Source organism: Trachurus japonicus, chromosome 11, assembly GCF_045865225.1.
Source record: "Trachurus japonicus isolate A0001 chromosome 11, Traja_1.0".
In the NCBI taxonomy this organism is placed as follows: Eukaryota; Metazoa; Chordata; class Actinopteri; order Carangiformes; family Carangidae; genus Trachurus; species Trachurus japonicus.
Window position 1 is genome coordinate 23,278,626 of NC_140917.1, and position 61,629 is coordinate 23,340,254.

Here is a 61,629-nt window from a genome sequence, read left to right on the forward strand (position 1 = left end):
ATCTGTCTCCTGTCAGCATAGACCCACTATACAATCATTCCTTGAAGGATGCTCCTGAGCTTTCAAGGGCGACACCTCTATAAATCTAAGATAAACCCGCTTTTAAGATTTAATGAGAATCACAGTAAGAGTACTTTTTTTTTTTTTTTTAAAGGAAAGAAGGGAGATAGCAAAGTGTTATTCCTATAGCAGCCGGATCGCACCGTACAGCGGAATCCTTCAGGATAATGAATTAGATTAACTTTTCCTTTAATCTCTGCCCTTATCTAAAATTGTAGGAAGAAATTTATGTAGATAAGAGCAGGTTTAATCTCTAAGACAGCAATTATGTTTCTGCCTATTATTAGCCTAGATATTAGTGTGAGGGAAGCCAAAGTCATCTCCCTGCGTTTGTCACTGCACAAGACTCAATTCGATTTACACTGTTTTTCAGGAGCAAACAACCCTCTCCAGGCAGCACAGTGAGGATTTCTGTTTACTTATTGACCATGATGCAAATATAAAATGATATCCTCTCATTTTAAATTTTAAGTGTTTTTCAATGTATCTTCTTTCTTTTGCATGTGGTTTTTGTTTGTTTGTTAGCTATCAACAATTAGAAACTACTAGAAATTACATTTAGCCTAAAAAGAAAAAAAAGAAAAAAAACTTTTAAAAAGGCATTTACTCCAGTAATTGTTTCAGCTAGACCTATAATGTCAAAGATATATTTTGAAAACATGACTACACCCTAACCCCAGGGCTCCAGACTAACGTTTTACTAGGAGCACAGGGGCCCCGGCTAACTTAATATTTTAGGAGCTAGCAGAAAATTGAGGGGCACACACTGTAAAGATCGCCTTGCAAGGTAAATATTCAGATTTCCATTTCATTCATGATCCTCACACCCATTGGCATTACACCTTACACCTGCAATGACAGATACTCTTTGAGTCGTCCCTTCCACACTTCACCCCAAAAAATAGCAAATTTACTGGTTGCATCTGCGCAAGTAGATGAAAAATTTACTTGCACTTAGGGGCACGTAAATACTGTTGTCAGCTGACTTGACTTTATGATTAGTTTATTTTTTCCTCTCAATGTCATCTAATTTAAAGTATTAAATATGGAAAATGGAAGAAACTGTTAGGCCTAATCAGAACTTCTGAAATAAGCATAGAGGAAATAAGATGCTAGTAGCAGACAGTTAGCTGGCCAGTGATTAGCCTCTGAGTGACATAATGTTAGGCTACTGCTGTACAGGGTATAACTGGCTAGTTTAACAAAACTCCTAACGTTACCAGTATTTGTTACATATTTAATTATGAAATTAATTACCATTAAATTTAAATTTAATGACTTGTGGGGTGGTTTGTGTCACAGTCTGTGTATGTGGGCCTACTAAGTTACTACATTACCTGTGTTTGACGCAGCCACTGGGGGTCAGCCGTGTGACCGTGGCAGCGCCTGAATGTCTTCTCACTGCTGCACCATCCCGCCCCAGCTCCGCGTCTTTATTGCTCAGGTAAAGTGAGCATGAAGCGGTTATGGGACTAATTTCGTCCACCAACTAGCACAAAAACCAACTTTAAGGGCTCGACAGTCGACACGGCGAACTCAGCTCACCTGAGCCGTTAAGTTTGGGCTCGGGTTCAAACCGTGCTGCTGCCTTCAGGTGCAGTTGGATATAAAAGTGTCGCGCATTCAACACTACAAAGCGTCGAGTCCTGAACTCTCAGACTCCAGCTTTTTAATAACCCTCCTATTTCCAGCTTTACATTTCAGACAATCGTTCTGCGTATGCACATGCTTTGTGACCGTGTTTGTTCATTAGTTGTAACTTTAAACTTAAAAATGTATGCTAATTATTTTTTACGGAAAGTACGTGAATGCATCATAACAAATACCGACGACTTTTTTTTCCACACACACACGGTCATAATCACAGTTTACCATGAGAAGGATGGCGGCAGAGATTCAGCCTGTCAAGGAGCAGAGGTGAGGCATCCTCTTCATAACAAACTGTAGTTGAGTTGAGCTGTTGAACTGTTATTTCTTCCTGAATGTGAAAGCTGCCTGTTTTCAGATAACATTACCCAACCACATTGTTTTGTTCTTAAACTAGCGCTGACCTGATATTTCTGACACACAGGACAGGAGCCTGCCTCCATTTTAATTTGTGTCATTTTAATTTAAACCTTCGTATTTAGCGTATACGGCTATTATCCAAATCTACTTGTATCTTTAGGTTAATTCAGACATAGCCTACACATTAAATTTAACAACTTTATTTTTAGTGTCTCCATGCATGTTGCCTCTGTCGAATTCAACAGAGACATCCATTCCTCTAAAGTCTTAAATGATGTTTTTGGCTGGTGAACTTGATGTTCAACAAGTCATCATCATCATTGAAATATTTTAAATATGACATGTAAAGCTCTCAGAGTACACAGGACTAAGTGTCTGGACGCTTTTTAATGTTTTCATGCTGCCAAGTTTTTCTAGAAGGATGTGTCAGGTACTGTATAGATTGTAGCTACCTGCAGCACTGATAACAGACATGTTGTATGGACAAAGGTCAGTAGTTTGTCAGTGATTGCATGTTCTATGTTTCCTGCTTGTGTGCATGCTTGCTGTCTGAGTCCAGCTCCTGGATATCAAGTTGGCTTCCCTCCTGGTGCCCCACGTCTCCCTCTCAGCTCAAAGATGCAGAGGAAAAAATGCTCAAAGGTGAGTGTGTGTGTGTGTGTGTGTGTGTGTGTGTGTGTGTGTGTGTGTGTGTGTGTGTGTGTGTGTGTGTGTGTGTGTGTGTGTGTGTGTGTGTGTGTGTGTGTGTGTGTGTGTGTGTGTGTGTGTGTGTGTCAAAAACATCAGACCTGCTTATTGAAAAAAACACAGTCTAATCAGTGTGAAGCTTTTAAGACGTGTGTCATGTCCTCTTCTTCACCTCCTCTGTCCATCCTCTGCAGTTGTGAAGCGGCCTTTCTCCAGACAGCACGTGCGAATATCTAACGGCGACTATCTGTGGACCTTAGCGTTCTCCACTCAGTCTCAGCTATGCTCCCCTCCATCTTGCCAGCAGCCCCCCGCCCGTCACAGGCCTCCCCTGGTTCTCCTGCACGGCTTCGGCGGCGGTGTCGCCCTTTGGGCCCAAAACCTGGACTCTTTCTCCAGCAACGGGCCGGTCTACGCTCTAGACCTGCTTGGCTTCGGCAGGAGCAGCCGTCCCGAGTTCAGCACCAGCCCTGAAGGGGCCGAGGGGCAGTTTTTGACGGCTCTGGAGGAGTGGAGGGAGAAGGTGGGACTGGAGGACATGGTGCTGCTGGGACACAACCTGGGAGGATACCTGGCCGCCGCCTACACTCTCAAACACCCACACAGGTGCTTTGGTTCATGTTTGATTGTGTGTGTGTGTCCTTGGATGGGTGAGAAAGAATAGCCCCCCTGTTGTTTATAGATGTACAACAAATTAATTTTATAGACAACAGTGTCCAGTTTCTTTTTGAAATACAGAAATAAAACTCATGCAAATGAAACAAATGAGACTATGAAATAACTGATCGACAGAAAATAAGTGAGGAACAATTAATTGACCAGCCAGTTTTCAAACAGAAAGGCACAGCTTTACCTAAATGCCAAGTATCCCTATGCTGCTTATTCAGTTTAAAGGTCCAGTGTGTAAAATGAGGGGAAAACAGTGAGCAGCATTCATTCAGATTATATTATTTATAATTCTATTGTTTATTTATGAACTTGAAACTCTTGAAACGCGCTCTCTGGTTGGCTGGATTTTCTATTCTGTACAAACATGGCGGCGCAAGATGGCGACACTCTCTAAGCAAGATCCTTGCTATATGTATATATATATATAAAAGAAGAATTATAAGGCTATGAAAACAAAACGGATGTTATTTTTTAACGATTATACACAATTATAAAACGGAAAGGTGAAATCCGGCGATCTGATTGGTTGTTAACCGTGGTATATTGAGCATATACCACGGCTACTATTCTAAAGCCTTATCACAGCGTAAGCTATCACTCCGCGTCAGGCACGTATGACTGGTATGAATGGAAGTTGTTGTCATGTATCCATGACAACGGACTGTTGCAGTCCGTAGCCCAAGACAGCTGATGTTTTTACGATGTTAAAAAACGGACTCAAGTAGTTGAATCCACATGTTTAAGGTGAACTTTCACCTCCGGGGAGGGTTAACAACGATAGAGGGGATTGAGCAGTGACTTTCATCTGAAAAAAAGCGGAGGAAAAGACGAGATGCAGAGCTAACTAGGAGCTAACGTCTGGAGAGGTGGGACTATTTTTTTCACAGTGAGGCTATTTTATTGGATAATATGTATTTCTGGTTAAATAAAACTACATGAAATTGATTGCGTATCCCTCTTTCATATTGCCTTTATTGGTAACCGTTTTATAAAAGCAATATATCACTCCAGTCCGTGGTATATGCTCATTATACCACTCTAAGGGGGTTGTCGTCCCTCCGCTTCGCGTCGGGCCGAACAACGCCCCTTAGCCGTGGTATAATGAGCATATACCACGGCCTGTCGTGATATATTGCTTAAATATATTCATTGGTATATTGGTTTATTCAGATTTTGCCAATAAACCTTGACAAATATTACTACACTGGACCTTTAAATGCAGAGACTCAAAAGTTTTTAGACCTCTAAATAATACAAACCGTCTATATTGTTCAACTATTTGAAAGAGTTGCATTCACTGGCTTTTTAGGCAAATTGTTCTGTAAATGTGTGTATTTGTTAGGTTTTTGAAGTAACTCATATGTGTGTTTGTGTGAGCAGGGTAAAACATCTGCTGCTGGTGGAGCCCTGGGGGTTTCCCGCACGTCCTGAGAATCCCAATCACAACTCCATCCCAGTGTGGATCAGAGCCATGGGGGCTGTCATGAGCCCCTTCAACCCTCTGGCTGGACTCAGACTGGCTGGACCTCTAGGTCAGCACACTCTGGCACATGAAGCCACTCAGATGTATTCTTCCCTCCGTGTCACATTTTGATGGCCGGCGAAGGGTGTCTTAGCATTTTTCAACTTCAGAATAATGTATAATTAACAGCTGCAATGTGATTGAATTAGCAGGAAAACGAGGCCATGATTGAGATGACTAATCCACCTCATGACAGTGGTGTTGTCAGCTTTGATTGTTCTCCACTTAAAAATATATTGCTTTGTGCCTCCTAGTACAAAAGAGATTTTGCTACCCATCTCCATACCCTGTCGCTGTCATCATCCAGTGTTTGTTCAGTCTCCAGTTGAATGAAAAAGATGCTTCTTTTTATCAGCTCAGTGTTTGTTTTAATGGAAATGCTCTTATATTATTATCTCTGATAGTGGTGTCCTTTTGCTTGTACTGTAAAGCACACTAACACATCCTTAATCTTTGCAGCATAAAAACAATGTAGAGGTCACAGTGCTCCGATTTATTTCCAAATTTAAATGTTTTCTGATTTCTTCTCTCCTCTCTCAGGTCCTATGCTGGTCCAGACCATCAGGTCTGATTTTAAGCAGAAATACTCCTCTGTGTTCAATGACAACACTGTATCTGACTACATCTACCATCTGAACGCCCAGACTCCAAGGTGCGGAGCTGTTTTTTAAAACCGATATGCTCAGATATGTTGTTAGTGAGCACATCACCGACACGTCACCGTTCATCTGTTTCAGCGGAGAAACGGCCTTTAAGAACATGACCATTCCTTACGGCTGGGCTAAGAGGCCTATGCTGGAGAGGATCGGGCAGATCCAAGCAGACATTCCCATTTCCTTCATCTACGGCTCACGCTCCAGCATCGACAGCGACTCTGGATATGCTTTCAGGAAAACAAGACCAGACGTGGAAATCACAGTAGGTTATTTACTGTATCTTCTTTTGCAACTTCATATCATTACACTGTCTGATATTTCTTTATTTGAGTAGCTCCAGAATTTACAAGTAGAAATTAAAGATTGGGATATAAGTAAGTTTTTACTTAAAGTTTTTACTTAAGTTTTTAATTTTAGACTATGTGTTCTTTTTGTTTTTGTTTCCTGTTTGGTTTTTGTTAAATCTTTTTCTTGTGTGTTTTTTTTATATATGGACCTGGAGTCTAGTATAAAGTTTATCTATCTATCTATCTATCTATCTATCTATCTATCTATCTATCTATCTATCTATCTATCTATCTATCTATCTATCTATCTATCTATCTATCTATCTATCTGACAAGTTTCAAAATGTATTGATAAATGCTTCTCAGAAGGTGGAGCATGGACTTGATGTTGAAGGTTTCTTTCTTCAAAACAGGAGCCACAACACCTTTTTTATCTCTTACAGTAACAGCTGACTTCCCCTGTTGACCTGTGTGTCTGTGTTTGTCAGGTGATCAGGGGAGCAGGCCATTACGTTTTCGCCGACCAGCCAGATGACTTCAACCAGGCCGTCTTTCAGATCCTCGCCAGGACGGAGCTGAAAAGTGAGGATGAGGAAACGAAGCAGTGAGCATATCTTCGTTCAGATGACACCCAGAGATGAACTGGCACAAACCCAGTACTCAAACGCATACATTTAAACTGTAAGGCTTTTTATCATGCACTTTATTCTTAAGAGAGACCCATCACTGACTGAAGGCACTCTAATCATCATTCCACAATCTCCAAGGCTTGAGGTCAAAGGTCAGGTGATGCCACAAGGTTCATGTAAATATATTTTGTAAATAAATGTGAGATGCAGCACAAGTTGCTCCGTTTGTGTTTTCTCCTGTCTTCATGTGGTAAGAGTCAGTTCAAACTGGTTTACATTTCCAAATATGAATTCTAAGAAACTATTGGGCAACGCTTGTCTCCAGAGAATATCTTGTTTTGGGTAGAGGTATAGGCAAAGTACACAGGGTGTTCCTTTCCTGACCTCTTACCCACTCTGTGACAGATACAAGGGGAGCAGTAAATAGGGCAAAGTTCTGGTGTGTGTTTTCGGTTTTCTCACTTCCCTTGAGCCCCCTCCTGCCTGAGAGCAGCCAGCAGAGGGCAGCACAGCTACAGCATCTACACATCATCATCTCCCAGAAGAGAAACTGTGAATCCCATACAAAGCACCCTCACATGCATATTGAGCTGAGTGACCTACTCAGGAGACCTGGACAGAGATGCTTTAAGAGCAGCACGACACCCCGCTCACTGCTAAGTCACAACTGCACTGACAGAATAGGGTCAGAGATGTGTGTGGGACTATAAATAGACCGTCTGTTTTGAGACGCATCGACATGAGTTCAACAACCTGGTCTATTACTGGGAGGCATTCGTTTTTTTGAATGTGTGAATGAGTGTGCAAAAATGGCTAAAACCAGGGAAATCAATCTTTTAATTTGACATTTGCTCGTTTGTTGCTCCATACACTCCATTCACAAATAATTCAACATGCTCCCCTTTAACAGTATAATACACTCATTTTAAACAGTTTAAGATCAAATATGTTCCTAAATCTGGACATAAAATGTTTTCTTTTCTAGTTTTGCTTTTACTACACAGCCAGCATTAGCATTAAGAGGTGAGTGTTTTGAGTTCAGCTTCAAACTTCACTCCTTCACCCCCCCCCCCCCCAACAAAACAACACTATCACATCTTTTCTTTGACTGAAGTTAGCATGCTAACCAGCTAGCTCTGTCCTGTCTCATTGTTTTCTGATAGCGAGTCAGTATCCTCCAAACTGCCCTGAGGACGTAGCAATGTTCAGAGAGCGTATTTGAACTTTTTGTAAACCCAACAATCCCCAAAGATCTTATTAAAAGTCTCTTTAAAATAATTTATTTACAGGTGGCCACAATTAAAGGGACAACGAGGAGTTTTGGAAAAGCAAAGCGTTTTCACACTACATTTATGAGCCTCCGCGCGCACCGTACATTTCTTTGACCGGCGCAAGACAGACTAAGGAGAAAGAGAGGTTCACATATCGTCGTAGTTCCGACCATAAACGTCGATTCTGCGGCGTTATTCTCATAATTCGCCACGAAGGAAACGCTGGTTGGCTCGACCAGCATTTCCACCACCACTAATAATAACAAAATAACGATAGAGACAGAATGATATATTTATCGAAAATGGGCCCATTAACAAGTGTGGGTAGCGGAGATTCATCCACATTAACGTGAGACTTTTTTATAACCGAATAGAAACTCCTCGTTGTCCCTTTAAGGAAAACAGGAGACACCTTATGGACTTATTAAAATGACAACAAGGTTTGTGAAGGATCTTCACTGCTATTTAACAGCTAGTTGCCCGCATATATCGTCACTTTTGCTTCAACTTAAAGGTACCCTGTGGGGTTTTTGACCACTGGTCATGCTACATATGCTTGTTTCCCAGGACCCCACCGTTGTGTACCACGCAGTGTATCAGTGTAAAAAGGGCAGGGACAAGGAGTACAACTTGGCAAAGTTGGATTAAACACTGTAAGATTTTTTAATATTAGCAAATGCAACTTTTATTGTAGCCTACTATTTCAATTTTTTTTAAATTTTATTTAAAGGTCCAGTGTGTAAAGTGGGGAGGAAAACGGTAATATCTAGCGTTCAGATTCTATATTGCAGCACTCACTCACTCGCACTCACCCCTCCCGTCGGCAAAGTGACGGTGGCCTCCGAGGACAAAAAAACTTCTTTACCACGACTGGGAGTATTTCAGGAGCATGGAGCGATGAGGTGAAGATCTAAACCATATTACCATATGTCTGCTGTTTCCTCCTTCTTCTTTCCTTCCGCCTTCTTTTTTGTTGGTTTATTTATGAACGCGAAACTCACGAAACGTGCTCTCTGGCCGGCTGGATTTTCCGTTCGGGCTGCCATACAAAGATGGCGACACTCTCTAAGGCAAAATCCTTATATATATATGATTATAAGGCTACGAAAACCAAACAAATTTTATTTTATAGCGATTATACAGTACAAATATATTCATGGATAGTATATTCAGATTTTGCCAACTAATTGTAAACAGTGTCTTTAAAACAAGTCTGTAGTTTAGTAAACAAAGCAAGAATAGAGTTAACAACCTGGAGTTGTATTTTTAAGTATGGAGCACTCTGGCCTTCACCAGTACAATCCCTATCTTACCTGTGTCCATCTCTGTCTTTTCTGAGACATCATCCCAGCCCACCCGAACTGTCTCCTGGCAACAGGGTAGCCACGGAGACTGAGTCTTTTGGATCGCCGACCCGCAGGAAGTGATGCTGTGATTAGATGTGGTAATTATGGGTTGTTTGTTTTCTTGAAGACGCCGGCTGGCTGCTTGTCAAGGCAGCGAGGAACATTCAGCAGGAGATCCGTGTGCACAGCCTCTTGGGGTTGGAAATGTGCACACACAATGTGCCCAGGCCTCCGTCCATAATACTCGCTTAATAAGCCTGCAGGCTGATTCATCCTGTCTGTGTCTCCGTCACCCACTCGGTTACATGGGCACAGAATCATTTCATTAGGAAAAGTGAAACAAGCTAGAAAAGTGACAGGAGCTTTCATACTGGGTTTTGGATATAATTGAAAGCTTGGAGGCCTGAAATAACTGCACATAAAAGGTGCACGCTCACAGAAACACACGCTGTTGCTCCGCAGCCGGCGGCCTATCAGCTCTTACTTTATCTTTAATCAGCACCCCCCCCACGTACAGATTTGTGCAACCAAAGCACCAGGAGTTCAAAGTTAGGAGTGATATATCTCCTTGATTGGTAGGACCGAGCTGACATTTTTCACTCGTTACTCGGACTCATTTTAGTGCTAATAAGTAGGAGGCAACACACACACACACACACAGACCACTGTTAATCTCTTTTATGGTGGTGGGATTCGGGAATCAAGTCCCTCCAATAAAAATACTGAAGAAAAATCCAGATAATTTCATATTGTCTGAATAATAACTGACCTATTAGAGTCACAGTAGAAGTGTTGCTGTGCTCAGCGCTTTGTGTGAATGGACACTGAGTCAGTCCTGCACAGTGGTCTCCTGGATGAGCACCTCTTCCTTTTAAACACCAGGTATCACTATACCATGGAGATACGTCATCACACTGCAGACGTCTTGCACAATTACCTTAATTTCTCCTCTGACATTCAGCCACCCTAATGATACGAATGCATCACCCACAGGCAGCTCCACTCCCCTCTTGTCTGAACTGAACAATTATAGTCCGCTTATGAGTGACTGATGATATTTACCGAGTCCAAGGTTTATTTTTACCCACAAAGGTGGATACCACACTGACATTTAAAACAGAAAAAGGCAGCATCCCACTGACGTTTGTGTAGCAGCACCATCTTGTTAAGTGAAAGCGATATTTATCTTTCTATGTAGGAGGTTAATATACTATCAAACGAAAATGCTGAAAAGTACAGTCATTTTACCTGAGCTCCAACATTTCTCCATTTAAATTTTTTTTTTTTGCAGTGGGAGCACATCACAGCACCTCACAGCTCTCACATTGCACCAAAGGCGACAGCGTCTAATGATCACAGCTTTTCACTTGTGTGTGAGCGCATCAGGAAAGACTAACAGGACCAGAGCTGAGCTGGAGTTTGCCAGCTGGTTGGTTATTTTCTACTGATACAGCACAAGAGCTGTTGACGTGATGACTTCTCTTCACCTCACAGAGGGAATGAAAAGGATCCAAAGAGGCACTGAGACTTTTACATTGAGACTCACGAGGAAGCATTTCATCAGTGACATCACCGGGGCTGATACTGAGGAGTGCCACTGATTCATAAAATCCTGTAAAAGGTGGTAATTTCTCTCTCTTCACTGGAGCTTCTGCTCCTGCTGAACTACATCTGGTTCCTGAGCCACTGCCTGTCATTAAGCTAATTTCCATACTTGCCCCAACTGTTCATCTACACTGATTTTGAAAAATCAGCACCATATTTTTTATATAACAATGAATCTCTTGCCTGTTTGTATTCGGAGGAAAAAATAGCTGGTAGGGACGAAGCCACAGCTAATTATTAACTCCACAGGTCCCCTCATTTCTACGGAGGCTTTCTATCAAGTTTTCAGCACCAAGCAGCTGTTTTCAGTGAGAAGAGAGAAAAAAAACATTGTAAACAAACTGCTTTGCACAAAATATCAAAGTTAGCAAGTAGCTTAGCAGCTACAGAGCCAGATATATTGAGAGGGAGTTGGTAGAAGCAAAACAGGTAAAAGGAGAGTAAATCGACTTGTTCATCAGGTGGACACATAGCTCTGTGTCCACCTGATGAACAAGTCGATTTACGATTTACTGTGTCACAGACGACTATTGTATAAGTCAGTGTTTTTCAACCTTGGGGTCGGGACCCCACGTGGGGTCGTCTGGAATTCAAATGGGGTCCGCTGAAATGTATAGTAATTACTAACTAGTAATTAAATTACTGATAAAACTCTAAAAATATTAAGATTAAAAACACCACACACAATTTTAAACAGCTGTATTCTATACTTTCACTTTCTCGAGTTCAAATAAAATTTTGTATATACAAATGTCTGAGCTGGTGCATCTTGATTGACAGCCGCGATCACATGATTGCGGGGTCGCCAGAAATTTGTGATGTCAAAATGGGGTCACGAGCCAATAAAGGTTGGGAACCACTGGTATAAGTCCTAGATGTCTTGACAAACCACTGTTAACAAATTACACAACATAAAAGGTGATGATACGTCTTTGTTATGTTAACAGTGGTCGAAAACATCTGTAACAGCAGCTTTTCCCTGAGCTCCAGAACCACCTTTGTTGGACCACTCTTGAACTCTTCTGGACAAAAGTTAGGTTAAAAATGTGTAAAAAAAAAAAAAAAGGGAGCTGGCTGAAGCCAAAAAGGCAGTCTAAGGCACTCTGAATAATGTAATAAAAATCCTTTAGGGATAGACCAATGCGTTTCGACACTTACATTGTCTTCTTCAGGTTTAAAATGTTTGTCTGTTAGAAATGCAGCGTCTTAAAGCCGCCCGCCGAGACACCCCGGTGTCCCATCACTTCATGGAAGAGAAACTATATTTCTGGCAGGCTGAGGAGTAGCCTCCCCGTGACTAATTAATTTCACTTTGGCATTCATAATTGAGTGCTCCTCAAGTAGCAACTGTTTCTTCTCACCCCTTCAAACCATTTCACCTGACTTGGAAAAAGACTGCAGGCTACGATTGTTAATTATTTCAGAAACAAAGGGTTTTTCCAGCCATAATTTCTGCCTCCAGGTTGAGAGGGCCTTCTGTGGATTCTTTTTTTAATAAATGCGGGTAACATCCAACAGCCTATTGTCATATTTATGATCATTAAACGCAGGTGTGTCCTTCTAAACCAACAGGATGTGGCTCAGGAGGAAGTCTGCCAACAGCCCTGTGCTGTCAGCCCAGCTCTCTTCACCATTTCCCAGACGACACTTCATTTCACTTTCAAAGTCAGTGCCGTGCACTAAAATTGGATGATTTGATCCCCTGCCCTGGTTACTCTGCTATCTGAGCTATTCGCATTTTTTTTTTTTTTTTTTTTAAGATTCTGCAACTCTCAATCTAACTGGCGGTCATCTCTGCCCGGTAGGCTACTGCTTCACGATTTCCTGTTTAGAAGCAGTTTAGTTGCTTGTTATAGCCGCACAGTCCTCCAGCTGTGTCCTGCTTTCTTCACAGTGGAGAAAAAGAGGTAGAAGTTATTTTTTTCAATTTCCTGACTTTTTTGCCCTTCTGCTGTTTGCTCCTGGTCCTGTACCTTTGAGTTTCAAAGGTTTTATATAATTTTTATTCTTGTTTAAAATTGCTGTGGGTTCTTTTATATTCTGTGTAATAGATGTTCTTTTGTGATACCGTCCCTCCCCTGTTTGCCTTTTCCCAGGCTGTCACAGCTGGTGAAATTTTTCCTTTAATTGACTTGCTGTGCTGAACCCCCCCCCCTACACACCCCCCTCGTGCTATCTCTGGCAGTCCTTGGTTTCACATTGTGTGAGACAGGCAAACATACTGTTTCAGTAACACTCTGAACAAGCCACCACTGAAATTAAATGTACACATTCACACAAACAGAGAATCATCACACACACACACACACACACACACACACACACACACACACACACACACACACACACACACACACACACACACACAGATGATTACACAGACCCTGTTTGGCCATTCGATGAAGCTTTTTTTATCTGACATGTGTGTGTGAGAGGGAGAGAGAGAGAGAGGCGGCTGGGCATAGTAACAAAGTAATGAAGTTTTAAAATAACGGAGGAGTGCAGTGTCTTGGCAGACTGTATTTAGTATAAGAGGTGAGTGATCCGTCTGGCCTGCTGACAGTGTGTGTGTGTGTGTGTGTGTGTGTGTGTTGGGGACTTTGTTCCTTACAGCAGTTTTATCAGCAGCTCTGCTGACAGCCTGGTGGCAGGAGTTCAGCCTTAGCATTCAGCTCCACTGACGGTCACATTAAAAGTGCTGTGCTGACAGATACATCCCTCAGTCTCCCTCTTCCACCACATTGAGAACATAATGCCTTACCCTGCATGGCTGTAGCCTGGGCATACAGTCAATATGTTTCTCAGGAACCAACTACAATAATGGCTAATTGTTTAATTGTATTATTTCTTATTATTTATATTATATTAATGAGATGCTGTAATGCTAAACTTCAAAATAAACTTATATATGGGGCGGTGCGTGGCGCAGTGGTTAAGGTTGGGCAGACCTTTCCTGCATGTCATTCCCCCTCTCTCTGCCTAGCCCCTTTCCTGTCTATCTCACTGTGTGCTGTCAAATAAAGGCAAAAATGCCAATAAATAAATAAATAGATAAACTTATGTATAAACTTATAGTGCACATCACAGAACATGACACTTTTTATATAATGTAGATTCAACACTAGCCCCTTTTTGAATGAAGGTATTTTTGGTGCACAACTCTTGAGCACCTGTACAGTGGAATTTTTATACAATAGTTGCATAATGTCTATCTATAAATTTGAGGTCACAGAGCTCCATGAGTTGTGTACTTGTAAATTGTACATTTTTTTCTCCAACAAACACAACACAGTTACACCTTCATAGATTATTAATTACGGGTGCACAAAGAGTGACACGTGTAAAATAATTTCTCGAAAAATATTTGTTTTCTTTTATATTTTTAAACCACAAACACAAAGCGATAACTGCATCTGCTGCTGCGAGTCACAGATGCTATTCACCTACAAATGTAACTCCATACAGAGTAGCTAGCTTTTATTTGAGCTATGATTTAGAATGCTAATCAGCCAGTCCTGGGCTGATAAGACCATCTCCTCTCCTGCCAATACTGAGCCACTGGATCACAGACAGTGCTGCTCAGAGGGCAAATTATAGCCTTGCAATAAATGCTGCTAAATAAAGAGCTGCTAATGCCAGTTCATTTGCGTAGCCATAGCAAAACAAAATAGCTCCTTTGAAATGAGCATATGGTGTCAGGTGTGTTTTCATTGGTTATCTACCCCTTATTGGGAAAATTGATTAAAACATTACAAAAAGCACAATTTATACTGCATCTCTACATTACAAAAGGTATTTAGCCTATAGTAACCAGCGATATCTGATTTTCTTGGTCAGCTGGGGGAGATGTGAGGACAACACTGATACACTCAGCAAAGACTTGTTTTTTTTAATCCAGCAATTGTGGAGCATTCATGTTTCGGTCTATTGTGAGTGCACCTAGTAGTGAGCAATAGTGTCTGCCTGCTGCACAGGAATCGATTCGAACAGTTGGCTTTTAGACCTTTTTAGCTGTAAATGACTTTGTGATGAAAGAGCCAAACAATGAACATCATTTTTTTTCTTTGTCATTTGATGCATTGTTTTTTTTTAGTTTTTTTTTTAGAAAAATAGTGATTGCAGCTGTTTTAACTGAGTAAATTTTTTCTTTTTAGTATCACCACAAAGGTTTTTTTTGTTTTTTTTTTACCACTGACCTGCCAGGAGCAGATAATGTGCCTCGGTGAGCGTGGTGTGTGTGTAGTGGTGTTTTCCCTGCCAGGCTGCCAGGCTGATCCTCGGCACACTACACAGAATTGAATGGAAAACTACAGAGACTAATTTGAACTCACAGGACAGTCTACATCCTGTCAGCTTCAGCATGTTCTAGGTATTTGGTAGTCAAACCTAAAACTATTCAACCACTACAGTGAGAAATATACAGAAAGAGTCAGAGATCAGGTGCCAGCGGTGATGCTTCTCTGCCATGAGGGGATTATGGGTAGATGATAGGATTGATTCCAGCACGTGCCTCAGTGCACACATGACATCCTGTCTCTGAAACACTACCCTCAGTGGTCCATTCACTTTTTGAAACCCACATGACAACCTTGTCACCTGCTCATTTGTGCATTTTGTTATCCTATATGGCTTAGGTTTGTGTGTAGCTGTCAGTACACTTGGATTCCATGTGTGTGCGCGTGTGCATGTGAGCGTGTAAGCCCGCCATAGTGCGAAATACGGGGGGGTTTGGGGGGGTCGGACCCCCCCGATTAACCCCTTGAGACCCCCTGAAAGACTCAAAAGCAAAATCTGAGGGGGGTCTCAATCTTGTCAAAAAATAAATAATATAATATAATATAATAATTTTATTGTGGTCAATTAAATGTGTTTAAGATCACCATGTCCAGTATTCATAATTCAAAACATTTAGCCTATTCGTTTAACATTAAGCTGAACCATGTCACCTGCGCATTATGTAAATTAGCCATGTGCGCCAGCCCAGCGCAGGAGTCGAGCCCACTCGCTATCAGAACAGAGGATCCCGTTCCTCTCCACCCTCTGCCGAAGAAAGTGAAGTTGAGGCCGAGTGCTCTGAAGACGTAGCCGCAGCCCCTGCTGCTAGCACTGGTGATTGGCCGCTTTTCTCTTTCTTTTTTTTTTTTTTTACACCTAAGCAGGTGGGGTAATGGAAATACCGCAACCCTTGGCTTGACATTAAGGCAGGAAAATAACTTGAGGTAAGAGGCTAGCCTGCTTCAGCATATTATGGCCTGAACCCCCAGTGGTGTTGTTTGGCCAGGCGCCTGTTGTGAGCTATTTGTCTGTGCTTTTTCAATTTTTATGATGGCCCGTTATACGAATGTGATTTGTGGATGTGTTCAATGCTGTGTTTAAACGTATTTGCTAGATGGATGGTTAGATAAGGTTACATGATGGTCATAGTTGCAGGCTGAGGATCTCGTGCACATAATTGCACGTCAGTCTCCGATCTCCAGATTTATACAGTTGGTTGTTATTTGAGTGCACGAGTTTGGTGTCTTTCATTCATTTTAATTATTGTATTTTATTTATTGTCTATTCGTTTCTGCATCGCCCTGATCACGCGCCAGTCTCCTATACCTGGCATTTATTCATTGTTCAAGTGCGCCAGTGTGGTGCCAATTATTGTCTATTGTCTATTGTCTATTTATTTGAATTATCGTCTATTTATTGTCAATTACTTTCTGCATTGTAGTGCACAACTTTGCCTCCCCTTTTTAGGCTATAGGCTAATTTTCTTGGCTTATTGTAATGTTATAGTCCTACTTTATAAAAAGAAAAAAAAATAACGGTATTGCGCAACAATCGCGAGTTAGGGACCCCCCCGAATATTGATGGGTATTTCGCACACTGAAGCCCGCCCATGTGTCACATGGGTTCATGCGTTGACCCTAGAGCTCATCTGGTCTGATCTGATTTCCTCCCAGTTGGCTGATGTGGAACAGTAGCCCAGATGTTGCAGAGATTACAACTCCCCGCAGTGTTTGGCGGGAAGCTCTGAGACCATTCAGGAAAATATACACAATGGGAGAACATGTATTGCGCACAGGCCCACTCAATCACGTCTCCTCCACAGAAATAATCCCCGTAAAACACTAATTTTGTCTGCAGACATCACAGATGACAAATAAAAATCCTGATGCCGTCATCAGACAGACTTGTGTGAGACACAGGGCTGAAGCCAGGATTTTAGAAACACTCAGGTCAGGGGTCAAAACTCCCTCCATTAGACACATGGCCATGTTAGACATAATGCACTAGCTACCAACTAAACTCTGTGTTTCTGCTCACACACAGTAAGGCACATTTGTTGCTCCACATTATGCGTTGATGAGTATTGCAGTGAAAAAGAAACAGTGCCGTTTATAATTTTTTGGTTGGACAACACAAAAAACCAGTGTGTATCATTACTGTAAGACAAACACAACCTGAGGGTGAGGATCTACAAAAAGTGGACTGGTTAAAAAAAAAAAAAAAAAAAAAAGGATGTGCACATCAAACAAACATACTTCACTTCATTCACATGATTTTATTTTCATAGATCTCTATCATATACATACAGTACAATATGCTCAAGACAGATTTTATGGCACATCCATTTTTGTTGTACATTTTGCAGTTGCTGGTATTGCTGTGAGGCTACAGTAAAGTGACCATTTGAATCTCTTACTTAGGTAGATACAGCAGGTGGTTGGACCTCCGTGGGTTAAGGATAAGGTTGCTACAGCAAAAACACATGCACTGTCAAGTTATATATGCCACTAGGGTTGGGTCACACATCCAGTTACACAGACCGATACTTGTAGGGGGCGGTGTTGTTATGTTCTATTGAAACCCCCTTTGTTGTTTTTGTCTCGGAGTAGGCTACAACAGTGGCTACAGTGATCCTGGAGAGCTACAGGATGTACACGGTTTGGGTTCCACCCAGTAATTATTTTTCCCACCACTGAACTCGATCTTAGGGCCATTTTGAACTTAAAGAGCTGCCGTTAAACTGAGTCATAGTTTAGTTATGTGCCAGTGGATATTTTCAAATTTGTCTTCATGTTCTTTTTTTCAGCCATCAAACGCGATTCGGAGCTCTGGGTTCGACCGAAACCTTGGATATCCAGTAGGAGTGAAGAATAATGATGGATAAGGATCTAGTATTCAGGTATCTACTGCGATGCAACTTTACAGTCAATACTACAGGTACGGAGTACTGCTAGGAGGTTATTCACATATGTACAAACTCTGCCGTGTGACCGCAGAGACTTGACAAGTGAGTGTGCATTTTTTTTCTCTCTGCAGAGCACGTTTGAGATAGAAAAATAAAACAGTGATAGACTATAAAATACTGTGTGCCACCGTCATACTCAAGTGCTGCTATTCATTTTCACCCTATTATTTATCCTCATCTGAATGAAAACCTAGTCATAACTAAACTCTTTCAGTCAGAATTTAAAAAAAAAAATTGATAAAATGATTGTCTCAAAAATAATTTAAAAAATTATGATATTAAAAAAACAGCATCAAAATACAACAAAAGACGATATGTAACATGATACTAAAACTCGTCAGGTGACCAACACTCCCTTTTATCAGCTTATTAGAGTGATGTAGGTGAACTTTGTGTACAATCGGTATATACAAGTGTGTTAGAGCAGGGATGTGAGCACCTCCTGTATTTGTTTCCATATGTAATGTGTCTTATTTGAACACCAGCAGGTTCAAATGTCCCCTTAGTGCCCCGTTTAATCTGCTTAAAGTGCTTCACATACTTGGCGTGGCACCCAGTCTCCTCCAATGGAGACTTCTTGTGTCTCTAAAATGTGCAAGGTTGGCATTTGGACTTTCTCCCAGTCATCCACCGTTGAGTGTTGAACAAAAGCAAACCATAAAAATGTGTAAGTGTTGGGAACTCATGAGCCTGTGGGGACGTCACCGGGGAGAAAAAAAAAGAAAGAAAAAAGCAGAATGCAAAGGGATGTATATGGATGGAAGAGGGGGAGTGTGGAGGTGCAGCAGCTGATGGCGCTCTGTCTAGATGACCTGGCAGCAGCTGTGTGGGGTGGGGGTGCAGAGTAGACCCTCCTTGGGACTCCGGTGGATGTTGACGGACAGAGTCTTGTCGCTCAGAGGCATCTGCAGCACGCGGCTCTTCATGTTCCTTTGGTTCTCCCTGGCCAGGTCCAGCTCCCCCAGCCTCAGGGTGCCGGAGCAGGGGCCGTCCAGCAGCGGGTCGGCCAGCGCGTCCCCCAGCGGCGGCTGCTGGTACAGGTTCCCCCTGGGCGACGGACCGCCCAGGAGCGAGACCTTGTCCAGGCTGCCGGTGGAGCCGCCCATGCACATCCTCCACATGGGACGGTCCTGGTTGTCCGCCCCGACGCCTCCTCCGCTGCCACCTCCCACACCCCCGACTCCTCCTCCCACTCCTCCTCCACCTCCTCCTCCTCCTCCTCCTCCTCCTCCACCCGTCAGGTTGTGGAACTGAGAGCTCAGGCACAGGCTCATCAGCTTTAGGCTTTCCACCAGGCCGCTGGGAGCTTTGGCTGTGCCCTTGCCTTGGCCTGAACCTGATCCAGGACTGGCGCAGTTGGAGGGACTGCCCTGCCCTGCCCCCCTCTTCTCTCTATCCTCTTTCCTCCCCTCTCCCCCTCCTCCTTGTCCACCTGCCGTGTCCGGTAAGTGGTGACTTTCTGTATCATCGTCACTGGTCTCTGAGCTGGGGGTGAAAGTGGCAACCGGCGCCATTACAGTTTTAGGCGAAGACATGAGTGTCGATGGTGACGGTGTTCGAGAGTTCAAACAGAGGCTGAGGCTGGGCTTGGGCAGGCCGAGTCCGTGCAGCTCTCTCCCCTCCTCATCCTCCTCATCCTCTTTATCCTCCTCGTGGATCTGGTTCAGGACGGGAGCGCTCATACGCGACGTCAGCCGATTACCAGACGACATGGACGAGGACGAGGCTTTGCAACGGAGCACCACCTGGGCGGGCAGCGAGGAGGGGGGCAAACATTTGTCTTCCTCCCCGTCCTCCTCCTCATCCTCTTCCACGCTGAAAAGGCTGGGGCTGCGTGGTTTACAGGGGCCCACTGAGGCCAGGGAGCCCAGCCTGATGGGGTTGGAGTGGGGCTTGGCCAGAGGCCGGAGCCCCTTCTCTTGGTTCGGCCGTGCAGGCTGCTGCTGGCTGGATGACAGAGTGTGGTGGTTGTCCTGCCGCTGACCGAGGTCCAGCAGAGCCGTTTTAGGCCTGGGGCCCTTGTGGAGGCTCTCGGCACTACGGGCAGGGGACTGTGGCCCCCCGGGGTGGGACATGGCTGGACCCCCCAAGCCATCACTGACATCCTGATGAACATCCACTCTTGTAGGCCAGGACTGCCTATGAAGGGGTTAAAAACACATAAAACACAGTTCAGTTAACTCAACTGAACTATTAACTGTACTGTTTATATGTTTATATGCTGAACAGATGTTCTTTGTAACAGAGAAACTTTAAGAAAAACCTTTTGTGAAATATGTTTATTTAATTTCTCTCCAAAAGCCAAATGAGAATATTAAAATCCCTTTGAAGTACAGAGCTGGAATCAGGGTGTGTTTGGTTTAGTTTAACATGAAGAAAGAAACAGCTAGCCCTGAAAAGATAAGCATAACTCTACAGACTCTGTACACTTGTGTCCATACACAGGTTGATAGAAAAGAATGATAGAAAATAAAAGTGAAAGAAAAAGAAAGTAAAAATGTGTGCATCTGTGCTTTGTCAGCTTTAGAAGTTGGTCTCATTTTTTAAATGTTTCTAGCCTCAGTGCTAAGCTAACCAGCTGCTGACTGTAGCTTCATATTCACCGTTATGTACAAAATATTATTTAAATAGAGAAATAAACTATACATACATGTTGTTTGGTTGGAGATATTGCAGTGTGGTTGGCATGAATACAAGTATGGTTGTGTTGTATGGCTAATGCTGACTTTTACTGATGGTAATATACATTTCTAAATGTAAGCTGTTAATATTTTATTCTGTTGAATCTAAGATCCATCCCTTATTACAAGAAACTTGGGACTAATCAAATGGTCACATGAGACTTTCCTATTACACACACTCTCAAGGCAAATACCATCCATATGCTCTTTTGTTTCAAGGTATTTTTGGTGAAAACATCTCTGTAATGTTGCTGATCTGAAATGTCTCTTCTATTCTGAGTCTGTGCTTCGCTCGCTGCACAAAAAAAAAGCTCCATCTGTCCATCTGCTGTCAAACTTGTTTTCTAGGGGAGTGACAGTACACAGCACTGCAGAGGCAGCACTCTGTCTGTGTCAAGAAACGTTTGTGTGTGTGTGTGTGTGTGTGTGTGTGTCAGAGGGTTATAGGAGGGTTAGTGTGCTACTATATTTGTGGGGTCAGAAAACTGGGAGCCCACAATACTTCTGGGGACCAAATTGCTGTGAGAGTGAAGACGTTTTAGGGTCCGTGTTTGAATTAGGTTAAGGTTTGTGTTTAGTACTTAGTTATTATGGTTAAGGTTGGGGTAGGGGGGCACAAATGAATGAAACAAGGCTGTGTTTGTGTGTGTGTGTGTGTGTACCTGAACTGAGCCTTGCTGGGGCTGGGTGATCGTGTCTGGCTGTGCTGCTCCTTCTCTTGCCGGTCCCTCAGCATCCTCTCAGCCAGCAGGAAGTAGGTAGCTGTGATGTGGTTGTACTGATTTGACTCCAGAGCCCTGAGATGATTGAGAGAGAAATCATTTGAATTCCACAACACACACACACACACACACACACACACACACATATCGACAAGCAGATCTGTGCCAAATCCTGACCATGAGTCAAAAGGAAGTGACGGGGGTGGAGATTTAATTTGACATGGCGACAGCTCAGGACGGATTGGCAGCTGGTGGTTAATGGCAATTAAAGTGTTGACGACATTCGATTAAGCTTCGGTTGGGCGACGGAACTGTGACAAATTTTGGGAGATTACACAGGAAAGAATAGCTGCGAGTTAATTTATGCGTGTATGTGAGATAGAGGGACACGTACTCGGTTATGGTGTCTCGGTCGGCGATACCCCCCAGCACCATGCGCTGAATGATGGAGCTGTGCTCCTCCTCCGACAGGCTGCGATGGGACACCAGAGGGGTGGACAGCTTGGTGGCCGGGGAGGGGTCGACACCTTGGAGCCATTCGTGGGCCTCGATCTGCTCTAAGGTCGCTCGTTTCTTGGGGTCCCTCTGCAGCATATGGCCTATAAGACTGGAGGGAGGCACAGAGTGTTACAGACAAACGGAGGAAACATCTGGTCATGACTGCAGGAACATTTAGATACACCATGCATTACTTTAGTACTTGATAAGTATATGATGTGGAAAAGTAGTAAACAAAGTTTGCTTTTGTGGTATAACTGTGTTATTATCACACGTTGGCTCTTGTTACCTTCACATTAAAGCAGAAGTAAGCGATATTTTTGTGTTAATATAAGTCTTAAATAGTTATATCTTCCGACAGCAATCACTTACATAGAGTGTTTGGACCAAAACACGGGTCTGTCAGTCACTCTGCTCTGCTCTGAGCCGAGGAGAAAACTTTTCTCGTATCCTACAAGTTTTATCCAATGAGGAGAGAGAACGGCATGAAGGGCTGTGTGTGCAGCCAAGGGATGCGCGTGAATGTGGTCACGTAGGGACGAGGACCGATAGATCCATGACGAGGGCGGGGGCTGCTAACTCCATCGGCTGACAAGACGTTATGGTGCGTTCAAGGCAGCCCGTAACTCGTGTTTTTCCGACCTGTGAAGTCGTACCAGTTCAATCTGGTACGAGTTCACGGGTCGGAAGTTAGGAGTGGCCGTTATAGTGACTTTCACAGGTAAAACAGGTCAGAAAAACACGAGTGGGTTGCCTGGAACACTACAAAGTCGTAAGTCGTGACTTGAAGCTGTAATTTACGGTTTCAAAAGCCTGCCTGGAACGCAGCATTAGCCAAAACGACCGGATCGCTTACTTCTGCTTTAATGGACAAACTGTTGGTTTGTTTACAACCTGAATGACCCACCGGTGATATCTCATAATAAAAGTCATTATAGGTAATGATGGTGACATTATTGTCACTGTGTAGCTTTACTATAAATAAAGTCACGCACAAACCTAATCATAATGATAAGAATTTAAATCTGTCTCTAAAATCTGACAATGTCGTGTTAGCGTCTCATATCTTTTAAAAAGGCAGCTTATTTAATTTTTGGTTTGTGCTGACTTGACAAATGTTGAAATATAAAGCCCAAAATATAACCGCCTGGGCAGCTTCAGTACAAAATACTGTACACAACTGTCAAACCGTTCTTGTAATAATCCAGTTTTATCCCGATCAAAACACCTGTAAACACGTTATCTCATATTTGTTGCGATCTGGTTAAGATGACGTATCCCTGGCTAAATCATTCACACAGAACAGGAAAATATGCTGCTTGTTTAAAGGTGTGAACAAACACCCTGGGGACAACCGATACGTCAATATTTGCAGTCCTGAGTGCAAGTCAGCATGAACTAATGATGTCCAAACCCGGAGTGTGTTCGAAGCCACAGCCATTCAAAAATGTATTCGGCACCTAGTTTGTCCTTCTCTGCTCTGAGGCATCGTTAAACCCTCACAATGTTAAAAATAGAGGGCCGATTTTAAAGGGTGCATTAGATACACTTAACGCAGCGCTGCATCTGTGGCGGTGCAGCTGACTGCAGCACTGAGTGAAAGCAGGACATGAGGAGCAGCAGAAGAGAGAGGCCGCTCTCTCTTTTTCTTCACACATCTATAAACATGAAATATGCAGCACCTGCAGAGTACTCTGTCCATCTGTGTGGAGATGTGTGTGTGTGTGTGTGTGTGTATGTGTGTGTGTTACTCACTTTCTGCATGCATTGGAGATGTGTGGAGGCACTGTGTATTTACAGTCCATGATCATAGTGAGTGTCTCGCTGTCGTTAGCCTCCTGGAAGGGGGGCTGACCACAGACCAGCATGAACAGGATCACTCCAAGACTCCATATATCTGCAGAGACACAGAGAGAGAAAGCGCTGCCTGTTCAGACCGGTGTGTGCAGATGACATGAGAACAAAGTGTGAGTTTATTAAAGCAGGAAATGGTAAAAAAAAAACGAAAAAAAAAAAACGAAGGATGACAGGCCAACAGAGGAAAGCATGTATGCCCTTTCTGCTTAGTGACCTAGATAGAATTAACAAGAGCCATCTCCCCCCCTCAGTTCAAAATACACAAGCCAGTATAAATATGTACTGGCTTAGGACACATCTGTCTAACCAAGGATGAGGCCCGGCTCGGCTCGGCGCTGCCGCCCGCCGCCAGCGCCGTGCTCGCCTCACACATAAACACGCATGCATGCCCTCCCACACAAACGCACAATCCTGGGAAAGTGGGTTAACGTGTTCATCCCTCCTAGCATCATACGAATGCTAATTTTATGGAACAGCTCTCTTGGTCCGATTAGCCTTTTTTTTCCTCCCTCTTTTTGTTAGGAAAAAAAAAAAAAGGATAACTTTTTGCTCCGGGCTTTCACCGCCGCTTTGGTCAGCAGGATGGTCCACTGACACACATTCTGCAGCCATGTATTGACTATGAGCAAAGAGACAGTAGTAGCACACGCTTTCTCAGTCAGTATGTTGACCCCTTTTCACAACCGCTTTACAAATAGTGGAATAAAAAACAGATGAAAATAATAATAAATATAAAGTAAATAGTTTCTCCTTCTCCTTTAATTGGCAAAGTCCAGCTTTAATCTACACAGTGAAAGCTAAAATATCATTATGATAATTGTTCAGTTACTTCTTTCATACTGTATAAATACACTCATAAAATGTGTGTTTCTTTTTTTTTAAATCAAAGTTCTCCTCTTCCTGAATGTCTAAATATTTTTAATAACTCATCATAAACTCAACAGAGAATCACAAGAATCAAGTTATTTGCTGCTACTAACTTACACCCTCCATATAAAACTCCACTTGACCGCCAGGTAGTATGAAAGAATGAGTAAATTAGCAAAAACTATTCATTTGTCATATTCACCCAGGAAATACATAACAGAAAATGAAGATTCAATATAGTCATTCTGCGACAGCCAGTAGGTGCAAACCAACATTATCCAATATCTATTCCTCTGTTAGTTCTTTAGCTGTGGTGCTCACCAGCTTGTTGCTAACTGTGTCTGCAGTGGGCTGTAAAATCTAAACAAGAAGCCAAAGATGCTAAATCCCCCTGCAGAGCTCTGTGATAATTCTCTGCAGTTTGTCACTACAATCACTTTAACGTTAGCATCATTAGATAATTGTAATTAAAAAAAACCCACTAATAAGTGTTGCTGTGTGGTTATTGCTTCTTTGCCCTGCGCTTGGCAGCGGTCGCTGGTTAATCAAACAAACTGTGTCTTGTTGCTTGTAGATTTGGAAAATAATGAAGCTTGTTCTGCCGCGGAGGCTTAAGCTGCAAAAGGCCAAACATCTAGTCAGAATCCAGAAATGGAGCATCGTTCCCAGTGACAGCTGATGTTTCAATTATTACCTGAACAGACCCTGTGCTCATTTTAATTTAGTTTGGTGCACAAGACGTATTCTAGTTTGTACCCTGAGCGTAAATGGGTTTATCATCCCCAGCACCCCCTGTGATGTGTCTTCATATTTCTTCATATCACTTCGGTTTGCCAGCATACGCTGGAGATTTCAATCTGGTAAAGTAAAAGGTGCCAGTTTCCTGTGGGTGGCGAGTATTTATTGCTCTGAGGCTGTGAAGGAGCGCCTCATACTTCTGATGGAGGGAGCAAACACTGCTGCAGTTCCCCACCACCATCTTACCCCTAGCCAACGTATCCTAGCAACCGTGACCCTGCCTCCCTCATCGCTTGCGTCAGCGGCGGTCCACCAAACTTCCTTCCTCGATAACTTTATTTATAAACCAGATGGCTGACACATCACTGGATAACGCCGTCCACATCACTGCACATTAGCATCACTTGCGCTAACCGTGTCTGCTGCTTAGCGTGGACAGCTGGGAGTGTAAACATCCCTTTTTGCCGCCCTGCGTTGCATTTAAACACCGAGTGCTTCCCTGAGATAACCACCAATGACTCCCTTGTGCCTTGACACTGTTAACCCCCCTGGGCTAACTGGGTCGTGTTCAGCATCCTGTCCTGCTGCAACGTCTTGTTCAGAAAAAATAAATAAAGCCTTTACCTCTTGTGCACGTTCATTATGCACAGATATGCTCTGAATTATGCATGCGCCCAGGCTATGTTCTTTGTAATTGCTATTAGGTAAGTTAATTTTTTTTTAAGTGCAGCTTGTGCTTCTTGAAGAGGAGGCAGAAATCTATATTTAACTTTCCATTTACTGGAGACAAAAAAGGAGGGAGCCCACACTGCATAACATCAAAAGGATCAAAAAAAAGGAGGCAGGCATCGTTTCATAGCAGTTATTAGTCCATCATCTGCTCAGAAAAAGCAAAAACATGTCAACACCAGACTAAATCTGCGACTTTCTCATACTACTCTTTAATAACTCTGTCATTAAAATTCCATTTATTCACTCACTGTTTAACCATTTATTTATTTCCCCGTGAATGGCGGTCCATTACAGGGTCCAGAACATGTGACTGCAGTTTCAGTTCATTCACAAGAGTGACTCATTAGAGGCGACATTATTTGATGAATCTTCTTAAAGCAGAAGTAAGCGATATTTTTGTGTTAATGTAAGTCTTAAATAGTTATATCTTCCGACAGCAATCACTTACATGGAGTGTTTAGACCGAAACATGGGTCTGTCAGTCACTCTGCTCTGCTCTGAGCCGAGGAGAAAACTTTTCTCGTATCCTACAATTTTTATCCAATGAGGAGAGAGAACGGCATGCAGGGCTGTGTGTGCAGCCAAGGGATGCGCGTGAATGTGGTGAGGTAGGGACGAGGACTGTTATGGTGCGTTCAAGGCAACTCGTATTTTTCCGACCTGTGAAGTCGTACCAGTTCGATCTGGTACATAGACTGTAAAAAAAGACGTACTGGTACGAGTTCACGGGTGGGAAGTTACAAGTGGCCGTTATAGTGACTTTCACAGGTAAAACAGGTCGGAAAAACACGAGTGGGTTGCCTGGAACGCTACAAAGTCGTAAGTCGTGACTTGAAGCTGTAATTTACGGTTTCAAAAGCCTGCCCGGAACGCAGCATTAGCCAAAATGACCGGATCGCTTACTTCTGCTTTAAATATGTCTTTTTAAAGTAAAAATCAAAGTAGAAATGCCAAAAATATAACACTTATTACCTCTCACGCACTTTCCACAGTCATCCGTGATTAAATAATATCTTCATCTTTAGATTCTTGATCACATAAGAGAAACAATGTCAAGAACTTGGTAAATGTGATGACGTTTTTGCTGATTCACTGTCAAAAAGCTTCATCTATAATGATGAACTTCAGCCGTGAGCTGTGAGAGAGGGATGAAGAAATCACAATTCTCGCTTGTGAGACAAACACCGACACCTTGGATTAATAAATAGCTTCTTCTTCGCTTGGTGTGTGGTTTGGACTGTTCAGCTCCCGCTAATTGGCTCCTTCTGTAAGACTGACTACGGGTGCGTACGCTCTCTCCTCTCTATTTTGGATCACTTTTCATCTCAAATTATTTTCAGCAACTCCTTCAAAAGAGCAACAAACTCCAAACAAGCCTGGCTAGAGAGAGCTGAGCGAGGACTGCCTCTTTATCTCTGCAACAAACTAGGCTGGCCGCCACCTGGCATGTCACCAGCAAAACCCAGCACCCTACAGACTGTCAGCAGGTACCTTGGCAGCAATGTAATCCCAGGCCAGGTTACCTCAAAGCCCCGAACGTCAGGGCTGTTGGCCTCCATTCAGCCTGTTCCACATCAAACTGCACTGCTGATAGAATCGCACAATATTACATCCCGGCTGGGTGGATAATCCCCGCAATCAAAACATCATCATCTCAGCTGAATGAACAATAGCGCACAGGCAGTGTGAACACTTCAGAGGACAGGACACACATACACACACACACACACACTGAAAACATCTGATTTGTCATTTGGGTCAAGTGCTCAGAGAGGATTTTACAGGACAGGTGACCTCACACATCCAGCTACTCACACAATCACAGAAAACACACACACATGCAGTCAAATAACGGGCGCTGTTATTATTCCACTTTTAGTATTTGGGAGCTGCTCATCTGCTTGGCTCAAAATAGGGGGAGAGAGAGCGTGAAAGCAGACAGAGCAAAATAGCCACTGCAAATCCACTCAGTCAGAAAAATAGAAAATGCTTCTCTCTTTCTTTTTTTTTCTCCCTCCTTCGCTCTGACGCAGTGGCCTCTGGGTAGACAGAGGCACTACTGATGCTTTTTTTTTTGCTTTGTCTGTTTTCTTCTTGTCCATCTTTTCACACTCCTTTTTCCCCCCTTCCTTCACCCCCAATCTGCACGCTTCTATTTCATTTCTTTTCCATTACATTTTAATTTAATATCTACACTGTGGCTCAGTGAGGATTGGGGGAGCTGTATCGATGCCAGTGAAAATGACGGCGAGGCTGCTTGAGGTGCGTGTATGCCTCGGCCACAGAAAGAGAAGAGTGCTGAGGAAACCAATTTCAGCCTGATCTGATATCAGATTTTATTACACACAGAAAGGCCATGACTGTCAATGAAGGTAAACTGCAGGTGTAGGACTGCAATTCTGTGGATTAAGTTATAGTCTAATTTCGAAAGTGACTGATGCACTGTGTGAACTTGGACCAGTTCCTCTCCTTCTATCAGCTGGATGATAAAGCTGCTGAAATGCCAAGTTGTATGCATGGTGCATCCAAAGTACAGTAGGTTATATAGTTGGTTGCCAGCTGTATGCAGAGCTATCAATAGGTCATCAGTTAACCAGGCTGATATACAGTATAATAGAGGACAGGGTGTACGTTCTGCTGCTGAGTCAGTGTCCCATTCCAATAAATGTAAAAGCTGTAAAATAACTATCTCACTTTGATAATCACCACGGGAATATAACCACCGTGTCGGTTCATCAGACTTACCCACGGCAGGAGCGTCATACTCGTCTCCCAGCAGTATTTCAGGCGCAGAGTAGGCCAGCGAACCACAGGAAGTGTTGAGTTTTTTCCCGGGCTGAAAGCGGTTGCTGAAGCCAAAGTCGGTGAGCTTGACGACGCCCTGCTTCTCGAAGAACACCACGTTTTCTGGCTTCAGGTCCCTGTGCACGACGTGTAGCCGGTGACAGTAGGAGATGGCGTGGACGATTTGGGCAAAGTAACACTTGGCCACCTTGAGAATAACAGACAGAATGGGTAGTAAGCAATAGTAGTGCACATCACAGTCCCATAATTACAAAATGTCACTGTTTTTGGCTGCGGTAAAAAATAAAAAAATAAAAACAAAAAGGATCTAAGGGGCGCCGTATATGGCGGCCTTTTGCTACGTGTCATTCTCTCTCTGCCTCCCCATTCCCCATTACCTGTCTCCAGAGCGATAGATATAACATATCATCATCATCATAACATATCTATCGCTCTGCCTGTCTCTCTCAACTATCCCATCAATTAAAGGGACAACGAGGAGTTTTGGAAAACGACTACATTTATGAGCCTCCGCGCACACCGTAAAATTCTTTGACTGGCGCAAGACGGACTCATGTTTTCATTCATCAATAATTAAAGTCAGAGGTTCAAAGAGGTTCAGTTACCGTCGTAGTCCTGAAACGGCGATTCAGCTGCGTTACGCTACGAAACCGAAAGTAAGGAAACGCTGGTCGGCTCGACCAGCATTTCCGCCACCACTAATAATAACAAAATAACGATAGAGACAGAACGATATATTTATCGAAAATGGGCCGATTAACAAGTGTGGGTAGCGGAGATTCATCCACATTAACGTGAGACTTTTTTATAACCAAATAGAAACTACTCGTTGTCCCTTTAAAGTCAAAAAGCCCCAAAAATATACTTTAAAAAAAGATCTAAAAATAACTGAAAACAAACAACATACAGCGTCAGTTAGCAACTAGCAAGTGAAAAGCTTTAGCCAGTAAATTAGCTAGCGAGTGGCTAAAGAAATGTCTTATCAGGAGTTTGCCTGAAACCCTGTATGCTAATGATAATGATGCTCGAGAAGCAGTAGAGTGTAAATAATTAAGCAACTTATTTGTTAATTAGTTTGTCATATGAACTTGAAAAGGTGAAGATATGTCAGTGTTTTGTTTACCACTGTTTCTGCTTTCACAAAGTCGTGGTTGAAAAAATCACTAACCCTAATTTTACTGCATTTTTATGAAGGAGCAGCTAGCTTAGATTGTAGCATAAAAACTGGAAGAAGGAACATGGTAAAACTGTGACTATGGTTTTTTGTGTGGAGTAAACAAACAAGATAAATAGAAAACTTTTACTACCAGCGGAAAAGACTAGGCTAGCTGTGTCCCCCTGTTTTGTGTCTTTGTGCTAATTCTAGTTAACTCGCTACGTAGCTGACAGAAATGGGACTCGTAACGAAAATGTTGACAGGCATGTTACATAAAATCTTATATTCTTCTCAAGTCACACAAAATGAACCAATCTAATGTATTTCACTGCAGAAAAAACTTAAATCTGCTCCCCCACTTCGAGTCAGTAAGTGACACAGATGACACATGAAGACTCAGCGAAAAGCCATCTTTACCACTGCAGAGTTTGATCCTCCTTAAGCTGTCTAGCCTTTAATGAAACATTTTGCCTCCAGGTGTTGTGAATTTATTAACTTTAAAGAACTGCTGTGCTGCACTAGTAAGCCTCTAACTACATGTTCTGTTCCTTTGAGTTTTTATCTTCAGTGTTTCCTTATCCAATTCTAGGGGAATTCGTGGTGATATGAACAGAGACGGAAGCTCGAAGAGTTAAAGTCGCTTCTGTTGAGAGACTGAGTCACGGGCAATGAATCTGAATGGCCACTCTGTTGCCTGCAGTCCCACTCACCTCCTCACTGAGGCCTCCATCGTGCTTCATGATGCAGTCGTACATGTCTCCTCCGTCTCCCAGCTCCAGAATGAGGTAGAGCTTGGTGGCCGTGTCGATGACCTCGTAGAGGCGCACCACGTTGGGGTGCTGAACCATCTTCATGCATCGTACCTCCTGGAAAAGGTGACCCCGTGCCACCGGGTCCAACTTGGTCTTATCAATTACTTTTACCGCAACCTGGAAAACAGAACACAACAAAACACGATGATTGGCACCTTTCCCATCCTAGAATTACCAGCAGAAACACTGGACTGCTATGCTGATGATAATTTGAGGATAATCAGGAAAAAAGATTAGAAGTGTTTAGTGTCTCTAGTCCAGGGTTGCCAACTTTTGGTCCTGGGCTGGAGTGAGATTCTGTTGGCGGGGGGGGGGGGGCGCTGTCTATAATAATAATAATAGTTATGTTTATTGTAGTTTTTCTCTCTGCCTCTCTCTCTTACACACACACACACACACACACACACACACACACACACATTATAGGTGTATAGGTGTTAATAGGTGACAAAAAAATATCCCTCTAGGGGGGTCTGGGGGCACCCCCCCAGGAAAAAAATGTGATTTTAACATGTATTTGAAGCAATCTGGTGTACTCTGAGAAGAAAATAAAGGGAAAACACAACATTTGCTTCAGATAAGAGGGAAAAAAGCAGATCTGTGGTTCCTATCATTGTATGGCTGGAGTGTATGAAACTGGTCTAGTGGGGAGCTCTGGCTTTTGGCCTGGACCAGCCTATTGAGCCTATTAATATATGAAAGGACAGAACAGACATGTCCTGTTCAGTCTTCTACTACAGCCTGATGATACAAGTCAGGTCCTGAAATGTGTGTTTCTCTTCTGTAATAAACATTATAATAAACACCCATTCAGAGTTTGCAGGTATGGCACACGTGCATGCATGCGCAGTTGCGCACACACGTACACACAGACGTACACACACAGACACACACACACACACACACCTGTTGCTGCGCTGTCTCTCTCTCCTCTGCTCTCTGGACTGAGCTGCCTGGCTGTACTTTTGTTCTACCAAGTCTGTATCTTGATTTTATAGTTTTCAACGGACTGGCCCAACCAGCCCGACCGCAGGCGTCAGTTCGAGCCGCGTTCAGGCCGAAAACATAACTCGGTCAGGTCAGGTTGTGTCTCGGGCTTCGCTCTCTCCCTCTTTTTTTTGGCCATCGGATTCGGACCAAGTCGGGTCCAGGCTTCAACACCGTGCCGCTGTTGGGGGAGGGGGGGTCGCGAATCGACAACTCCCCGTCCTACTGTGCTGTGATCACAGGCTTGAGCAGCCGTCCAATCGACACGCGGATAAGCATCACGCACACCAATCAGAGAGCCTATGAGTGCCAAAGCTTGCTTTAATTTTTTTTTTTTTTTTTTGCCGAATCGCTTGATTTTGGCGTGAGAATTGTTTGAGTGGCGTGAGAGCGTGAGACAGGACCTAAAAGCGTGTGACACACGCCAGATGCGTGAGAGTTGGCAACCCTGCTCTAGTCTAATGTCTCTAGAAGCAGCATTAAAGGTACAGTATGTAAGAAATCTAAAGCAACTGGCCTTAAAATCCTCCTAATATGTCACAGAGATTCAGGAATAATGTTCATATAACATGATGAACTCACCAACAACAATAGTACAGCCAGAGTATTCGCATTAAAAATCTTTTTTTGCAGACTGCAAATCATGTTTATGTTTTGAATTTACGTGTTTACATGTTGCGCCACCTAGCCCTCTCTCCTAGTCGCGGCGGCGTCAGTGGCATTTCAGCCTCCGGTCTGGTCCACTGAGCTGCCGCTACGACTGGGAGAAAAAATTAGATCGCTGTGTTTTGAATTTGACTGCAGTAACCGTTTTTGGCCACATTCTTACATATTGCACCTTTAAGACAACCATGTGCTGGCAAACTTTCACAAAAGTCACATGTTGGTGGGTCGACCCGCTCAAACCATCGAGCCGTTACTGAAACTGCCAAACTGTTTCTTTGGCATGTGTCTCTTAGGGTGTGCCTGCAATTTCCAACTGTATGCTGACAACACTCAGCAGTTAAATATGAGGACATTCCATCAGTGACATTTAAGGCCTTTCGCTTGCATGTACAGACATGGACCAGCGTACCTTTTCTCCTGTGAACACATGTCGAGCCAGTTTAACCACAGCAAAGTGCCCGCGGCCGAGAGTCTTGTCCAGGTCATACAGCCCAGCAATCTTCCCGTCATGATGACGCTTGAGCCCCGCCATGGCTGCTTGCGGACGGCGGTGGGGATAGCTGCCTTCTGTCGCCTGCCGGGCCTCTGTCAGTTCTCCATCGTTGTTTTGATTCGGTTGAAGTTAGGCGAGTTAGGTTTGTGATGACGGTGTGGTCGACTCTAGACCAGCTGTGGGTCTTCTTGAGGTGGCTTCAGGGAGATCCTCTCAGTTCAGTCCTGTCTGCTCTTGGTCTGAGAGAGGAATTGACACAAAGAGAAATTAAAACTTGTCCATTCACAACACAACACTCCAGTGAATGCTTTGGTTGGGAATGCTGCTCATCTCTTGAGTCATGAACCTGTCTGATCGACGACATTCTACTAATACTGATCACTTGTGGCACTAGTTGGAGGAAAGCCAAAGGTAATAATTACATAAAGAGTTGGAACATGCAAAAATAACAGCAGGGTGCAGTTTTGCATAAATCGTTCAACAGTTAAATGAGTTTTGATTGTGGAAGCTCAACTCTTCATTAAATACTAAAAATGAAATAAACCAGTCCATGAGTCTAGCTGTGCAACTTTGTGAGGTTGTACTTGGAGGCATTTTGAATAAAATTAACATACAGATGTTTAACCTGGATCAACATCAGAGCAGTGCAAATGGATTATTGCAATCATTCAAATGTGTTTTAAAATTTCATGACAACTCATCTAATGGTATAGGTTGATACAGTATTTCAGACTGGACCAAAGTGGTTGATCACTATAAGCAATCCTAGAGTCAGGCTTTTTGATTCTCATATAGACATTTGAGAACAATTACTGACTTTGGATAAGAGTAAAGTTTGACGATTGTATTAAAACAATGAGAGTTGATTGGACATTTCCTACTTTACCCTTGGCCCTGGTCCTAGGATTGCATTAGGTCTGTTGGCTCAATAACACAGCTTTGATAGCTAAGTGGGAAATACATACGTATACGTATATATACGTATATTCACGATTAATGCTCCAACTAACCCCTTACTGTGCTCATCAGCTGATCTACAAAACACTAGTCTAAACTCACTCATCTCAAATGCCACCGGGCTCACATGTCTGACCCTCTGCTCCGTTCACCAGGAGCTGCTGTCGTCACACAAGCATTTTGCTTCACAGCCCTGATTATGAAACAGTGCCTCAGGGGGAGTCATGGCATTCCTCTTCCAAGAACCTACCTGCCTGCCCGCCAAGAGCACAGAGACAGCAGAAAAGAAAAGAAAAGAAAAACACACACACACACAATGTACCGGCAAAGAACATTCCTTGGAGGGTACCTCCACCTAGGTGTGTCTCATTCACCTGAATTCACAGAGACAACAGGAAACCAAATAACTGTTGCCGGGGAACACGCCTACCTACACGTCTAGGTAAGACTAAGATGAAGTAATAAAACATCTCTAACCCAGCAGCTGTCTGTGGTTGCTTAAATGAAACTATGAAAGCCTTGAGAGCTCTTTTAGGTTTTTATGTGATCCTCAGTTTGAGGATTGTACCTGTGAGAAAAGAGTGAGTCATTTTTCCTGTAATAGGAGTCTGACATCTCTATCTGCCTCTGCTCTCTCTCTCTCTCTCTCCCTCACACACACACACACACACACACACACACACACACACACACACACACACACACACACACACACACGTACAAAAGTCATCTCAACAGTGCTGAACTGTTCGCCTCACCAACACTGACAACATGTAGGTGTTGATGTCTCCGAACACAGAAGCTACAAGAGGAGACACATGCACACACTCTGTTTCTTTCATGCTTTCACATGCACATTTCTAGACACACACACACACACACACACACACACACACACACACAGCTGTGGCACACCGATCAGGCTGACGGGGCAGGTTAGGTGAGATCAACCAGGTCTGTGTTGAGGTGATGAGCTGTTGTGTTGGCCTCAGTCAAACCGGGGTATTAGCGGTGAATGACTGATCTCCAAGTCTAAATCTAAACCTCTTATTTACCTCTGAGTGTAATCACTTGATCGGTGCTGATCAGTTTAAAGCAGGTGAAGGATGAAAATAGAAGCTGAGAAAAGACACTTGGTGTTAAATACAGGTTGGCATTTTGATTATGAATCCAGCCCCAGCCTCAGAGTCCACATACAGTACAGTACAGTGTTGTGACTGCCAGCCATGCTTGCTTCAAAGTTGGTTGCATAACTGTTCGAGTTGCTGGTATTGTATTGATTAACAAAGCGGTAGGACGCATGTGTGCGTACAAGAGCACACAGACACACATGTGCGGTCGAGCACCTGTTATGATCGTTGCTACACTCTCATGGCCAGTGAGATTAAAAGATATGAAGTGAAATCTGGTTAACTGGAAACTCAAGTCCCTTGGTAGGCACCCAACACCTCACGTACAAAGTTTATCCTTTTATTGAATGACTCCAACTATTATGGCCTCTGAAACTTGATAAAAGTTTACCCCTTGTTTTGTTTAATGTGGGTTTTTAAAGTATTGAATCACAGCACACAACATTTTGGGTGGCAAACATGGTTTCTTATTATGAATAATTATGACCCTGTAGAATTTACTATTCAGGCCTAACATATTCAGAGATCCTGACGCCTAGAATGACAACTACTGCTACAACCAGAATGCCATACTAATAACAGTACTATGAGGGCTATGACTGTATTTGATTTGATTTATTTGTCAGTAGAAAAGAAATACAAAAAAATAACTGACGAGGATAACACAGAAAAGTCCAGGACTTATTTCCACTGTGGTCCTCTAAGACAATCCGAACTAGGTGATAAAACATTAACATTGAAATAATTACTACTAAACAGTCATTGTTTGACTGTAAACCCATTGTTTGACTGTAAACCCATAGCTGTACAATAAGCTGCTACATAGCTATGTTAAATTCTTGTTTGGGGATATTTTTGTGGCTTTACTGTAGGATTCAGTATTTTTCCTATTTTCCTACAAGAGGTAATGTCACCACCAGGTGTCTTCAATACTAGGCTACAGTATACTGTAGCTACATGTATGAAGTTACTGTAGGTCTATATGGTGAAGATACAAGCAAAAGGTCACTGTAAACTCACTGTACTGTGTTACAAGATCACTTTAAGTCCTTATGTGAATCACAGGAGTATTAGTGACACCCTGTGCATGATAAATATCATAGCCTATCACCTACTACACTGACACCATGCAGGAGTCAGTGTAGGGCATCGTTGTAAAATGACCATCCTGCACTGTATCTGTTACATTACCCCTGCATAGGTACTACAGTCCATATGGGACCCCCCTCTCTCGCGCTACTGTCAACATGCCTGCTGGCTGCAGCCACAATAACATGACAGTGCAGGCCAGCCTGCGCCAACAGCACACACACACATGAGAGCAGCGAGGACACGGACAGCATGCTAAAACGCGCCCCGAGGATGCGCATTCAAGAAAAAGTCCCCTCACTCAAATCCAGCAGAGCCCCAGTAACTTGACACATATTACAACCCGGGGCCCACACCGTCAGCCTGCATGCGCTACAACCAACAAGCACAGTCCTACTTACACTGAGGGATCAGCGCTGGCTCCTGCCGTCCGTCCGTCCGTCCTATCTGCTCCCGTTCAAACTGCGGGAGTGTGCGGGGCTCCGGGCGCTGAGCCGCGGGCTTTGACCGAGGCTGAAACCCGCCGCCGGTTAGTTGAAGTCTCGGTGCGGACTGACAGCGAAGCGGCCACAGATTATCCCAAAGAGTCCCTGTGTAAATCTGTCACACTGTCAACTCAGCCTCTCTCTTCCCTCCCCCCTCTCTCGCTCCTGCGCTTTCAGCGGCGTCAAGGCAACACGGGTATCGGCTGACACCGGAAGTTCACCTTCATAATAAAAGCATAGAGAAAACCCTAAATTCAGTCCATCTATTTAACAAAAGCAACCATTATGTTGATGGTGTGTGTTGTATTTTAGAGTTTGCTATCGTTCCTCACTAACTGTTCATAATATATTTTTTACTTTAAAATAATCCCTATGACAAAAGTGCCTGCAAGTTTTTTTGTTTTATTTTGTTAAATAGGCTAGCTCTTTTGCACTAACATTTCACATTATCTGAAAATATGTAGAGGAAGTTTGACATAATCGAGCAATCACATGCCATCAACTTGTTAAACTCCTCCCTCTAAGAATCAGTCGAATTAATGTTTTTTTTTTTTTACACTTTTTCTTCCACTATGTATGCTACAACAATCAACAATCTGTTTAAACTGACTAAGGCATGTAAATACGTTTTTTTTTTTTTTAAATAATGTAGGCTATATGTTTATTATTGACATAGTGTACGTTTCTCTTTCTCTTTAAATTGCACTGTTAAATATAGCAGATTCTGCTGAAGATATTTGAATAATTTATGTAAGAAAATGTATTTCTTTTTTTGCCTTTTTTTTTTAACAAGGTGCAGTATTTTACAGTGTCTTTTTGACTAACTCATCATTTCATGGTGCACAAAAAATGGCAGCGTTTAATACGCTAAGCTTTTATTTTGAAGGAACATTCTTCTGTGTTCCGGTACTGTTATTTCTCAATGACAGCTCTATCCTCACTGCGCTTCAGTACCATTCATCTTTGACGTCAGAGCCATGCTCAGAGAAAAGCGTGTTTATCAGGCCCCGTGATAATAACACTAGATATATTATTCCTCTGCAGCTGAGCAGTGTTCCTGCTGGGGTCATATTTTAAGGTATTTAACACCAAACAATTGGGAGGCTGGGAGATAAAAATGGTATTTTGATTACATGGCTCAGACTATAAAGGAACAATGGGTCATTATCAGCTCTTACACTTCCTATGAAAGACCCAGGCAGGCTGTCAGTCAGAGAGGCAGGCCTCCTTCACCCCTCACCCATCTTCAGCTTTCACTTGTCCGGCTGCCAGGAAGGAACCCAATGCCTGCTGAGTGGCGGTGAGAAGGGGAGGTATGTTGGCATCAAGTCCATGTCCCTGTCCTCTGCACTGAACCAGCTGGGCTATGTTCAAGTGTGTTGTTGTGTGGTGTTTACAGCCTCCTCTCTGAGATGTGGAACACAACCTGTCCCCCTGGTGACAGATCTCTCTCACCATGCTGGTTTGTCTCCACTCTGCTTAAAGATGGTCTGATAATCAGTTGATCAAAAGTTAAGGCCAGTGGTGATAAGCAGCACCTTGTGTGACTTTGAAGTGGCACCTGCTCAGACTGGTAAACACTGTTACACTGGAGAGGAGGCAGCTGTACTCAGGGACCTCAAATCTACCCACTACCCAGGGGGCAAAATCCCAGTTTTTTGAAAAACGGACACGGAGCGTTGTAAAAGGTTTGACACCAGAAATGATATCTAGGAACTTCAAGGATTAAAACCTGGGTGGACAACCCGGTCAACCAGCTGCTGGAAAGCTACAGGGGGCCAAAACCCCTTTCTGGGGTCATTTTGCTGGCGAAATGATGTAAATGCAAATATTTAGGTACTACAATGGCATAAATAGTCATACAACTATAAAACTTGGCAGAGAGTATCTTGACACATAGGGGGAGGCATGAAAAAAAGATTCTGGGGTTTGTTGCAACTCAATTTTAAGATATCACCCTCAACATCCCAAAAAAAGACCAAAAAAAGTACTGTTCGCCTGACAAATTCTCATGAAAATTATTATTTTTCAGCACTTTATGGAGAATATCTATGCTTAACATATATATATAAAATTTCCTTAATTCATAAGCTTCCATTTGAGTCCAAGATAGCCTTTCTACTAGCTACTGGAAAGCTACAGGCTGCCTCCAAACAATGCAACACCTATTGTGAAAAACTGCTAGTTAACTGGCATGATCAGAAACCATTCTATTTCTGGTCTCCCCAAAGTGAACAGATAGATAGAGAAGACCGTTGGCCACAGCAAGTGGGGCTTTTGAGATAGAAAGGCTAGCTTGGTTTCAAATGGAAGCTTATGAATTAAGGAAATTTTCTATATACATGTTAAGCATAGATATTCTCCATAAAGTGCTGAAAAATAATAATTTTCATGAGAATTTGTCAGGCGAACAGTACTTTTTTTGGTCTTTTTTGGGATGTTGAGGGAGATATCTTAAAATTGAGTTGCAACAAACCCCAGAATCTTTTTTTCATGCCTCCCCCTATGTGTCAAGATACTCTCTGCCAAATGTTATAGTTGTATGACTATTTATGCCATTGTAGTACCTAAATATTTGCATTTACATCATTTTGCCAGCAAAATGACCCCAAAACGGGGTTTTAGCCCCCTGTATCTTTCCAGCAGCTGGTTGACCGGGTTGTCCACCCAGGTTTTAATCCTTGAAGTTCCTAGATATCATTTCTGGTGTCAAACCTTTTACAACGCTCCGTGTCCGTTTTTTTGCTTTGCCCCCTGGGTACACAGCGCCTACATCTGTAAGGCTGCTACCTTGGTTTTCTCATCTGGAGTAGAAAGACAAAGGGGTCAAACTCCTCTATTGGCTGAGACTGCCCTCTAGTGCCTGAATGAGAAAAGTGTTGGTAGGAAAAAATGTATAAAACATACTATATCCAGTCATTTGCTTTATACTTCATATACGTTTTTAAATCAGACAATTGTCTCTCACTTTCAGTGCTAAAGTCCTTTATGTGGATTCTTCATAAATCCTAAATTCTGTCAGTATTAAATTATAGGCCAAGATCCAAGTCGATAATCAGCACAGAACATGTCATTATTTAAGTTAATGTTAATGTGACACTTAATAGATTTTAGAGCCAAGCAGAGTCTCTTTGGTTTTAAAATAAATACATTTTAGCTGAACATGTTTCAAGATCAGTATCAGTAAAGAAAAAAAAGCACAGGCCTTGTTTACAAGCCTGATTATTGGGTTCAACTATAGCTGTTGTAGGGAACAGTTGAAATGCCTGGGGATTGCAGTTGACACAAATAATCTTAAGTTTTAAATGCTTTAAAAATGTATATTATCTAGAAATATCTTTTAGAAAACGGTGCGTTTAAAGGGTAAAAACTGAAAGTTTGCACCACGGCAATGTTTGTAAATATGAGTGTAAAATAAATCAAATTGGATGGTTTGGCTGAGAGAAGTCCCTTTCCCCCCTGGTTTATGTTTCTCATTTCTTTTCCTACATTTGAAATGACTACTAAATATGTTTGGCTGCAGGCTGTGGTGAGCAACAGTACTTATATGTTGTTTCATCAGAAAACCAGCAGAGAGCAGCTTTAGGTTTATAATCCAGAGGCAAATATGACCAACTCAACCTGTTACCAGGTCAAACCAGGCTCAGTTACAGCAGCCAACACAAAATATCACTTCTGTCAGAGTATTTCATCAAGTACAAAGAGTAGGTTACACACTCCACTGTCCCTCAAAGATATTTAATTTCCACAAATTTTATGCTTAGGGAGTTGATCAATTTTACAGTTGATAAAGTTCATTCATAGTACATAGAAAATAGGTAGAAAACCCTAGAACTGAGACATCACAGAAAGGAGAAGACACAGTTGAACAATTGAGCAGGAAGTTTATTTTGTGAAAACTGTTCACTTCTTTGCTGCCTCCTTCTGGAGCTTCTTCACCTCATGCTTGATGATTTTGTTCCTCTGCAGAATCAAAGAGAAAAAGTTCATTGATTTAAAAAAATGTACATATAAATATATACACAGACTGCAGCACGGTCACCAATATTCACACAGAGTAATGGATGCTCAAATCAAGTGTCACTGGCTGTTAAATCAAGCCGCAGCCCGGAAAAGTAATCACTTTTCATTTGCCTGCCAAAGGGAGGAGCCTCCACAATGCCACTATTACCGATGCTCACTCACTGGCACAATTAAATCAAACCCAGCCGTTGTTAAATTTATTGGCTGCAGCTGTTTAGTCAGCAAAGTGAAAAGGCACCGACACTCATCACATCATCAGAGCTGATCCAGCATCAGTGAGAGGCCTTACACTCAGTGCACTTTCACCAATAGTCAGGGAGCATCTGGATATGATATTACATAATATCATTACAGCACCTATATTATAGGACATCAATTCATTTGTCAATAAGACTAGTTTGTAAAATGCAACATTTGAAGCTGATAAACAGTAAAAGGATGATTAAGCCTGGTTAAATCATTAATAACAAGGAAGAAGGGTATTTAAGCAGCTACTTCAACATTTGTTTCATAGTATTTTAATAAATATTTTTTCACTTGTTTGTAATAAACAACCAGGCGTCACCTTATCGATCTTGTATTTATGTCAACGGCCCAACAGCTAGTGTGCGTCTGTGTTACACTTACCATCCTCTTGGCCTTCATCACCTTGTAGCGGTCAAAGTCGGACATCTTGGCCCTCTGCAAAGGTAAACAAGAAGATAAAGTCAGTTTTATCAAAACCAAATTCAAGTTTTGGATGCTTTTTTTGTCAGAGAGGGAATCAACGGTGGGTGGGTGTGCTCCGTTTACACCATGCTGGTGTGCAGCAGAGGTCCACAGACCAAAAGGGCAGAGACTACTCGGAGGACGTGGTCATAACATTAAACCTGTCCACCGCTGGAATGGTGCTGGGGTGATGTTTCTTTTTGTAGTTAACCAATTCCACTTTCTGAAGATTAATTATCAGAGAGAGGTAGCAAACAAAACAAGATAACAGGCATCTTCAGATGTAAGTAATCAAGTTTGTAAGAGGGAGCAGCCAGTGCTACACACTTTCAATTCAAGATTTGTTCAAATTCAGTGTAGCTGTTGAGGAAGAGGTGGGTCGCCTCCTCTAAATAAATCACTGCCTGCAGAAAGAGGAGAGGCAGCTATTTCACACATTGTGGATCAGAAGTTTTTTTACTGTTGTCTAGCTCCTGGATAGATCACAAGACCAGAAGGTATCAGGACCTGTCAGGTTCAACCCAGAAATTGACAGTGACTAATCAGCCTCACAAACAATTTGGTTCAGTTTTCAGTGATGCAACTCAGGCTTTACTCCAGGGGAGAAAGTGTGATGAATAATTGATATAGAAAATGCAAATGCCATCAAACTCTGGACTTGTATACACCAGCTGATCCCACATCAAATAGTGGGTCTAAAACTTGTCTGCAGCTGTCAGGTTTTGCTGTGCTACACACCACACAGCTGCTCACATCTCTCCTCAGTTGAGGTGGGAGTTTGTCTTTTTACCTACCCATCACCAACTTTGTCACCATGACAACTTTGGCTTAGAACAACAATAAAGGAAACACTGATGCTGAGTTGGCCAATAAAACTCCAGTGCAACTAAAATTTTCATCCCTCCAAAATAATTACACATTTTCTCCGAGTCAATCTGTGGTACAATAACAGTGAGGCCCTAAAATGAAAACACCCAACACTTTATCTAATTTTAAATATCAGCTGTACAGCATCTAAAAAAAAGATACAAAGCTTGACAAAGCTTACAAAGCAGACACATGAAACTGCAAAACTACTGCTGAAGCACAGACTCTTCTCTGTAACTTCCAACAGTAAACATGTCCATAATGTCCAGCAGCTAAAACACAGTATTTACCTTCTGTCTTGCCTCGATCTTCTTGGCCCAGCTGCTTTGATCCCACTTCTCGTTGACTTGGGCCTTCTCCCAGGCTCTCTTCACAAACTTCTGGCGAGCACTGTGAACCAGAACATCCAGTAAGTACTGACAGACGCACCAAGTAATCATTTCATCACATCACACCATTTGACAAAAGTATTTCTTATACAACTTCCAGGTCCTATTCAAAGCTAGCTCTGTATTAAATGATATGAGTACTGGACATGTGGAGAACTGAGACTGCAGTTGGTGTTCTCTTGTAAGATGGGCTGTCCTTACTGACTGAAGCTATAAAATGTGCAGATCAACATACAGACTGGTAGAACTAGGTGTGTATAGCCTACAACATGTTTACTTATTAATTTAATGCTCCTAACCCATAAAGACAGTCTTTCTGCATATATTGGAGTCTGATAAACAGGTTATTGGGTAGAAAGCACAACAACGTTCACAAATAAGCTCAACATAACTAGAAATATTAAATTAATGTGACATGACAATTTAGATCAGATATATAGAGCTTGTTATTCCCACTCACCTGTGAGGTACTTTGATGACATAGTCTGTGAGCTGCATGCACTTGAAGGGCATGGATTGCCTCTTCACTCCTGTGCAGGGACCATCAACAAGAGCCTGAAAAACAGAGAACCAGTCAATATCACCGAGACACGGCAGAGCACAGCACTTTTCGATACGCCGTCTTCCAGAGCACTCACCCTATTTTGGTCGATGACATCCACGATGGCCACCAGCTTGCCAGCATGGGGTCCGAAAGAGAGGTAGGCAACACGGCCGATCTCAACGAAGCGTTTGAACACCTGAGGAAGACAGCGGACGTCAGAGATAAACGAAGTGGACGTGGACACGGACACAGAGACACAAAACGCGAGCTGTGTGTGTGAGAGTCGACAGTAGGACAGGGTGGAGGCAGGGAGCGACTCCGGCGTGTAACTTAGCGCTGCACAGCTACAGAGCAAATGCTGCGGCCGGCTAACGCTAACTAGCCGGTGCTAATGTTAACGACTTCACAGACTGGGGCGACACTTAACACTGAGCATATAGTGTGTTTAAATATCAAAACATAAGTAGTAAGTGATTTAAGTCAGTGTTGTGAGGACAAAACAAGTGAGACGCGTTAAGCCTCGCCGAGCAGCTCCGGCCCGCTCGGTCTGTTAGACCACGTTGTAGTGCGGGCAGGAGCCGACATCTTACACGCTCTAAGATACAACTTTAAACGTTTGTTACTCTAACGTAGACCCCACATATATGAGTATGGGTGTGTTACAAACACATACGACTCTTGTTGTCCCAGAATAAAGAGATATATTACGAGAATTTCGACTTGGAAATGCCTAAACCCTCATGGCGAACTCACCATGATGGCAGTCCGGAGCAGAAAGGACGTTAGCACTTCCGCCTGCCGCACATACAGCTTCCGCCAACCGCGCGCACATGCGCAATCCGTCCAGAGTTGATGGGTAATAGAGAATATCTTTGATATACTAAATGAACGTCGTAATAAAGCCAGTTTTTGTTGTATACGAGTTCATCTAATAATTTGAGGTTTATGGCAGATTTGAACAATATGTGGAAAATATGTGGAAAATATGCATCAGTCGACAGTCGGCCTGAGAAACTATCTGTCTCACACTCTTTTTATGGTCCCATACTGTTGCTTTCAGACACTGTGGAAAGCCGGTGTGGTGTTCGGTTTAGCAAAATGAAGCTCTAACAGAAATAGGCTACATGACTGACGTTCATTGTATTTTGGAGAATTACAAATCTACCGCAGTGAAGTTAGTTTTAAGTTGGATATTTGACAGGCATTCGCTCCTCCTCAATGGCTATATTAAATATTCATAGAAAATATAAGATGTGTTCAAATGCAATAAAAACAGTGTGTCTCATAGAGGAGGCTGTAACCCCTACCAGAGAAGAGAGTAGCGACACCACCATTGACTCCCGTGGTAAGGGTTTTGCGCCCCGAGTGGCAGGATATGGGTATTGCAAAAGCGCGCAGAAAACTCATTCACTCCAATGCCCACTTGCTTGTAAATGGATGAAAATGGCCGTGTTTTTGTTTTTAGGTGTCTTGGTCATATCAAACTATACTTATAATTTGTTTATTACAAAATGTAGATTGAAACATTAATGTAGAAAACTTTTTTTTTTTTTTTACTCGCCTATGTGTTATTTATCTGTAAAGGGTCCTGATGCTATTAACGTGGGTGATCTATAAATGTCCTTAAATTAATATCACACTTGCTCATTCACCAACAATGCAGATGTCATTTCTTGGGCGCTTTTGCAATACCCATATTCCGCCATCAGGAGGCGCTTCCATTGAACCAATGCGTGTCGTTACTCTCTTTTCCAGTGCTCTACCCCTACCATCCTGTGTTGATTTTGAGCCAACAGGTCACATGACCTGGGATTTATTGAGCTATAATGCTCATATTTACAGGATAAAATATATTAAACATTCATATAAAATACTACATGTGTTTAAATGCAATAAAAACAGGTGTGTGTCATAGAGGAGGCTTAGCCCTACCATCCTTTATTGATTTTGAGCCAACAGGTCACATGACCTGGGAGTTATTGAGCTATAATGCTCATATTTAGGCCTACAGTATAAAATATATAATAAATTCATGTGACCTGTTGGTTCAAAATCAACACAGGATGGTAGGGCTAAGCCTCTTCTATGACACACACCTGTTTTTATTATTGCATTTGAACACATGTAATATTTTAGGCTATATGAATTTTTAATGTAGCCTATTTTATACTGTAAATATGAGCATTATAGCTCAATAACTTCAAGGTCATGTGACCTGTTGACTCAAGATCAACACAGGATGGTAGGGCTAAGCCTCCTCTATGACACACACCTGTTTTTATTGCATTTAAACACATTTACTATTTTATATGAATTTTTATTATATTTTATACAGTAAACGTTAGAGCTCAATAACTGCAGGTCATGTGACCTGTTGACTCAAAATCAACACAGGATGGTAGAGCTAAGCCTCCTCTATGACACACACATGTTTTTATTGCATTTAAACAAATGTAATATTTTATATGAATTTTTAATTTATTTTATACAGTAAATATGAGCGTTAGAGCTCAATAACTCCCAGGTCATGTGACCTGTTGACTCAAAATCAACACAGGATGGTAGAGCTAAGCCTCCTCTATGACACACACGTGTTTTTATTGCATTTAAACACATGTAATATTATGAATTTTTAATGTAGGCTATTGAGAAGGAGCGAATGTCTGTCAAATATAACTAACTAACTTCATTGCGGTTACAAATCTTTCATTTATAGCAGTAGTAGCCTAGTTGTTTGTTCTTTTGGTGGTACAGTGGCGAGATGTTTGTTTTTTTCATTCATGCGCATTTGACCAACCATACGAATCTTGCCCTTTTATTTATTATTTATTTTATTTTATTTTTTTAGAAATGTTAACCGATGGCAAGCAGGAAAATGACCAGCAGGTGTCGCATTACTGTAATTACTGTAAAGGGATAGTTCACCCAAAATTCAAATTTCACTCATTATCTACTCACCCTCATGTCGACTAAGGGTTGGGAGAAGTTTCTTTGTCCAAAAAGACACACCAAAAAACATCCAAATACCTCCATAGTGCTCGTCTGTAATGTCCCTCTTGTATTGAAGCCCCAACATGAGAAATTGTTCCGAAAAAAATTAAATAAGTAGCCTATATGTTTTAAGCTTAGTAGCTTTAGTAGTTTGTAGCAGAAGCTCCCAGTGTTGCTCTGCCGGAATCTCGTGCGATTTGCGGAGCCGTGAACTGGGTGTCAATGCAAATCGCGTGAGATTTGGATGAACCAGGAAGAGCAGTGCTGGGAGCTTCCGCTACAAACAAGCTTAAAACATATACTTATTTAATTTTCGGAACAATTTCTCATGTCGGGGCTTCAATACAAGAGGGACATTACAGACGAGCACTATGGAGGTATTTGGATGTTTTTTGGTGTGTCTTTTTGGACGAAGAAAAGTGAGCTCCGTTCGCAACCGTCATATGGACATGCAGTGTTGCGCCGAGCCCCGCTGTAACTCAGAGAAGGCCGGAGGACTCTGAAACTTCTCCCAGCCCTTAGCCGACATGAGGGTGAGTAGATAATGAGTGAAATTTGAATTTTGGGTGAACTATCCCTTTAAACTCAACACACCCGAAGCAGCTACATGTATAGTGAATAGTGATCGCACATCGCCCATCAGTGTGCAGGTGGGCGTCATTATCTTTGATTCAGGGATAAAAGTAAGGTTGCCAATTTGAAACTTTAAAGCAGAAGTAAGCGATCCGGTCGTTTTGGCTAACTTCTTGTCAGCCGACGGTGTTAGCAGCCCCCGCCCTCGTCATGGATCTATTGGTCCTCGTCCCCACGTCACCACATTCACGCGCATCCCTTGGCTGCACACACAGCCCTTCATGCCGTTCTCTCTCCTCATTGGATAAAGGTTGTTAGGATACAAGGAAGTATACAAGAAGTTTTCTCCTTGGCTTACAGCAGAGCAGAGTGACTGACAGACCCGTGTTTCGGACCAAACACTCTGTAAGTGATTGCTGTTGGAAGATATAACTACTTAAAGCTTCAGTTGGTAACAATTATTCAGTCATATTTGCTGGAACTGTCACTATATTCTGATGGTCAGACATTAAATGAGTAATTTAGGACAAAATCCAACTCCTCTGGCTCCACCTACAGCCTGTAATCGTATTTGCCAAAATCCACCGCGCCCGACGATTCTCCACCAGTCAGGTAGAGGGAGCAGGAGGAGCAGCCAATCGCCGCTCCTACACGTCGTGCTATGGATACGGTACATCTTCTGTGGGTGCGTTTATGGCTACTTTGTGTGTGTCTGTGTGTGTGTGGGGCGCTTGGCAGAGGCAAAGACGGTTTATAAACTCTTTGGCAGAGGTTCATAAAGGGACCTGACGGAGTATTGTCTTGAAATTTCCGACCAAGTCGCGGAGTTTACTTTCACTTTCGTCAACTTACCAACTGGAGCTTTAAGACTTATATTAACACAAATATTCCGCTTACCTCTGCTTTAAATGAAGCTACGTTATGTCATATTATTGTGACACACCACAGCTCTTGAGTCTGATCATCTTCATAGTTTAACTATCTCACAAACCATTTCACTGTTTACTCTGACTCTTCTTGAAGTATGCATGAGCTCATGTGCCTAAAGACTCAGTTCCAAACAAACATCCAGTCATCTATGTGCTGCATCTGTGCTGAGCAACATCCATCCCTTTCTCTCTGTTGCTGTTCTCTCTCCAGGAGTCATTGGGTGAGAAGCTTTGCTTTTTCTTCTGTTCATAAGGACTGAAAAATAGGCACAAACGTTTGAGGCTTTGGAAAATAGTAGCATCTTGGCTACCACCTGCGAGAGGTGCCACTAGGACTGGAGTCATCCAACATGATGGTCTTTGGGCAGGAAAGAAATGAATCAGTGGGTCAGTTAAAGGTTGGAGACCTCTCACCAGGGATCTTCTGGGAAAAGTTGAGCTTGCCAAACAACAGTATCACAAGAACACATGGCATCTGATTAAAGGTGGCAAGACAGTAAAAGATAAAGCTCTTGCCTTTCTGGGGGTCCCTTTCATAGTTAGCCTAAAAGTTGGCCTCAAAGGTCAACTTTGTTGCACAAGAGAAAAATCAATCCATCCATCCATCCATCAAACTAATAAAGATATGTTTTGAGTTCATGTTTGAGTCTTTGTATTTTGTACAAATGTTAGAGTCTTGTGTTCTTGGTCTAAATACTCTTAATTCCTACCAGAATTTAGCATGTGATGGGTGCATCTGTCCTTCCCATTTGTTTCTTCTGCCACTCCTCGTACATTCACACAGTGACAGCGAAACCTGAGCAAACCAGTTCTAGCTAGTACGTCAGTAAATCTGTACATATTTTGAATTCATCCAGTGGATGAGAGGAGGTCCTTTGCTTCTCTCTTTGTTTAATTTACCCTACAGGAAAACAAAAAACAAAACAAAAACCTATAAACTTGGGATTAATTTGGACTTGATCTAAACATAGGCTACTAGTAATCAGTGCTACTTGCAGATTTGTCCTCGTGTATGGACAAAAGAAAGAAAACACAACAATAGCTACCTGTATGATGCAAGACATCACTGTTGAACTGTCCCCATCTCATTCACCATCTGTGTCTTCCAGGAGGATGACAACCCAGATTCAACCAGATACAATGAGTCTCCATGTCCACCTCTTAATGTCATCCTGGGAGTATCATGGTCGCTGCCTCGTGTGCTCCGAGGACGATCTTACAGTTGATGCTATTATTAGCTGCTATTCAGGGAGGAAAATCTTTGAAAGAATAATCAAACTTCCAAAGAGTGTCAAGTACAAAGCAGCAAGTGTGACGCAATGAAATTATGTGCCTCCTTGTAGGCTACATCATGTATTTGTTTGGACTGTAAGGATGAAATCAACAAATTTCCCCTAAATGCCAGTCTCCAAGCAGGTGGGAGACTAAAGGTAAGGTTTCAAAAAGTATAAGCATCACACCCAAACATAAAGGCAGAAACAGAAAACTCTTTGTCTACCTCATGCAGATATGAATTCATGCTGGAGTCCTGAATTTCCTGTTCGTGATGTAAACATTAAAGCCATACTCCACCCAGGACTCTTTACATGAACTGGTTCCATAACATTCCAGTCGAACAAGCAACATCATCACTTCGTCATCCATTCAGCGATTCACAGGTAATAATCACAATTTGGTTTCACATTACATTAAGAAATCAGGAGGAAGGGAGGAGCCTAACTTCTCTCTCAGTTTCATTTACCTGTAACCTACAATGGTGAGTAGCTGCTTTTATATTGTTTAATTTGTATTTGTAAAAATGTGTAGTGTATAAGTGTTGTAATGTGTCATGTATCCTTTCCATTTCAGGATAATCAACAAATAAATAACAGGTGAGTCAAACTGATTTAAACAAACACAAAGTAGTTAAAGATGTGTTTTGCTTCTCACTTTTCTAAACGGATGTCTTGTGATTTTAGAGGAGAAATTACAGAGAGTGAGGCTGCTTTTAGAGAAAATTCCACAAAAATTATCAGTGAAATGTTGGAACTGAATTACAAAACACGGGGACATTTTTCAGAGTTGGTGGATGAGGTAAGTCTGATGGAGGCAAATTTCCTGTTTTTGGACTTCATGTTTGACACTGTTGCGTATTTTGTGTGTGACCTGTGTTTTGACTTTACAGATTTTTCACAGCATCTTCTTTTTGGGAAAGATCAATTTCCCAGACTTTTCCACAAATGACATTGAGATTGAGAATAAGTACTATACGTTAGAGCAGTTGAGAGATATCTTCTCAAATGCTTTTGACAAATATTCCTCTCACCTACCCCGGCGAAGTCCCATTTCCTGTCTGCTGGAAATGGTAAGGCTAGATTATAGATTATATTGTCACTTTAACATATTCAAATAGTACAGTTAATGACTAATGGAGCTCAATATGCAGTGAACAATACTGTGTTTGTGGGGATCAAACCAACTTGATATTTGTTATTTCTTGCAGATTGTCAAGGCGACAGGACAATGGAAAGAAAGCCAAATAATAGAGAAGCTCCAACAAATCTATGATAAACTGCAGAGGGATTCCATACCACATCTCATCTCGTCAACCATCTGTGTCTCTCAGAAGGATAAGAGCCCACATTCAATCAGACACTATGGAGTCTCCATGTGCACTGCTGGTCGTGATCCTGGGCGGATCATGGTTGCTGCCTCCTGTTTAGGAGGCTGGGACAGTTGCGTAGCTGATGCTGTCATGACCTACTATCCAATTAAGAGAAAGAAATCATACTTTGATGGAACGATCACACTTCCAGAGAGTGTCAGGTGTCAGACGTTCAGTCTCAGCACAGGAAATGAAATGCCTCCTTGCAGATCATGTGGGAATTTGTTTGGTTTCGACACAGCTGAAGAACAGGTGTGGCCTTATGGCAACTGTGCTGAAGTTGAGAGCCTGAGCAATTTGCTTGAAAAAGAGGAACAAGTTAAAAGGGTAACAATGCTGAATTCTACAATGCGGACAGAGGAAAACAGGCAGAGGGCTAAAGAGGAGGTGAGTGCAGCTCTAAGGGGATTACTGCATAGAAGGAAATTTAGATTACTGAATAAAAGTAAATTTGAGTTCTACACCCCGCAGAAAGCGCAAGCGGTACAGCACAGAAAGAGGAAATTTGATGAAGAGTAAAAAATCTAACTGGGGGGCGGTGCGTGGCGCAGTTGTTAAAGTGGCCGCCCCATGTAGAGGCTACAGTCCTCAACGCAGGCATCCCCGGTTCGAATCCTGCGTCGGGCAGACCTTTCCTGCATGTCATTCCCCCTCTCTCTGCCTCCGTCTTTTCTGTCTATCTCACTATGTGCTATCCAATAAAGGCAAAAAGGCCAACCCCCCCCCCCCAAAAAAAAAAAAATCTAACTGGATATTAGTGTTGATTTATCCTTTTCAAGAAAGTTGTAAAAGAAAATCTTGTATTTGTTAGTGAATTTTGAAGAAAGCCAGTGCATTATTTTTGAGGAACTTGTAAGAATATGCTTCAGGGGTATTATCTGAATTATATTATCAGATAAGATTAAATGGATTATATTTCATTTTTTCTTTTAAGTGTAACATTTCTCTGCCAAGATTTATCTGGTGTATGGAGTTTATCTGTAGTGATCTGTTTGACCAGTAGATGTCATGATTGGGCTGTATAATCGGATCAATTATAAAGTGTGTGTGTGTGTGTGTGTGTGTGTGTGTGTGTGTGTGTGTGTGTTTTAATACTCTCATTGTAAATGTGTGTCACCATTTCTTTATACTCTCACCTTTATGTAACTTAAAGTTTGTGTTTATTTTGAAGGTGGACTTATTCATATATCTTGATATCATAATGGGTCTTATTGTGATTTGTTACAAACATGTATGGGCTTTTCTTGTATGCAAAAATAAAGTGTAATATCTCCCCAACTTCATTTCTGTGTCCTGACAACACACTGCTAAAATGCAAGGACTTATACATTGGGGAAACTAAACAACCTTTAAAGCAGAAGTAAGTGATATATTTGTGTTAATATAAGTCTTAAATAGTTATATCTTCCAACAGCAATCACTTACATAGAGTGTTTGGTCTGAAACACGGGTCTGTCAGTCACTCTGCTCTGCTCTGAGCCCAGGAGAAAACATTTATCGTATCCTACAGTTTTTATCCAATGAGGAGAGAGAACGGCATGCAGGGCTGTGTGCAGCCAAGGGACGCCGTGAATGTGGCGACGTAGGGACGAGGACTGTTATGGTGCGTTCAAGGAAACTCGTATTTTTCCGACCGTGAAGTCATACCAGTTCGATCTGGTACGAGTTCACCGGTCGGAAGTTACGAGTGGCCGTTATAGTGACTTTCACCGGTAAAACAGGTCGGAAAAACATGAGTGGGTTGCCTGGAACGCTACAAAGTCGTAAGTTGTGACTTGAAGCTGTAATTTACGATTTCAAAAGCCTGCCTGGAACGCAGCATTAGCGAAAACGACCGGACCACTTACTTCTGCTTTAAACAAACGCATGGCCCACACAGAAGGGCAAACTCCTCAGGTCCAGTCTCAGCTGTCTATTCCCATCTAAAGGAAAAGGCACACTCCTTTTAAGACAGACCCCCTCCCCTGTTAAGGGTTGTTTTTTTTTCCACAGATCGCTCCTTTTACTCCTCTTTCGAAACATCTGTCCTCTCTGTCCAGAATCTTGACATTGCTGAGACACCACCTATCTCCCATTTACAATGTGGCTCTTGCTCTTTCATCTGTACCAATCAGGGAGAATCAACAATTAATGACCCTCAACGATTGTCGTTCACCAGGGGTACACCTGACCCTAACAACTGTTAGTAACGACTGTCGCTCACATGGGATACCAACAGAGGTCAAGTGGAACCAGTACTTTCACAGGTACTTTGGTGAACACAACCACAGAGGTTAAGTATCTGGGTCTTACTCCACTGTCTTGGTCAGACTACTAGTGAGACCGATGCGTACAAACTGATGAAGCCCCTTGGATAAGTGGCGAAACATCTTCGATTCAATTTCAGAGAGCGAGAACAATGACCTGGATGAATGAGAATATTCATAGACACACTGCTAAAACCCTCGACTAGCTGTCCTTTCACCTTTCAAACAGTCACTTAAGAGGCTTAAGATTTTTTTTCTGACAGATCTTGAATTAGAAAACTCTATTGAGCCAGATGATAGAAGCCGCCTCATCAATCTGTAAGACTGCCTGAAAGACATTAAATCCTGGATGTCCTCTAACCCTAACCCGTCCCTTGCTACTTATTATTATACTATTTATTACAACTAGTATAAAAAGAAGCAAATAAGAATAAAAAGGATCGTTTTACAGAGCCCAGGGCCAAAAGTTTCCCTGACAGCAACACGCAGCTGTGTCAGTTCACAAAGTCTGACAACCTCTCTTTCCCTGACCCGGTCTTTTATATTTTACACAAATGAAGCTTATCAAATGTAGGTTGAGTCTTTTTTGATCGGTCCATGATGCTGTCATCCTCCTCATGTTATCTGACTCCACAGTTGCCTGCCTCCGTGTCAGCTTTGGTCATTCTGCAAACGTTAAAGAAAAGAGACAACATCCTGTTCTGCTTCCCTCACCACTTCTTCTGCAGCACCCTGAGATTAATTTTCCTCATAAGAAGTTGTTTATTTCAACATATATGCTCAAACCTGTTCTTCTCTCTCTAAAGTATATCTCTTCACACTGTGTTCTTTCAAAGAGTTACAGCACTTAGCACTAAAACATCACATCACACATGATTACTACTTCTATTCATTTTTTTAATCATCCAATCATTCATTATCTAATTATCTTATTATATTAATACAAATCACACAACTCAGGGACACTTTCTCTAATCAGATCACTACTCTAGATGGCATCACCCTGACCTCTACAACTATGAGGAACCTTTGGCGTCATTTTGACCAGGACCTTTCCTTCAGCTCCCACATAAAACATGTGACTCACTCTTTTGTTAACCATTTTCATGTTTTGCATATTCTGTGCTAAAACTGTTTTCTCGTCTGTAAGCAACATCTATTGCACGTCTGCCCATCCTGGGTGAGGGATCCCTCCTCTGTTGCTCACCCTGAGGTTTCTCCAATTTTTCCCTGTTAAAAGGGTTTTCTATGGAGTTTTTCCTCGGGGTCTAAGGCCAGAGGATTGTTATGATGCTATACCCTTTTTTTTACCCAACAAACTGTTGGGCTATGCAAATAAAATTGCCTTGCCTTGCCTATTGATCTGAACAGGCATAGGAGAGAACAAACTGACTGTAGAACTAACCTTTTCTTTACTAGAACAGCAGCCTAACTGATTCTGAGCCAGATAGGTAGCAGGATATTTTTGGTTGTGAGTAAACTGAGATTTTACATTGCAGATGATGGGTGTGTTGATAAGGTGCACGTCCATCAACATCCTTAGGAATCTAGGTTTTTAACACTTCCTCCAAGTGTCATGACTGGCTAGGTTACAGTGAACTGTGTTTGTCCATAATCTCCTTTTCTAAGTTTGCATTCTGACTATACAACTGAAATGCTGAACACACATTAAAAAACAGTAAACACTAACAGAGTGAAATACGGTGTAGTGAGTCTTGACTGAGTCATATAATCACGTGACTGCATGAAAAAATAAGACGTGGACACGAGCTGCAGCGGAAACACCCGAACATCGCCGATTTACGGTGCGGAGCGTCGTCGTCACACGGAACAACACAACGGGCTGGTCAGTAGGCTGAAAGGAGTTGTTTATAATGAACATGTTCATCAGAGGCATGGATGTATTGTTATTATCGATCAGAGGGCTCTGTAGGAACGTGTGGTAGGTGATGCAGACTGATGACGCACTTTACGGAGTTTAATGGAGTCGTGTTGTGAAAAATAACCTAAATCTTATCACTAATTTCTGTTTGAGGTAACGTTAGAGTTGATCGTGTAAGTTCATTAGTTTAGCCTACGTCAAATAGCTAACAGTGGCCTCTGTTGTTTGTGTCATTCTTGTTAGTTTCGTTTTAAAACACCTCCCGTTACTTTCGTTTTTGCCGTAGCCTATCGGTGAATAGGTGGCTGTTAATGATGATTTAGAGTAAAGTGCATGATACGTTTTTTGCAGTCTCTTAATCAGTTTAATAACCTACTTGATTAATTGAATTGGAGTTAGACTGGCTATACATTTTCTCAACCCCTTAAGCCTACCTTACACAGTTGATTTACCAAGTTCTATTGGAAATTGCATTTTACAGCATAATCTATTGTCTTACGAATACATTATAAGAATTCGTAACACAATTAGATTTATCCTCATATGAAAGTAGGCTATGTGCATTTTTCCAGAACTGCTTTAATGACATGTAGCTATGTTTTTCTAGGTGACAGAGAACCAGGATGGCTGGAGTCAGGTAGGCCTACCTGTCAAGACCATTTTATTTTTGTTCAGAGAGGTAGAAATGAAAACTCATGTAGGACAAGATTGATGTGGGCAAATGTTCAGGGTTAGGATCCACTGTGGACAGAGCACTTAGGCTACTTCAACAATATATAAAACCTTTCTAATCAAAAAAGACTTGGAAATCTTTTTTCTTACATTACACCTTTATTTTCCTTGTTCATGTTAGAGCTGTCAAAATAGTATTTTTACGTTCACAACCTGCCATTTTTACTGTCACTACTTTTGTAACTTTCTGTCTCTTGTCCTTCAGTGTGGCCGATCGCTTTGTTATGCCTGATATGCAGCAATGCAACAGAGCAGAAGGTTGTCTACACATCTTCCCCCCACACACTCTGATAACCTTGTTGTTAAACCTTTTATAATTCACCTTTTCACACATTTCTCATCTCATGTTGCAGGTGCAGCTTACCTGGAATGGGTGTCAAACCTTGTGTCAAGACAGAAAGACGAGATTATAAAATTGAATAAGCCAGCTGGTGCTGTATTGAAAGTAGCAGGGCTTGAAGACACCGTGTACCGTGGGAACCATGATGAGGTGAACGGGTGGGAGAAGTTCTACCTCCCCGATGTAGTGAACATGCAGGTTTTAGGTGTGGTGGGGGGCACCTCATGTCCATGTGAGCAGCTTGTTGTGATGACCTGTGAGGACAAAAAGGTGTACGCCTACGATGGAGAGGCCCTGCATCTGGTGGCTTCAGACATGCAGGAGCTGTTTGATGAGGGAATGGAGTATCCAGCATCCACAAACTATTACCGTGGAGAGGCCTTCAAAAATATGGTGAGAAGTTACATCATTCACAGGGACTCGTGAAAATGACTGATCGCCTGTGCTGACAAATGTTTATTTTTCTGCTGTGATCTAGACTCAGGAGGACTGGGAAAAGGTGAAGAAGGGCCCAGTGGGAAGGAAGCTGGAGGAAGACCATCAAAAACTGGTTCAATCAAAAAAGGCTGCATTTTTGGCAAGTCTCAAAGGAGCAGGACACAGATAGGTGGGTGTTCGTCTGGATGTGATACTGAATATCAACATTATAGTATTAAAGATTAAAGCATAATTCCTGAATGAAGTTGCTTCGAACTTGCAAAGGCCCAAAGTAGCACATGTAAAGTTAAAGAAAAGCCTGTTTCTGTCTGTGTGGAGCCCAGTGAATAACTCAATGTTTTAATTTTTTTTTTTTTTATAACTTTTATTTATAGAATGCAAGTCACATACCAGTGTATAGAAAAATGCAATGCCTTTTTTTCAACATTTTACAAACTTAGATGAACACTGCCCCCCAGACCCATGAACCTCTTGTATAATTTAAGTGTTAACCTTGGCATAGCCTATATTTATTATTGAGTTGACCAAAAGAATCACAGATGCCTGCTATAGAGATACATAGTCATGAGTCATGAGGCTGGAGCCAAACTGACACAGGGTGTGGGTGGGGTAGCCTACACCCTGGTCATGTCCCAAGTCACCTGCAGGGCCAATATATAGAGACAAACAGCCTCACACAGTGAATACCTGATAAATACATGGTAATTATATGTTTGTTTGTTTGTTTTTCTTTAGGTTCTGGTGTTGCCCAAAGTAAAGGATGTGTTTCCAAAGCCTTCATCATTCATCATTTAATCAACAGATCAACAGAAATCATCATAATCAAAAATAAAATGCACTCTGTGTATGAAATAGCATGTTAATGATGTTTCCTCCTCAGACATCGCATATTTACTACGGATGTGAAAGCGATGTTGGGTGCCTGATCTGATCCAGAGTTTTCCATCCTGCATGTGCTACTTAGATGATAAGTAAGGGTATTAACAGTTCAACATTTCATGTCAGTTGTCTCCACCTGCTTCTGTTAGTTAAAGTTAAACATGTGTAATTTCCGAGTGAGTGAATGTGTAGTTCTGTGGACTGTGGCAAACAGCCAGAGAACACTGACTACAAAGGAAGCAGGAAAACTCCACCCACATGTAAAAAAAAACTGCCTCACTGACAAAAGTGGCTTCATGTAATTGAAGTTTGAATTCCTGCTGTTTAGAAACTTTGCTGCTTATTTTGTGCCATAATCTATATACTCACAATAAAATGTGCTCACTACAGTAAGTGATTAAATTACATAATTAAGACCTATTTGTGTCAGTGTCCTCTTCTTAAACTACAAAGTCTTCCGTTTCATTCTTCTCCACTCCTAAAAGATCTGACCTTATTTTGCTCATGAAACTGATACCACAACAGATATGTCTTCCACCTACAGTAATTAACATTTAATGACTTAAGTTATATCTACCCTCTGTTAGATTTCTGCAACATCCAGATGCTGTTTTACACTGAGTTTATACTGATCATGCTCAAGTTTATATCAGGCCTTCAGGATAGTTGGATCGACACAGGAAACCTGTTACCACAGATAATGGCGCGAGCATGGCACTGTGCTAAAAGGAAGAGAGCAGAGAAGACCTTTACGCACATCTTCAATCTGGAAAAATACATGTTATCAGTCATGTTCAGAGTTTAAATGAGCTTCTATTAAAAATGCTTGCTTATCACATGTCAAAGTCCTGGTTTTTCAGTATAGCTGGCTGGTTGTGTTACTGGAATACTATGGTACATCAGTATAGGGTGCTGCTGCCTCACTCATCAAAGTCCATAACAGGCTGGTTGTTACTGGAAGTCACATGTTAGGCTACATCAGTGTAGGGCGCTGCCTCACACTGATTTTACTTTCTCTTTCATTCTTACACTGCGGCAGAGACGTTCTGTATAAGGACTTTGACTGCAGCGATGGTGAGTAGCCGCTTTCTCCTGGTACTGACACTATCACCACTAAACTCTGTGTTGAAATCCTGATTTTAATCATGTCTTGTGTGATTTATCTAATTGTTGTCATGTATTTTCCCCCAGATGACTGAGGCTGAGCAGAAGAGGTGAGTGAGCTGATTCTGCTGCACTGCAAGTTATCACTGCTGTGATGTGTTTGTGACTTACAATGAAACTTTATTGGTATTTTGTAGACAAGAAGAATTTCTGAGAGATCAAAATGCTGTTAGAGAAAATGCCTTCAACATCATCGTGATGATGCTGGATTTGTATAACCAAATTCCAAGAAGTAGGCCTACTAAACATTTAGTGGATGAGGTGGGTTAGACTGGATTTTATTTTTTAAATCGTATACGTAATTTTATGATTATAAATTTACATGTGTTATTTTACAGATACTTCACTGCATCTTCTTCCTGGGACAAGTCAACAAGATCCGCTACAAGGAAGAGGAAATCATCAATGACGAGGAGATGTTGACAGAGTTGAAGAAGGAATACCCTCGGCCTTTTAAGTTTTACTCCACTCAGCTGCCTAAGCGGAGTCCATTCTCCTGTGTCATGGACATGGTAAGATATTGATCTAATATGGACTGTGTGTTACACTGTAGAACTTCATTTTTCCTGCCTTTTAATCAGACTTCATTTCTACAGCACCTTTTATACAAGTAAATAAAAGTAGTTTACAGAAGACCGAAAGGCTAACAACAAATATTAAAACAATTCATCATCAGATGTTTGCAAGAAAAATAAAATAGTAGAACAGATCAAATTTGTTGACATAAATCAAAAGCACCAATACTGGAAAAAAACAAATATAATAGTACATACTGTATAAATAAAGAGACTTTCACTCCAAGCTAGAATGATAAATTCAGCTTTGTTCTAATGTTAAATATGTCACCTCTTACAGCTGCTCTCACAACACCCTACATTATTAACCTTCCACAGCTCAGACTGATTGTCACATATGATAACAGTATGTAAAGTGGTGCAAACTGAAATGAACAGCAACACATCATCACATTTAGCTCTATTGAAAAGTGATTACTGGTCACCTTTTCTTTTTCTTTTTTTTCTACCCGACTTACACATGTGTTTATTTTTACATTGTACAAGTAAAGTATGCCTTTATTTATCCCACGACAGGGAAATTTGCAGGGTTACAGCAGCAGTACATACAAACAAACACATTCACACATGCCGTGCACACTGTGGTGGACTGGTAAAAAAATATATAAATATACATTTTTATAAATATAGGGCAACCAAGATATTAAAAGAAATATAAAACCATATATTAAAATGTATACACACTGTAGGTTAAAGGAAACACCAAAATATCCACAGAAAAATCCAGGCTCAACAGTGTTTTTTTTTTACTCGCATTTTTGTTCTTTTGTGACTCATTTCTTTATTTGAGCCTTAAAATATAGTTAATATTTAATGTTTTTTTATTGTTGTTGTTGTTTTGTGACACAAGGAAAACATGAAAAAAGACCATCCATTAGTCTTGTGTCAGACCCTTTGTATCCACATGTGAAGACTGGGGTCAGACTTCCGAAACCACTTGGCTAAATTGTCCAGCAGCTGTAAAAATCTTCATATGTGTAACTACTTCCAGATTGTGATGCTGGAAGGACCAGAGAATGAAAACCAAATAAAGCAGAAGCTGAGGGATATCGTCAGAGACCTAAAAGTGAATAAGGACCAAACAGTGGAAACCCTGGAAGATATCGTCGCACAGCTGAGAGAACGAATGGATCTGGGCCAAATAAAGGAAAGTCTGATGGATATCATCAGACAGCTGGAGGAGGAACAGATAACTGTGGGCCAAATACAGAAAAGTCTGAGGGATATCATCAGTGAGCTGGAAGGAAAAATGAAAGTGGACCAAATAAAGAAGAGTCTGATGGATCTTGTCAACAGGATGGGAAAGCAGTTTCTGATGTCTACCACCATGTGTGTCTCTCAGCCTCCCAACAGTGCTAACAAGTACTACTACGGAGTCTCCATGTCCACTACAGGTCCAAATCCTGGAAGAATTGTGATAGCTGCTGCCTGTTTGAGCAATTGGGATGGTTATGTAGCTGAAGCAGTGATGGCCTACTCAAGGGAAGAGAAAAAGAAAGGGACAGATGACAATCGAGATTTTAATGGAACAATCACATTTCCAAAGGGTGTCAAATGCCAGGCCTTTAGTCTGTCCACTGGAGATAAAATGAAGCCTTGTAAATCCTGTGGGGAATTATTTGGTTTGCAGACAGATGAAAAAAAGGGCTGGGTTTATGGCAACTGTGCTGAAGCTGAGAGCCTGAGCAATCTACTTAAGAATGAGCAAGAAGTTAAAAATCAAATCAAAAGAGAAGATTCTGAGTACACACCTCAGAACAGGCAAAGGAACAGAGAGAGTATGATTGAATACCTCAAACAAACACTAAGTACAGTTCAATTCGAGAAATGGCGCACTCCGACCTACTACACTCCACAGAATGAATAGTCTAAAGGAATACTGAAGTAAACCGGCTGTGATCTCTATATCATAAAGTGGTCTGATATAACCTGTCAGTAGGGCCATATTACTGTAATACTTTTCTGTACCCTGGGCAACAAGACTCAAGGGCCCACCCCAAAGCAATGATCACAAAGATCACAAAGTCAATAATATTATATTTCTAATAAAAATAATATTTCTATAGGCTACTAACAAATCAGGCCTCTGCATGAACCAGTACAGAAGTACAATGGCCTCATTGTATTGACAGATGCACAAATGTTTCACATAGTTTTGTGCAATAGATCTGTCACAGAACTTACACAGAAATTATTAAATGTTTCAATGTGTGAAATGAAGAAGATAGTGCTAGTCTGTTCAGCATGCAAACATCATCATAAGGGACACTTAACTTCAAACCAGTGTGTGTGTGTGTGTGCAATTGTGCTACAGTTTGAAATTCTTGAATATCACCACCATTGCCATAAGCAGGCAACTACTGTTATGGAAGAAAAGTAATCCATACACTGTGGCATGCAATGCAAAGTCAACAATTTATGCTGATGCACTTCTATATTCTTCTATTTTATGGCCTGGGCCCTTTACAGGTGCTGGGCCCCTGGTGGTTAATCAATGGCTTGTCAGTCAATATAACCAATCAGTCATGCAGTCAATCAATCATAAAAGATCCTCCACTGATAGATCACTGCTGCTCCAGCTACATTGTGATGTGAACTCTTGTACTTGCTAACAGTGAAGATCATGTCAGTGATTATAAACTAAATATGTTAATGTCTTTAATTAAGCAAATGGATGATGCAAAAACTGCGTTGGTCATGTTGATGTTAATAAAACCAAACTTAACCAAAGCTGATGGTTTGTTTTCATTTTATCAACTTTGTCACAGTGGCATAAGTAAATGTATGTGTGAGTGAGATGACAGATGAAGCATAATGAGACAACAGGTTGAAAGGTGGGAGGGTTCAAACATCCACTGCTAGGATGAACAGTCATACAAACAGGAATCTTCTTGGGCTCTGCTCAACCTCATTCATAATAAAGAGCTCCCAAAAGATTGACTGTAAATCTGATGTCAGATATAAAGCCGTTTGCACTCTGACAAAAAAAAAAAAAAATCCAAACCACAAAGAAAGAGGCAAAAAAAGATAGGAGTATCAGGAGTTAAGTTA

General features: G+C 42.0%; 6 protein-coding genes across 10 annotated transcripts; 4 read left to right on the plus strand and 2 right to left on the minus strand.

Annotated features, from left to right (window-relative positions):
* Window positions 1–1,881: 1,881 nt before the first annotated feature.
* Window positions 1,882–6,732, plus strand: abhd5b (abhydrolase domain containing 5, lysophosphatidic acid acyltransferase b). Its single transcript, XM_085791928.1, has 7 exons — window positions 1,882–1,977; window positions 2,627–2,709; window positions 2,949–3,360; window positions 4,804–4,955; window positions 5,486–5,597; window positions 5,683–5,863; window positions 6,377–6,732. Exons 1-7 carry the CDS (start codon window positions 1,934–1,936, stop codon window positions 6,494–6,496), a joined length of 1,104 nt encoding a protein of 367 aa, XP_085648054.1. The 5' UTR covers window positions 1,882–1,933; the 3' UTR covers window positions 6,497–6,732.
* A 10,546-nt stretch (window positions 6,733–17,278) lies between these two features.
* On the minus strand, window positions 17,279–36,832 carry LOC146978883 (SNF-related serine/threonine-protein kinase-like). 3 transcript variants are annotated; one of them, XM_085791931.1, is made up of 9 exons: window positions 36,571–36,831; window positions 32,910–33,232; window positions 30,746–30,964; window positions 28,820–29,066; window positions 23,636–23,777; window positions 21,777–21,989; window positions 21,323–21,457; window positions 19,214–20,118; window positions 17,279–19,165 (listed from the first exon to the last, which is right to left on the minus strand). In XM_085791931.1, exons 2-9 carry the CDS (start codon window positions 33,030–33,032, stop codon window positions 18,783–18,785), a joined length of 2,367 nt encoding a protein of 788 aa, XP_085648057.1. In that variant the 5' UTR covers window positions 33,033–33,232; window positions 36,571–36,831; the 3' UTR covers window positions 17,279–18,782. The 3 variants fall into 3 exon arrangements, with proteins under 3 accessions (XP_085648057.1, XP_085648056.1, XP_085648055.1); XM_085791930.1 differs by having other exon boundaries at window positions 17,279–19,177; XM_085791929.1 differs by having other exon boundaries at window positions 17,279–20,118; window positions 36,573–36,832.
* Window positions 36,833–40,518: 3,686 nt separating this feature from the next.
* rpl14 (ribosomal protein L14) lies at window positions 40,519–44,023 on the minus strand. The gene is made up of 6 exons (XM_085791933.1): window positions 43,939–44,023; window positions 43,280–43,381; window positions 43,102–43,196; window positions 42,543–42,642; window positions 41,305–41,358; window positions 40,519–40,617 (listed from the first exon to the last, which is right to left on the minus strand). Exons 1-6 carry the CDS (start codon window positions 43,939–43,941, stop codon window positions 40,558–40,560), a joined length of 414 nt encoding a protein of 137 aa, XP_085648059.1. The 5' UTR covers window positions 43,942–44,023; the 3' UTR covers window positions 40,519–40,557.
* Window positions 44,024–49,076: 5,053 nt separating this feature from the next.
* On the plus strand, window positions 49,077–52,492 carry LOC146978885 (uncharacterized). Its single transcript, XM_085790502.1, has 4 exons — window positions 49,077–49,094; window positions 49,843–50,022; window positions 50,161–50,709; window positions 52,481–52,492. The coding sequence occupies exons 1-4, from the start codon at window positions 49,077–49,079 to the stop codon at window positions 52,490–52,492; spliced, it is 759 nt and encodes a 252-aa protein (XP_085646628.1).
* Window positions 52,493–54,368: 1,876 nt separating this feature from the next.
* Window positions 54,369–57,255, plus strand: LOC146978886 (uncharacterized). 3 transcript variants are annotated; one of them, XM_085791936.1, is made up of 6 exons: window positions 54,369–54,414; window positions 55,058–55,087; window positions 55,388–55,440; window positions 55,536–55,915; window positions 56,001–56,133; window positions 56,696–57,255. In XM_085791936.1, the coding sequence occupies exons 2-5, from the start codon at window positions 55,074–55,076 to the stop codon at window positions 56,127–56,129; spliced, it is 576 nt and encodes a 191-aa protein (XP_085648062.1). In that variant the 5' UTR covers window positions 54,369–54,414; window positions 55,058–55,073; the 3' UTR covers window positions 56,130–56,133; window positions 56,696–57,255. The 3 variants fall into 3 exon arrangements, with proteins under 3 accessions (XP_085648062.1, XP_085648061.1, XP_085648063.1); XM_085791935.1 differs by having other exon boundaries at window positions 54,397–54,510; XM_085791937.1 differs by having other exon boundaries at window positions 54,397–54,510; window positions 56,001–56,129.
* Window positions 57,256–57,907: 652 nt separating this feature from the next.
* Window positions 57,908–60,445, plus strand: LOC146978887 (uncharacterized). Its single transcript, XM_085790503.1, has 4 exons — window positions 57,908–58,053; window positions 58,141–58,264; window positions 58,342–58,515; window positions 59,570–60,445. Exons 1-4 carry the CDS (start codon window positions 58,031–58,033, stop codon window positions 60,443–60,445), a joined length of 1,197 nt encoding a protein of 398 aa, XP_085646629.1. The 5' UTR covers window positions 57,908–58,030.
* Window positions 60,446–61,629: the final 1,184 nt, after the last annotated feature.

Coding starts and splice junctions, on each gene's coding strand:
- abhd5b (XM_085791928.1), top strand. CDS start 1,934: ATGAGAAGGATGGCGGCAGAGATTCAGCCTGTCAAGGAGCAGAG. Junction 1,978..2,626: donor CAGCCTGTCAAGGAGCAGAG/GTGAGGCATCCT, acceptor GTCTGAGTCCAG/CTCCTGGATATCAAGTTGGC. Junction 4,956..5,485: donor CAGACTGGCTGGACCTCTAG/GTCAGCACACTC, acceptor CTCCTCTCTCAG/GTCCTATGCTGGTCCAGACC.
- LOC146978883 (XM_085791929.1), bottom strand. CDS start 33,032: ATGGCGGGGCTCAAGCGTCATCATGACGGGAAGATTGCTGGGCTGTAT. Junction 29,067..30,745: donor ATGGAGGCCTCAGTGAGGAG/GTGAGTGGGACT, acceptor GTTATTCTCAAG/GTGGCCAAGTGTTACTTTGC. Junction 20,119..21,322: donor CCCAGCAAGGCTCAGTTCAG/GTACACACACAC, acceptor ACCCCTTCATAG/GCAGTCCTGGCCTACAAGAG.
- rpl14 (XM_085791933.1), bottom strand. Junction 41,359..42,542: donor AGATCGAGGCAAGACAGAAG/GTAAATACTGTG, acceptor TTACCTTTGCAG/AGGGCCAAGATGTCCGACTT. Junction 40,618..41,304: donor TGATGAAGGCCAAGAGGATG/GTAAGTGTAACA, acceptor TTGATTCTGCAG/AGGAACAAAATCATCAAGCA.
- LOC146978885 (XM_085790502.1), top strand. Junction 50,023..50,160: donor TTTCCTGTCTGCTGGAAATG/GTAAGGCTAGAT, acceptor TATTTCTTGCAG/ATTGTCAAGGCGACAGGACA.
- LOC146978886 (XM_085791936.1), top strand. Junction 55,441..55,535: donor GCAATGCAACAGAGCAGAAG/GTTGTCTACACA, acceptor CTCATGTTGCAG/GTGCAGCTTACCTGGAATGG. Junction 55,916..56,000: donor GAGAGGCCTTCAAAAATATG/GTGAGAAGTTAC, acceptor GCTGTGATCTAG/ACTCAGGAGGACTGGGAAAA.
- LOC146978887 (XM_085790503.1), top strand. CDS start 58,031: ATGACTGAGGCTGAGCAGAAGAG. Junction 58,054..58,140: donor ACTGAGGCTGAGCAGAAGAG/GTGAGTGAGCTG, acceptor GGTATTTTGTAG/ACAAGAAGAATTTCTGAGAG. Junction 58,516..59,569: donor TCTCCTGTGTCATGGACATG/GTAAGATATTGA, acceptor AACTACTTCCAG/ATTGTGATGCTGGAAGGACC.